Below are 72,089 nucleotides of genomic sequence, written 5' to 3' on the forward strand. Positions count from 1 at the left end.
TCTAATTTTATTTCCATTATAGAACTTAAGATTTATTTCAATATGAAGATGGTCTAGAGCAAAAAGTTGAAATATGACACAATTGTGATGATTTTACGTTAAATTTGTCAAAGATAAATCCTAGTTAAAGCAGGGAAGATAGACTTCATAATAACTACTGCAGAAGGGAAGAAAGGGAAGAATAACTACTGCAGAAAGGAAGAAAGTCCATGAACTGAACATAAATTTACTCAAACAAAGACAGAGGTGTGCTGAGTGAGAATTACTGAGTGGTGTGAAGGAGGCTTTTGGTCCAAAGGGCAGAGAAGGGGTTTACAACTTCAAGCCTTCTAAACTAACTGCTCTAAGAGGGGTAGTGGGGCCTGTCTGGCTATTACCAGGTTTTGGCTAGTACAAATATATTTGGCTAAAACAAATTCTGACAGTGTTAAGCTTTCTCAGGTAGGCATTTTAAGTGGGACTGGGGTCATCCTAGGGATATGGCCTTAAACCTCCAGAAGCCATGCTAGAGTTTGGTCAAATCTCTTAGTTCAGGGATCTGGATGCACTTAATTACAGACCCAGAGCTCTTTCGCAGTTCTCATGTTTCACTTGTTTGAATTCTGCTGAGTCAAGTTGAAAGCAAAGAGAAAGAAAGCATTTCTTCTTAAGCCTAGAGGCTGGATGTGTATGTGTGTGTTTGCTTGTGTACCCCTCACATGCCCAAGCATACACGTGCATATTTGTATACGTGCGTGTGTGGCTTTTTTTACAGGACAACTTTATAGAACATCTCAGTGAGTGAATGAATTCAGTGTTTCCAAATTCTGTGTTTGGTAATTTTATCTAGTTGTCTTAGTTTGGTCCAATCTTTAAATTTGGAGAGAAAATGAAATGAATGTTTTACAACAGTCTATGGTACCAAGGGCCTAGGGTATATGCCACTTGCAGCCATACTATTGGAAGAAGGTGCATTTTCTCTAGAATACTGCATAGTATGTTCAGATCTTTCTGTAACCCTGGGGGTTTGTCCAGGGGAGTGTCAATGTAGCAGTTGTTGCCTGGGCTTCTCAGCTTTATTGGTATGGGTGAATGAAGTGCTGGTATTTGTTCTGGACTTTATCTAACATAGTCTCAACTATCTATAGATTAGGGTAATTTTGTGTGAATTCTGATGTTTAAGTACTTTGGTGCTCTTATACGATTTTAAATATAATTCTTAAGACTCAGAACTCTAGAAATATATAGGAATGAACACGTTTGAATTTGAAATGTGCATCTTGTCACACATGAAATAATTATTTTAATTGCTGTTTGATGTGTGTGGCGATATCTGAGAAAGTTTAATAAAGTTGGATTTCTCATTTCCAACTAATCTTAAAGTTACTATAAGATTATTTGGAGACAATTTTGAATTGGCAAGAGCAGCCAGTGCCTCTCATAGTTTAAGGAGCATATAAATGCAGGTTTATTTCAGTATGTCTCTGATGGACCCTACACAGTCTGCATTTCCAAATAAACGTCCAGGTGCTGTGGCTGCTGCTGGCCATAGGGAACTGCACTTGCTGGTCAGCCACAGGGCTTTCTGATACTGCTTTCTGACATTTGAACCACAAGAGTTCCTCCTTTTGCTCCTGTTCACTTCACTCTCCCTCGGTAATATCTATGTTCCCCTTCATTTTCATGGACACTTCCTAGCAGCCTGTGTGCATTCAGATAGGAGTTGCCATGCTCCCTGGCTATGCCTAACAGAATGCATGCTGCTTTAACATCTTCTACCTATGAGCCACACTCTCTCTTATCCATCTGCTGGAAAAATGGAAGAGTAGAGCTACGCAAGAGAAAAAATTTGGGGTGGAGCTAGATCCCTCTGCTCACTCATCCAAGCTGGGATGTGAGAAAGATCTGATTATGGGAAACAGTTGAGATTTCAGAGTTTGTTGTATTAGTCTCCTTTGGTGAATACAGCATCCGGGGCCAAACTGCTTAATTCCAGGACCATTTTGCTTGCAGAGAAAATTTGCTACTTCAATCTAATTTCAGAGTACTTAGTTGCAAATATATACCTAATTAATTTATGGATTTGTATTCTCATGGAATGACTAAAGAGGTTCGCTCAGCTCTCACCTCTCTCCCCAGTTTCCACCTCTTACATTCCCTTCCAATAAATGTTTCACAAAGGTGTACTGTGAAAATTGGGTCCTACTACAGGCCTAATAAATCAAACCTGCAGAGGGAGCACTTAGCAGGAGAGCCCCATGATGTCATCAGCAACCAAGTTATGGAAATGAGAAATTTGGCAAAATTGGCTTTGAGCTGGAACAAAAGCATGGTTTGGAGATGACCTTTTTTAACTTTCCATCCTTAACGAGGCCTTTATTTTGTGGGAAATTATTCTCCTCAGCCTTGGATTTTTCTGCCCTGTTTGGTTTATTCAATTCTTTTCACCAGAGAAAACTGTGTAGAAGTTAAATTCTTTTAGAATTTAACTTTTTGTCAGCAGTTATCTGTATTATTTTGCATCTTGCTTTTAAAATGGCAAATGTTCCTTTTCTCAGGTCAGGTGTATGCAGTTGGCCCACGTTTACTGATTCACCCAGTTATGTGGTTTTTCTGTTCTGTATTGTATCTGTAAGGTGAGGAGATTCATTCTTTATTCAAAGTGTGGCTGAAGAAGTTGAGAGGGACAGATCAGATAAAAAATGAGTGTCCAGCCTTTGTTTACATGCTCAATTATTATTTCTTTTTTTCCACCTTTTATTTCTATTCTGTTGGTCCTCAATGAATTAGGGCCAGACTTCTTTTTAAATTGTGACCTATCTGGCTGGAGTCTTGTGAGGTGTTTGTACCCCATTGATTATATCATACTATTATACCACTACTATTTAAACATTCACCACCAATAAAACGTACTGATTTCTAACCCCTTAAAGACATCTATGAGAACTTCTGAAGTTCTGGCAAGTTGAATTGGCTTGAAAAGCAGAGGTAATACAGTGTGAGCCCTCATGGCAATGATTAAAGAATGTAATATGATTGGCGACGCTGACAGGAAAGGCAAATTCACATCTGAAATCCTTATCTATTCCAAAGAAGAAGAACCACTCGCTGCCAACTCAAGGATGCAAGGCTTTGCAGTAATGAACCTGTCAGTATCCCTACGGAAATGGTGCCACATTGAGAAATACGATTGGCTCCCATTGGTAGCAGAGGGGTGCTCATTAGTGGCAAATCAGTTTTGGTGAGGGAAAGTCCACTTTGTTGAGCTCATGATGTCCTGCATCTCTGCTCTTATGGTTATTTTGCATGTGGACTTGATGCCATGAAAGTCTACATCCCTTACTCATGCAAAATGCTTATACTTTCCAGCCCTACTCAGGCTTGGAGTATAGAATCTCCGTTCATGAAGGATATATCAGGCTATGTATCTTTAATAGTAGCCCAAATCAGGCACTACATCTCTCTAGGCACACTAGGAAGCCAAGAATCTATGAGACTGGTGAATGGTTGTGAACACAAGAACACGTTTCTGTTTCAAAACTCAGGATTTCTCCGTGGGGGTTCTCCCACTATAGCTTGTCAAAGAAGCCGTCCGTATTTGAACAGATACTTTAAGTACCATTGGCTCTGCTGGGTCACAAGACCCACATTGCACTTTAGGCTCTGTACTAAAGCATCATCTGCCACTCAGAAGGGCTAACCCAATGCCCAACAGACTATCGAGATGATTAGGGTCCCCCCAGGTTGGATATATTATGAGAGAAAACACTTGAGTTTACCGAGTCCAGGGATAAGAATCAAGGAGAAATCCAATCATTCTTCTGGGCTCCTAGAAGACGAACATAGGTAAGCAGACTGCTTAGTCCCTGACTTCCATATCTCCCTCTGACCTTAGACTGTCTTGTCATTTTGTGTATCCAGGGAATTAAAAAATTCTAGCCAGAATGGAATTACTCCAGAAATTCAGATTATTTTCCTTTCCTCTGGGCACAGTCATCCTGGTGAATAACTCCTTTCCTCTGGGAAATACTTGGAAGGAGAATTGCAGTATAGACAAGAACCCACTTTTCAAAGGGACCTGCTCAACAAAGGGGCTCTGAGTCTCTGTATTGTCTTAAACCTGTGGCCAAAATAAGAGTCCATGAGCCCCCATTATGTCAACATGTGCTACAACACCCTGGCCCTAGTTCTTCCCCGATTTATATAATCTGGTATAAAGCCTTCCTAGGCTTTGCATCTGTCATTGCTACAGACCTTGGGATCTATTAGACTTTGTCTCAGAAGCTGTGGATCAGATTGCTCTGATTTATCTTCCATTCCTAGGGCTTACCATGGCCATTGAATCTACTGCCTCTGTAAGTTAAGTCATGCCACTTACTCCAAGAGTTAAGGTTCATGGCGGCATCTCCCACCATTGTTTGCAGTCTCCACTGAGCTTCCATGGATGCTGGAAGTCTCTAGCTGAGACCTTTCTAGTCTCTTGGTGAGGGCAATATCCTTGAGAGTCCCTGTTTGTGGCTAAATGGTGAATGGATTAGTTACACATGGTAGACCCACTCCATTTCCACGTCTTAAAGTCTTGGGCCGTTTGTTTCTGGTTTATCAGGGAAGTGCCAGCATCCCAATGTCTTTGGCTGAAGACTACTATGAATCCAGGTTTCAAGTCATTTTACTCAAATAGTTTCATTGTTAAGCTTTAAAACAAATTGCTGGTAATGTTTAACCCCTTCATTTATAAATTGCAGTCAGCCCAGTCTTATAGCTGGTCCTTTCTGGTTCTAATATCCTTAAGGTAATTCCCCAGCAAGCTTTACAGACTCCTGTGAATACAAATATTCAAGAAGTTGCAGTCTCTCAAGTGTGTCTGCAAACTCACTGGGGAATAGAACCTGACGTTCTCCTTCTGGGCTGTGCTTGGAGGTGACTTTGTATTGGGCCCGAAACAATGAGAAGAGCATCACTAGAGAGGCTACTGGTCCAGGGTGAGTCTTTGAGAGTTTTTAGAACAGAGAAGCTAGTTTGATGTGAGGTTGGAGGTTCAAACATGCCACTCCAAGCCTTAGGGTCCCAAAGCATGAGACTTCATGAAGGTTCTCTTTTACTTAGAATTCCTGCTCTGCAACCAGTACATTCAGGGTCTGAGCATAAACTCTGTTTTTAATTTACAAGTAATCAAGTGAGGCAAAGTTCTATATATTATTTTTCAGTAGAGAGTAACTGTCATTGATTTCTGTGGATCTCTACTGAACACTGCTGACCTCACTTTGACATTTTAGCACATTGTTTAGCTGTCCTTTTAAAATTATTTTTAAATTTTTTTCCATTTTACTTTTTATTTTTTACATATACATGTATCCATTTTTTTCAAATTCTTTTCCCATTTAGGTTATTACAATATATTGAGAAGAGTTCCTCTTGCTATACAGCAGTTTCTTGTCTGTTACCTATTTTAAACATAGTAGTGTGTACCTGTCAATCCCAAACTCCCAGTCTATCCCTCCACCCCACTTTTCACCCCCAGTAACAATAAACTCATTCTTCTACTCTGTGATTCTGCTTCTGTTTTGTAAATAAGTTCATTTGTATTTTTTTTTATATTCCACATATAACAAATATCATATGATAGTGGTATTTGTCTGGTTCACTTCACTTAGTATGATAATCTCCAGATCTATCGATATTGCTGCAAATGACATTATTGCATTCTTTTTAATGGCTAATATTCCATTGTATATATGTACCACATCTTTATCCATTTATCTGTTGATGGACATTAGAGTTGTTTCCATGTCTTGGCTATTGTATAAACAGTGCTGAAATGAACATTGGGGTGCATGTATCCTTTTGAACCATTTTTCTCCAGATATATATCTAGGAGTGGGATTGCTGGATCATATGTTAGCTCTATTATTTGTTTCTTAAGTAAACTACTTAAAGTTCTCCATAGTAGCTGTACCAATTTACATTCCATGGTCTTCTGAAAGAAATATTATTTTCCAAACAAAAGTTTGTTTCAATTAATAAAAAGTAAATGTTGGCCATAGTAAAAATAATTGTCTCAGATATTCACTCCATAAGGTCAAGGTTTCCGAGGCACTGCAGAATGTAGTGGCTAAGCACACGAGTTCTGAAGTGTTTAAAGCCATATTTCCAGCATTTAAAATATTTTTCTTCATTTTTCCTAGGTGTCTAACATTGGGCAAGCCTCAGCTTTCTTATCAGTAAAAAGGCGACAACAACAGTACCTCCTTCACAGAGAAGTACTGAGCGATACAGCGCACGTAAAGTTCTTAGCACATAGTCCTCTATAAAGGACAGCTGTTATTGTAATTTACCAGCGAAGGGACCTTCAACTTTGGTGACAGACCAGGGAAAACTAGACAATTCTGGTAAGAGGAAGGAATTAATGAACTTGAAATGTTTACCGGTATTCAAACGTAGATCGAAGTAATCCAAGAAGTAAAAATACAGATACTTGTGAGTAGTCCAATTGACATCTGAAAACCTAATGCAAAGTTCAGGAGCCTATGTTAAGTCTTGGAGCAGAAGTGAAAGCTGACAGAGGTGGAAGAATATGTCTTACAGCCCACCCTACCCATCATTCCTCCAGTACCTATCCAGGAGCAAACGATTTGTCTTGCTGAAGTCATAATAGATGAGCTAGGGAACCTGATGATTTTTTTCAGTAAAATGTGTTCCGTTCAAATTGACCCAAGCAGAATGTAAAATCTGTCTTTCCTTCCTGGTGGGAGTTGCCATTGGTTTGCAGTCCTGTTGGCAAACACAGGGTTTTACTTTAGTGTCGGGCTGCAGCCCTTACTCAGGAGAGGCTATTCAGACTTTTCAGGTAGTCAATTCTCCCTTCCCCATGCATGGATGGTGTTGGAGCAGTAAACCAGAACCCTGCCCACACTAACCTATGCCTGGACTGCAGGTGAAGCCCTCCTTGGCTTGGCTAGAGCCGGGTTTCATGCTTTGCATGGGTGCAGGAGGGGTGGCTTGTTCAAAGTGTGGGTTCTCTTTCTGGGCTCTAGCAGGAGTGGAGGAAAAGGGCACATACCTTGAACATAGGTCACTTGTAACATTCCTTCTCTTAACATTTGCAGAATCTTCCTCTGGGTAGGGCTAGCACAAGGGTGAGCTTCTGAGAGGAGCAGTTGGTGTTATAACCCCCTTGGTGTGCAAGGACCCCCATGTGGACCTGAAGGGTCTTAGCAGTCCCCTTTCCAGGTCTCTTGTTTGGCAACCCACAACCAGAAGACATCTACTCAGTTCAAATATTTCTGCCAACATGTGCATTTATTTGTATTAGAAGTACAAATGTAGGAATCCAAATACAAATACAGAGGGCGGCCCAGCCTGCCCAGAGCAGGGCACAGCGGGGATCAGACCGGTGAAGCGGGGCGCAGCGCTGCCCGTGTCGCCAAGGCACATTAGGCACGGAGTGCCTGCTTTTCACTAGGACACCACGAGCTGCCCAGCTAGCAGGGAGTCACGTCTTTGACAGAGAGGAGGAGGACAGCAGGACACGGGGCCAAGAGTCAGAACCTCCAGTCCCTCATAGGACGACAGTAGAGCAAGGACTGTGTGAAACCACTTGATGAGGGTGGAGACCCTGACCTGGTCCTCAGCCCACTTCCCTAGAAAAAGACCAGCACACACATTTGTCCAGGGCGCCTCCCCTCCCTGGGTCAGGCTCCTCTACACTGAGCACTCAATGCAGATTCCTAGCGGCTCTCAGATTCTGATATCCATCTCGGAGGAGATGAATTCACAGGCAGGAAAGATTCCACACAGGAAGAGAGCAGACATGTGCATCTTTTCTCCCATTCTGCCTGAGGCATCTCTTAGGGCCCCGACTGTTTTCCTTTACATGCAAGATTCAAAAAGAGAAGACTGCACACTACGGCTCTTACACGTGGCACAGTTCACACTAGACCTGGTGCTCTCTCACATTATACATGAAAGCTGTGTCCTAAACAAGCGCTACAGTGACTATATGCAACCTACATCTTGAAGAACTACTTTTGGCTTATCAGTTAAAATAGACCACAATGCACAAATGACCAAAGAATCACTCAGGTGCACCCTAGTGAAAAAGTGATGATCTTAGTAAAATGCAGGTTTTTTGGACTCCAAAACAACTTCTGATCAGGTATTAAACTTGATTTTCTTTTTAAAGAAAGAATGTGGTCCCATTCTTCCAGGAAATATATTGTCAGTTCCTCTGTGTTTTCCTGAAAATGGTTAAGAAGCTAATACGCTATTATTAAGAAACTGTGCTCCTCTTCGTTTCAACTATGTTTGGGGTAATACAATTAGAGTAATACACACGCTAATAAGTTTTCCCAGTTTTACCACTGTAATGGGGACACAAATTCACACATCATTGCATGTAAACACAAGATTGCCTCTTACTCTTCACAAGACAACCCAGGCCTAATTCCTGAAAATTATTGCTCTCTTAGAATCTTCCAGAGAGAATGCATTTGTGAAGAATGAATATTTCATTTAATCCAGGAGCAGCTTGTAAAGAAAAACATACCATGTAGTTTCACATACATACGTGTGTAAACATGGTTCACTAGCACAAAACTAATCATTTTGAAGGTCAAGAATGATTGAAAGTATCCTTTTAAATGTTTTAATAGAGTTATTCTGAAGAGCTAATATATAATACTGTAAATTTCATCAATGTATTTTACCTGTGTCTATTTCTATCCAAAAGTAAAAATTCCAAGGTATATCAGACTTGTTAGACCTAACAAGTGTAATAAGAAGCGTATTGATATTCTTCATGGGTTAACACAATCTGAGGTGTACACAGAGTGTTCTTCTTTGGGAAAAGAGCTCTTAGCCAATTTAAATTTAACTTCATGAGAAGGAATTAAAAAGCCAAATGCAGTAAAAGCAGCAACAAAAAACAAAACAATAAAAGCCCAAAAGCAACAGAAGAAAAATTAGATGAAATATCTTCCTAAGGAATCATTTTAAATTCTGATTTGAGGCAGTGTAGACAGGACTTCTGGGACAAAGAGACGCTCTGGAAATGTTTAAGGCGACCAAAATTTTGAACTATGATCTGCATATTTTATATTTAAAGTGAAATCAAACTTTTCCATTTTTAAGTTCTAATTGTGTTATGGTTTGGAAAAGACATAAACCTTTCTGCTGAAGGAATAGCTAAAGACTAGCATGGAACATGAAAAAGGACATAGATGATGATGTTGATGGTGTTGTAGTTGTTGGTGATGATGATGATAATAATGCTGATGTAGCATATTTTATTTCTTCTAAAATCCTATCATTCTGCTGCCAACTTAAAAAGGTCGTCAGCAAATTATGAATTTTCTATCAATACTTATCTTTTAATTACATTGAAAGTCACTTCAAACTGAAGCTATTTCTCTTTTTTTTTTTGTGCTATACGGACCTCTCACTGTTGTGTCCTCTTCCGTTGCGGAGCACAGGCTCCAGATACATAGGCTCAGGGGCCCAGCCGCTCCGCGGCATGTGGGGTCTTTCCAGACCGGGGCACGAACCCGCATCCCCTGCATCAGCAGGTGGACTCTCAACCACAGCGCCACGAGGGACGCCTCTCTTTTTCTTTTTATTAACCTCTCTGTAAGCTTCGCGAGCCCTCCTGTTCTAACCAGGGCACGAACTCAATAAATGGGGCAGTTAGCTGATTGGTGGACGAGTTGACTGGAACTGTTAGGTGATAGGGTGGTCGGATCTCGTCGAAGTGACTGAAGTGCAGTTCTGTTTATTGAGGGGCTTTCACCTGTCAGCTGACAAAGCTGACAGCCCAAAACTTTCCTGTTGTAAACATGAATAGCACGTGAAAAACCCTGTTGTAATAAATACTAACTAAAACAAAGCACTCATCATTTGAGGCTGAAAAATCAGTCTGACAGTAAGTTCCTCTACTTTTTAATGGAAAATGAGAACTTTAGTATTGTATTTTGTGAAAAACTGATAAGTGGGAAAAATAGAATCCAAATAACTAGTCAAGAAGAAAATATAGCAGCCACTTCCTGAGTCTGGAGGATTTGATTATTGGCACTCAGTCTTCACTCTCTCCAACCTACACAGTTTAAATTGTTCAGCAGTTTTATTGATAGAAGACCATCCTTCCCTGCAAAAACCACTATCACCCTCACGTTGTAGAGTAGCCCATTGGGCTAGGAAAACTGTTGTGTTTACAAATGCAAAAAAAATGACGTGGTGGAGGTAGGTGACTATCTGAATAACGCAATCAAAATGATTTACATTTCCCTCCCATTATCTGAATGATACATTCATATAGTGTTGCTTTATGTATGTGAGTGTGCATGCTTGTCTTTTGTCTTCCTAATTATCTTCTAGTTCATTTTCCTATATAATAAAATTTTAAAAACCAACTTGGTTGGACTTTTCTGGTGGCGCAGTGGTTGAGAGTCCACCTGCCAATGCAGGGGACATGGGTTTTGCTACGGTCCGGGAAGATCCCACATGCCGCGGAGCAGCTAGGCCCGTGAGCTATGACCGCTGAGTCTGCGCGTCTGGAGCCTGTGCTCCGCAATTGGAGAGGCCACAACAGTGAGAGGCCCGTGTACCGCAAAAAAAAAAAAAAAAAACAAAAAACAAACAAAAAAACAACTTGGTTAACTCAAAACATTGCAGACTTGTTAGTGTATGTTCAGCTACATTCTTAGCACTGATATAAAAAAATATAGTGTGTATGGGAGCAAAGTAATGTTTTGTTCACATTAAAAACCAAAGCATCATTTAACTAGAGAACATTTTGAAAAAAAGTAGGAAACATTCTCCATTTTGACCTGAATAGAAGACCAGGCTTATATCCTGGAATTGCTAATTTGTAATCACAAGAAATTTTAAAGGGAGAGGAACTGCCCTGTCTAATCTTCAAAGATTATCAGACATTTTATTTTAAAAGCATGGTTTTATATTTCCAGAGCTATTACTGACTGAGGTGTTTTCTTATTTTCTCAACATATACGTGTTTTCTCCCCATAATAATAAAAACCTTTTTTTATAGTAAAACGTAAATCACCAAGGAATATGAGAAAGGGGTCTGTCACTTAGCCTGAACTTTTATTTTTTGGCTCTTCTGATGTGATTATTCAATGCAGTGGTAACTGCTAAACTGTGTAAACCTGAAGCTCCCTACAGGCATATTTGAGGAAAAAAATGTACAGATGACACACTTCCTCAGTTTTGGACAATTAGAAAGGGGCTTCAAGAGAAAATTGTGAATTTTACATTTACAGTGTGTTCACAATCTGGTACTTTCCCTCTTATTTACATGCACTTCTCTGAATATTTTTAATGTGATCAGGTTCTCAATTCTAATAGTAAACATTTCAATGTACATTTACATCCAATTATGCTTATCCTGAGTCATTCATTTTCTTTTTACAGAAAGAAATTGAAGATTAAATTTCATACTTATATATATATATAAACACTAGTACACTGGTGTGTTTAGATCAGTAGAATGACTGAGGTTGGAGAGGAGAGAATGTTGGATTCAGAAAACAGAGATGATGCTATACATATAATTTCATAAGAGTTGCCAATTATGCTTAAATATTGAATGGCCTTGAAACGAGAAGCATCAGTAAACATTTCTGAAGGTATAATTGGAATAAATATATGTTATAAAAATGCTTTTAGGTTATTTTCTTCCCCAGAATTTCACTGGCAAATTGTCTCCTCCAGAACTTCTTTTAAGAAAGAATAGATTGAAAGTCTTCATACTGTTAGAAGTTATAAAGTAGGGAACTGTGTTTGAAGAACAACTTGGGCTGCCCTCCTTGAGTGGAATGTGGTCAGGACACCTCCAGAGCCCTCCTCTGTGGGTGAGTGTGAGGTTGATGTATTAGGGACAGGGTGAGACTGTTAATAGGTAAAATTCTCCAATTGAAGAGAAATTTCATTTAGGCCAATAAGTTCAAACTGTTTCTCTACAAATACTCATTGTTATTTTATGTTTTAAATTGGATTCTCTAAATAAAAGCCAACTGGCTTGTGGCCTATGTAGCAACTAAAACATCAAATGGCAGGAAGGAAGTTGACGGGAAGAAACTCAGTATCTCACATTATATAGACATCCTTGAAAACTGCATGATAAATATATCAGTATATCTGCATTCACTTGATACTAAACAGTGTTCATACAAATAGACTAATTTCAACTTTTTCTGGTCTTTTTCACTCATCTTTTCTGTGTATCGTCTGCATTCAGTAAAGTGTATGAAATTAGCACTTTTCTATATCTTCTCTTCATAATGTTTTGTCTTTTTTCTGAGTAATATATGTCCAAATATATAATTAAAATAAAATGTAATTTCCAATAAAACAAATACAATTTTCTGAATGAGAAAGAGGAAAAAAAATTAGTACGAAATTTTTAATAATGCCAACAGATATTTATGTGTTAACCTACCGGTAGGACTTTTTCTTTTCCTATCAATGATGGAAAGCTTCTGAAGAGTCATGTGAAGTACATACTAGCATCCAGTTATAACAAAGAACTAACATCAAGAAGCAACTTGGCTTTGTGTTATAAAAATACCAAAAGAGTGATAATTTCAAGGTTTTTTTTCTTTGGAATCTTGCTACATATCCATATTTCAAAGTATAAAATAATTTTTTCTTCAAAATGTATCATTGATGATAACCATTACCCATTTTTTTGCTTCTAAAGTTGATTTCACTTGAAACAATATTCACTAAGAAAATTTTGTAAAAATTCTATCTACATTTCTTTCACACACTGGAAAGCAATGTCAAAACAATGGCTTGTGAATGCTGTATACCCATCTTTGAAAGATAATCATTGAACTCATAATAGCATATACTGTGGGGTTCACCTTCGTCTAGTAAAACACAACTCAAGATAAAATGTTGAACTACTGGTGTTCAAAGATAAACATATTTGACTTTAGCTACATGAGAATTTTGAAAATTCATTTTTTTTCTCAACTGAAAACTTGTGGATAATGCATATACATCCTTCCCAAGCCTAGGGTGAAGTTATTAAAGAATGCCAACCAGTGAAGAGCAAAGAGGCCACAGAGAGAGGAAACTGGGTGGTAACTCACTGCAGTTCACACTTGAACTCAGATTGCCTGGGCGCTGAGATCAGTAGAGTGTATCTTGGCCAGCAGTGACTTCGCATACATGGACACCGGTGCTGCCAACGGTTGCAAAGAAAAGATACAGAAAGGGGCCGGGCCTAAGAGCTTCTCAGATATTTGCTTGTAGGTTTCACAGATTTCTTCACAAGGAAAATTCGCAGCTGCTTCCAATATCCAAAAAAATATATCTCCACGTTACAGATTCAGTAAGAATTAACAAGAATATCATTTTAAAACTCAATTAACCTGTTTGTGTGCTCGCATGTTTGTGTGAGCCTGAAATACATAATAGAAATATTTGCCACATACTCCTACGCTGCTCAAAGGTATTACATAATTTCAGATAAACTGAGTAGTATCTTTCCTTGCTAATCCAATTGATCACTATTGGTCTGGGTAGGGCCAAAGTTTAGAAGGAAACCTAACACTCTTTATTTTTCACCAGGAGGAAAATTTAGAGATACAGATATCCCACCCAATAGACCAAGTTGAAGAGCAGGAACGATGTAGGGAAAAAGACCCGAGAATATGAGTCTAGTTCCAAGATGTCTATGTGAATACGCCCTTTTCTCCAAGATCCTGATTTGCATTCTTCATAGCAGCAGAAGAAGCTCTGACAGTCTTTCCCATCCAGACACTCATAGACACAGGTGTCTTCAAATTCCTGCCAGTACACGGAATTGTTTAGGGTAACCATTGCCGGTGGTGGTGGACTCATATCAAGGAGAGAATAGTTCTGCTGGCAACAAGAAAAACACAAATATCAACATGAGATGAATCAAGATCAGCCCAAGGTGTATCAAGAAATAAGTACAGTTTATGCCTGTTCAATAAATAAAGAGGACTGTGCCATGCCCTATGCCCACCCTCATTCCTGCTCTGAAAAGTTCAGTCTTTGCAAATTTAATGCATGAAAAACTACAGTGACGTTTGCAAATCTTGTATTTCTTGGGTTACTGATAAGGGAGAATAAGCTTATTTTCAAATGTGTATTTGCAATTTCAAGTCCCTGTTCTGCCTACTTCTCTTCTGATTTGGAGTATACACACACACACACACACACACACACACACACACACACACACACACATAAAATTCCGCAAATGTTAAAAAATACATATAATAAAGTGTGGAGAAGTAAAGTTCTTTTTTTTAAATTATCAAACAGTATTTTTAAAAAGTACATAAGGATGATGAGAGAATCTTCTTGTTCCATGCAATTCAAGTGAAAAATGAGTTTTCAATGTGTGGATACCAGACATTGCTTGTCATCTCTAGATAGCCAAAATCTGTGTACAATTGGAATGTTATATTTTCTACTTCACAAGCTCTCCTCCTGATGTTGGAAGTCAGTATGGAGCAGATAAGGAGACAGGACAATTTACAGTCACACATAAATGAGAATAGTTTGATTAAATATATTTGTAGCTCTGTGGAATCAAACCACAGAGAAGCAGGTAGAGATGTAGAGCATTCGGTATTACTACTGGTAGCCTTTGGGGACATCTTTTTAATTGGGAAGTGATTGTGTGTGAGGACCGACCTTAATCAAGATGTCCTCGTCCTACTGTGCACAAGCCAATAGCCAGACAGGAGCATCATGGTGCAGCTGTCTACTTTCATCAACAATTCTAGGCAATGGGCAGAAATGAAAATTTTGCTCTAAGTTAGGTTATAATGTAGATACATATCCTCCCTCTCCCTGAGAGGGTGTAAATATCACCTGAAGGTTTGCTAAAAAAACAGATTCCTGTGTCTGTCTGAAGTATTAGTATTTTTCTAACAAACTCAGTTGGAAAATATCTGCCTTTATTGAAAATAGCACATGAATTTTGACAGTGTTCAGCCAGATTTTCATCATATTTCTTCAACACTTTGTACCTGTGTAGGGTCACACAGAGAAGCTCAGCAATTACAGGCAGGCGAGCCCAACAGAAGGAGCTTATCAAAATGGACATCAGAAGCCTCTGCAGGGAAAGAGCTCACTAGAGAGTCAAAGGGTGCTCATGGAGGTCCCAGGCTAAAAACTATAAGATATCTGGGACAAAACTGCCTATCACACTCCCTATCCCACCTCTCGAGGTGGTCACACAACACCGAGCTGATCTCCCTGTGCTATGTGGCTGCTTCCCACTAGCTGTCTGTTTTACAATTGGTAGTGTATATATGTCAATGTTACTCTCTCACTTTGTCCCAGATTACCCTTGTTCCTCCTCGTGTACTCAAGCCTATTCTCTAGGTCTGCGTCTTTATTCTTGTCCTGCCACTAGGTTCATCAGAACGTTTTTTGATTCCACATATATGTGTTAGCATACGGTATGTTTTTCTCTCTTTATGACTTACTTCACTCTGTATGACAGACTGTGGGTCCAGCCATCTCACTACAAATGACTATTAAGTTTCACTTTATGACTAATCCATTGTACATATTGTCATATCTTCTTTATCCATTCATCTGTCGATGGACACTTAGCTTACTTCCATGACCTGGCTCTTATAAATAGTGCTGCAATGAATATTGACGTCCATGTCTCTATTTTGAATTATGGTTTTCTCAAGGTATATGCCCAGTAGTGGGATTGCAGCATCATATGGTAGTACTGTTTTGGTTTTAAAGGACCCTCCATACTGTTCTTCTTAGTTGCCGTATCAATTTACTTTCCCACCAAGAGTGCAAAAGTGTTCACTTTTCACCTTCGCAGCATTTATTTGTAGTTTTTTGTGTGATGTCCATTCTGACTGGTGTGAGGTGAAAACTTGTAGTTTTGATTTGCATTTCTCTAATGATTAGTGATGTTTATCATCCTTTCATGAGTTTGTTAGCACTCTGTATATCCTCTTTGGAGAAATGTCTATTTAGGTCTTCTGCCCATTTTTGGATTGTTTTTTGAAATTACGCTGCATGAGCTGCATTTTGGAGATTAATCCTTTATCAGTTGCTTCATTTGAGGGTTTTTTTTCATATATATATAATTTGCTAGGCAAAAGCTTTTAAGCTTCATTAGGTTCCACTTGTTTACTTGGGTTTTTATTTCCATTTCTCTAGGTGGTTGGTCAGAAAGGATATTTCTGTGATTTCTGTAATAGAGTTTTCAAAGCTTTTGACATAATTCAAAACCCATTTATGAAAAGACTCTCCAGAAAGTAGACGTAGAAGGAACCTACCTCAACATAATAAAGTCCATATATGACAAACCCACAGACAAACCCACATCATCCTCAATGGTGAAAAACTAAAAGCATTTCCACTAACATCGGGAAAAAATTTGCCTACTCCTACTGTTATTATTTAACAGCATTTTGGAAGTTTTAGCCACGGCAATTGGAGAAAAAGAAATAAACGGAATCGCAATCGAAAACAAGTGGTAAAACTGTCACTGTTTGCAGAAGACATGATACAACACCTGGAGTACCCTAAAGATGCTACCAGAAAACTGCTAGAGCTAATCATTGAATTTGGTAAAATAGCACAAAAATCGCTTGAATTCCTACACACTAACGATGAAAAATCTGAAAGAGAAATTGAGGAAACGTTCCCATTTACCACTGCAACAAAAAGAATAAAATTTCTAGGAATAAACTTTCCTGAGGAGACAAAAGATCTGTATGCCGAAATCTATGACACTGTTGAAAGAAATTAAAGACGATACAAACAGATGGAGAGATATATATCATGTTCTTATGTTGGAAGAATGAACAATGTGAAAATGTACTACCCAAAGCAATCTACAGGTTCAATGCAATCCCTATCAAACTATCCATGGCATTTTTCACAGAACTAGTATTTTAAAATTCACAATTTGTATCGCAACACAAAAGACTACGAATAGCCAAAGCAATCCTGAGAAACAAAAGGAGCTGGAGGAATCAGCGTCCCTGACTTCAGACATACTACAAAGCTACGCTAATTAAGACAGTATGTTACTGGCACAAAAACAAAACTAGATAAATTGGAACAGGATAGAAAGCTCAAAGATGAACTGACGCCCACGAGGTCACCTTATCTTTGATAATGGAGGCAAGAATATACAATGGAGAAAAGACAGCCTCTTCAATAGGTGGTGCTGAGAAAACTAGACAGCTACAAGTAAAAGAATGAAATTAGAACACTTGTTAACACCATACACAAAAATAAACTCAAAATCGATTATAGATTTAAATATAAAGCTTGACACTATAAAATTATTAGAGGAAAATAAAATAGATATTTTAATTAAGGAGTCTCCAAGGTCATCTTCAGTCCAGCTAGGTTCCTTCCCGACTCACTCCTGTTTCGCCTGTTTGTATATTGCAGCAATGTGACTTTCTCAGAACGCTGTTTCCTGGCAGCAGGTACTACTGCACACCCAGAGTGGACTAGCCTTGCATACTATGGGGTGGGAAATCGTGGCACATTTATTTGGACAATTTTCCCCAAAGCAATGTGTGGTCATCAGTGGAGCCTGCTGCTGACCCTCATCGCAGAGAGGTTGCTCATCTCTGCTTTTCCTTTTCGGAGGTAGTGGCCCGTCAACTAAACTAACATGTGGATCTTTCAGAATAGAGTTGAAGATATTGTCAGCTAACTCCCCCTTCCTCTTTCTTCTGAACTTCTATTGAAGTTTTCTCTGACTGCGTCTTTGCACATAGTCTGGAACTTTTTCTGTCTGTGAATTGTTTTTCTATGACTTTCTTCAGGGTCATTACACTTTCCTGCTTAAGAAAAATAAATTCTTCTAGCTTCTAGTTATTCTTTCTTTTGACAGTATCATTTCTACACCACTGATGTCAATATTTCTTTCTCCACTCCGAGCACTCTGGCCGTGTGAAGACTGAGAGTGGAGGAAGATATAACGTGCTCTCCGGCCTCAGGCTATTCGTTCTGATATTTTTCTGTTATTCAGCATCCCCCGCTCCCACCCGTTCACCTTACTTTTCAATGCGTTGTTATTTGGCAGCATTTGATGGCCAGAACTATATGTTCACTGTGTAAAAATGGCCTTACCTTCTGTCAGAACTACAATGATACACACTTGAAGAAATGCTGATGAAAATTGTCTGAAATGCACTGAACATACGGTGCTGATCAGCAGTTAGAAAACCAATTATGCTGTATGCTTGGGCATAAATTATTGTCAATTTCTGAGTTCACATGTATAAAGGAATAGAAATAGTTATACGTAAAAATTGTTATATGATAAAAGCGGTAGCGCACATCAATGATTTAAAGACATATTTTTTAATTTTTCAATAAATTCTTACATTAATCCATACAATCAATATTCAAGCACATTAATAATTAAATATAACAATTTTTCTTTAAATTGTGAAACCTTACTCAATATTTAAGAGGCCTTATGTTTTCAACATCTCGGCGTCCTTTCAGTAGAATGGGTGTTGTGAGGATAAATGAGTTCATACATGTACTGGTGGAATGCATTTTGGCAAAACTTGTGCAATCTTTGGCGTAGCCAATTCTGCGTCTAAGAATTTAGACTAATAGTTACAAGTATGTACAGAACTGTAATGATAAAAATATGTTTAAAAGTGAAAAAGTGTGGATTAGCCCTTTGTCCAGCCAAGATTGTGCATCAATCATGAACATATGATACAATTATTAAGATGATCCTATAAATTAATATTTTGACCCAGAAATGTATTTATAATTATTTTTGAGTTACAGGAATATATATGGTATACACTTTTACCCGGGGGGGTGGGTAGAAGGAGTGATTTTTTTCCCTTTATTTTCCAAATTTTCTTAATTGGACATATTTTAAAGAATTAAGTACATTTTTGAAGGGAGTACATGCATTATTCATTGGCCTCCAATAAGTGCATATGTAAACAATAATATCTTTCTATTGTAGTTTATCCAGAGTTCTCAGAAATATTTGCACTTGCAGTGCTATACGTACGGAGGGGGCTTGTAGACTTAAGCGTTCATGAATCCATCTTGAGGAATCTGGATATAGTAACTACAAGGAAATCAGAAAAAGTATTTAGAAAACTACTATGGAAATCTGCATCACAAAACACTGGTAAAGAGTAATCTTTAAAGTATGATCACATCAGTCCACGCCACTGGTAGGTGAAGCTGAAGAGTGCTTGAATGTCACATTCATATCTTTGGAATACCTGTCTTGTATTTTTAAAGACTTCTTCAACTATTTATATCATTATATAAGATCCTATGAATAAGAATCATTTACCTATCCTCCCAGAAAATCTTTGCTACTGGAACTCACCGATGTCTTTTTCTTAGTGCTAGCTGGTTTTCTACAACTTGAATAGTAGTTGAGGGTAGCATACTCCATCAAAGCAGCAAAGACAAATAAGAAGCAAACGGTCACGAAGAGGTCCATGGCTGTCACATAGGAAACACGAGGCAAGGATTTCCTGGCTATGGTGCTGAGTGTGGTCATGGTCAGCACTGTGGTTATGCCTGCACAGGGAACACATACCAAGTTGTGAAAGGGGTCACACAGAATCCCTCCATTGCGACACAGTGTTTTATTTTTATGTGACTGCTTCTTGACATTGCATAAATAGAATACATTTAATTGTAATTGTTTAATTTTGTAAGCAACAGTTCCATAAAATGTTTTATTATAGTCTTCACATTAACATTAAAATACCTGAATTAAGTTAATATCTTCCAGTTTATTCAGTTATTTTCGTACTGTTTGACATTTTGCCTCTTAAAAATATTTTTAATGAAAATACAGTTTTCAGTCCCCTGTACTTTCCGTCAGTTCGTCATCTCACACTTTTTTCTGCCCAGATAAACCACTTTTTGTCTTCTCCTTCTCTATGCAACTTGTAAACTCTTTTTCTTGAAGACTCAGCACTCTTTCTGAGGCAAACGGCTTCGTAGTACCCCAGGCAGATCTGATAATATGTAGTTTCACTATTCCTGCACCTTCTATGATGTACCTTACTCTTCTGCTTCTCACAGAGAATTGCATATGTCTTTGCAGTATGTCTCCCTGAACTGACTGAGTGATCATTAAGAGAAAAACTGTATCTTGCTCATCTTGCTAGCCTATTACCTAATATTGTGCCTAGCATTCTAGGCTTTTCAATAAGTGCTTTGCATAAGTGTATTGATTCTTTGATTTATTAGTTAACTAATCACACTCGATTCAATCTATTTCATATATGTCGGCTAACACTAAAGATTTAATCAAAGACTGTGGAAAAAATTAGGAAAGGGTCATACATGTGATGAAAGAAAAACAAGAAAAGGAAATGGAGTTTACTAAAATGAAGAGTGAAATAACTGGATGATTATCATGTGAAATGATGAGCCTGCAGGATATTAGAACACGCAAGAGCTGTCAGACAGGCAGGCTAGTGACATAGACAACAGACTCACAAGAATAGATATTTTAACACTCCACCTCTGTGATTTAAAGGGAGTACTATAAAATACCTGCCCAGAAGTACTAATCAGGGATCAGGTATACGTGACAGATGCACACACATCAGATACCAGGTTTGCAGTTTGCATCCCAGCTACAGTTTAGTGCATATCTGGCCTGGCAATCAGCAAAGGCCAGTTGTAGAATAAATCAAACAGCACAGCATAAACAGCTTGAGTAGGTGTACAAGATAATGAACTAGAAGTCAACGGCTTCAGCCTTGCTCTTGGCTTTTCAACATTTGGTCATATAAAGTTACCTTGTTTAAAATGAGTTTCTTTCATCAATTCAGTGAAAATAGGATGCCAGGCTCTCCATGTTGTAGGTGAGCAAGTTGTGAAACTTTTTGTAAAAATGATTTGTAAATTTGAAAAGTCTACACTGTTGACAGGTATTTTTATGAAAGAAGATTTCACAATAAATATATGTCCAATTTAATTTTTTAAAAAAGTGTTGACCATGTCATCTCTACAGAATTTATAAGTAGGTATTTTTCAGTAAAATTGGGTATTTTTACCTAACTTCTTCAAAACTTTTTTCTCATGTTTTGGAACACCAGGTGCAGTTATGTTATACATCTTCATACTGTCTCAAAGATCACTGAGGCTCTGTTCATTTTAAATATTTTGATTCCCTCTTTTCTTCTGATTAGTTAAATTTTATATGATGGTGTTCAATTATACATGACTTTTTTCCCCTGCCATTTTTCAATCTGCTCTTAAGCTCATCTAGTGATTTTTTTTCAATTCGACTATTATACATTTAACTCTAGAATTTCTTTTTTAATATACTACATCAGCTATTATCCATCTGGTCATCTGGTAATTCATTATTTTATTTTAAATCCTTGAATATTTGTAATCATACATGCTTTTACAGATAGTTTCCTGTAATTGATATTTAATCTCATAGCGTTGTGGTCAGAAAAGATACTTGATACAATTTCAATTTTCTTAAATTTACCAAGGCTTGATTTGTGACCCAAGATATGATCTATCTTGGAGAATGTTCCATGAGCAATTCAGAAAAATGTATATTCTGTTGTGTTTGATCAAATGTCCTATCTGTTGATTCAACATCAGAGTTGCATTTTTTTTACATCTTTATTGGAGTGTAATTGCTTTACAATGGTGTGTTAGTTTCTGCTTTATAACAAAGTGAACCACTTATACATATGTTCCCATGTATCTTCCCTCTTGCGTCTCGCTCCCTCCCACCCTCTTTATCCTACCACTCTAGGTAATCACAAAGCACAGAGCTAATCTCCCTGTGCTATGCGGCTGCTTCCCACTAGCTATCTATTTTATGTTTTGTAGTGTACGTTTGGGAGTGTATTTTACGTTTGGCCTGCAGTTTTCTTTCTTTGTGACGTCCTTGTCTGCTTTTGGTATCAGGTGGCTTCGTAGAATGAGTCTGGGAGTGTTCCACCCTCAGCTATATTTTGGAAGAGTTTGACAAGGATAGGTGTCAGCTCCTCTCTAAATGTTTCAAAGTGCCTGTGAAGCCATCTGGTCCTGGACTTTTGTTTGTTGGAAAATTTTTAATCAAAGTTTCAATGTCAGTGCCTGTGGTTGTTCTGTTAATATTCTCTATTTCTTCCTGATTCAGCGTTTGCAGGTTGTGCAACTCTAAGAATTTGTTCATTTCTTCCAGGTTGTCTATTTTATTGGCGTAGAGTTGTTTGTAGTAATCTTTCATCTTTTGTATTTCTGCAGTGTCAGTTTTTACTTCTCCATTTTCGTTTATAATTCTATTGATTTGAGTCATTTCCCTTTTTTGCTTGATGAGTTTGGCTAATGGTTTGTAAGTTTTATCTTCGCAAATAACCAGGTTTTAGTTTTATTGATCTTTGCTATCGTTATCTTCATTTCTTTTTCATGTATTTCTCATCTGATCTTTATGATTTCTTTCCTTCTGCTAACTTTGGGGTTCTTTTGTTCTTCTTTTTCTAATTGCTTTAGGTGCAAGATTAGGTTGTTTAACCTCTTCAATAAGTGGTGCTGGGAAAACTGGACAGGTGCATGTAGAAGTATGAGATTAGATCACTCCCTAACAGCATGCAGAAAAATAAGCTCAAAATGGATTAAAGACCTAAATGTACGGCCAGAAACTTTCAAACTCTTAGAGGAAAACATACACAGAAGACTCTAAGACTAAGTCACAGCAAGATCCTTTTTGACCCACCTCCTAGAGAAATGGAAATAAAAACAAAAATAAATGGGACCTAATGAAACTTCAAAGCTTTTGCACAGCAAAGGAAACCATAAACAAGACCAAAAGACATCCCTCAGAATGGGAGAAAATATTTGTCAATTAAGCAACTGACAAAGGATTAATTTCCAATATTTACAAGCAGCTCATGCAGCTCAATAACAAAAAAAAAACAACAAACAACCCAATCCAAAAATGGGCAGAAGACCTAAATAGACATTTCTCCAAAGAAGATATACAGGTTGCCTACAAACACATGAAAGAATGCTCAACATCATTAAGCATTAGAGAAATGCAAATCAAAACTACAATGAGATATCATCTCACACCAGTCAGAATGGCCATCATCAAAAAATCTAGAAACAGTAACTGCTGGAGTGGGTGTGGAGAAAATGGAACACTCTGTACTGCTGGTGGGAATGTGAATTGGTACAGGCACCATGGAGAACAGTATGGAGGTTCCTTAAAAAACTACAAATAGAACTGCCATATGACCCAGGAATCCCACTACTGGGCATATACCCTGAGAAAACCATAATTCAAAAAGATCATGTACCAAAATGTTCGCTGCCGCTCTATTTACAATAGCCAGGAGATGGAAACAACCTAAGTGTCCATTGTCGATGGATAAAGATGTGCCACACAATGGAATGCAATGGAATATTACTCAGCTATAAAAAGAAACGAAATTGAGCTATTTGTAATGAGGTGGCTAGACCTAGAGTCTGTCATACAGAGTGAAGTAAGTCAGAAAGAGAAAGACAAGTACCGTATGCTAACACATATATATGAAATTTAAGGGAAAAAAATGTGAAGAACATAGGGGTAAGACAGGAATAAAGACACAGACCTACTTGAGAACGGCCTTGAGGATATGGGGAGGGGGAAGGGTGAGATGTAACAAAGCGAGAGAGAGGCATGGACGTATATACACTACCAAACGTAAGATAGATAACTAGTGGGAAGCAGCCGAATAGCACAGGGAGATCAGCTCAGTGCTTGGTGACAGCTTAGAGGGGTGGGATAGGGAGGGTGAGAGGGAGGGAGACGCAAAAGGGAAGAGATATGGCTACATACGTATATGTACAACTGACTCACTTTGTTATAAAGCAGAAACTAACACACCATTGTAAAGCAATTATAGCCCAATAAACATGTTAAAAAAAATACAAGAAAGCCTTGCCTAAATGAAAAAAAAAATTAGGTTGTTTATTCGAGATGTTTCCTGTTTCTTAAATTAGGATTCTATTGCTATAAATTTCCCACTTAGAACTGCTTTTGCTGCATCCCATAGGTTTTGGTTCGTTTTGTCTCCATTTTCATTTGTTTCTAGGTATTTTTTTATTTCCTCTTAGATTTCTTCAGTGATCACCTCGTTATTAAGTAGTGTATTATTTAGCCTCCATGTGTTTGTATTTTTTACAGATCTTTTCCTGTAATTGATAGCTAGTCTTATGGCGTTGTGGTCAGAAAAGATAATTGATACCACTTCAATTTTCTTAAATTTACCAAGGCTTGATTTGTGACCCAAGATATGATCTATCCTGGAGAATGTTCCATGAGCAATTCAGAAAAATGTATATTCTGTTGTGTTTGATCGAATGTCCTATAAATATCAAATCCATCTTGTTTAATGTATCATTTAAAGCTTGTGTTTCCTTATTTATTTTCATTTTGGATGATCGGTCCTTTGGTGAAAGTAGGGTGTTAAAGTCCCCTACTATGAATGTGTTACTGTTGATTTCCCCTTTTATGACTGTTAGTATTTGCCTTATGTGTTTAGGTGCTCCTAATTTGGGTACATAAATATTTACAATTGTAATATCTTCTTCTTGGATAGATCCCTTGATCATTATGTAGTGTCCGTCTTCGTCTCTTCTAATAGTCTTTATTATAAAGTCTATTTTGTCTGATATGAGAATTGTTACTCCAGCTTTCTTTTGGTTTCCACTAGCATGTCTCTAGGTCTGTTATGGGTCTCTTGTAGACAGCATATACATGGGTTTGTTGTTGTATCCATTCAGCCACTCTGTGTCTTTTGGTGGGAACATTTAAACCATATAAATAAGGTAATTATCGATATGTATGTTCCTATTCTTATTTCTTAATTGTTTTGTGTTTGTTATTGTAGGTCTTTTCCTTGCTTTTTGTTTCTTGCCTAGAGAAGATTCTTTAGCATTTGTTGTAAAGCTTGTTTGGTGGTTTTGTATCCATTCAGCCACTCTGTCTTTTGGTGGGAGCATTTAAACCATATAAATAAGGTAATTATCGATATGTATGTTCCTATTCTTCTTAATTGTTTTGTGTTTGTTATTGTAGGTCTTTTCCTTGCTTTTTGTTTCTTGCCTAGAGAAGATTCTTTAGCATTTGTTGTAAAGCTTGTTTGGTGGTTTTGAACTCAGTTTTTGCTTGTGTGTAAATGTTTTAATTTCTCCCTCAAATCTGAATGATACCCTTGCTGGGTAATCTTGGTTGTAGGATTTTCTCCTTCATCACTTTAAATATGTCCTGCCAGTCCCTTCTGGCTTGCAGAGTTTCTGCTGAAAGGTCAGCTGTTAACCTTATGGGGATTCCCTTGTGTGTTATTTGTCTTCCCCTTGCTGCTTTTAATATGTTTTCTTTGTATTTAATTTTGACAGTTTGATTACTATGTGTTTTGGCGTGTTTCTCCTTGGATTTATCCTGTATGGGACTCTGTGCTTCCTGGACCTGATTAACTATTTCCTTTCCCATATTAGGGAAGTTTTCAACTATAATCTCTTCAAATATTTTCTCAGTTCCTTTCTTTTTCTCTTCTTCTTCTGGAACACCTACAATTTGAATATCGGTTTGTTTAATGTTGTCCCAGAGGTCTCTGAGACTGTCCTCAGTTCTTTTCTTTCACTTTATTCTGCTCTGCAGTAGTTATTTCCACTACGTTATCTTCCAGGTCACTTTTCCGTTCTTCTGCCACAGTTTTTCTGCTATTGATCCCTTCCAGAGTATTTTTAATTTCATTTATTGTGTTCTTCATCGTTGTTTGTTTTCTCTTTAGTTCTTCTAGGTCCTTGTTAAATGATTCTTGCATTTCTTTTTCTATCCTATTTCCAAGATTTTTGATCATCTTTACTATCATTATTATAAATTCCTTTTCAGGTAGACTGCCTATTTCCTCTTCATTTGTTAGGTGTAGTGGGATTTTATCTTTCTCCTTCATCTGCTGTGTATTTTTCTGTCTTCTCATTTTGCTTATCTCACTGTGTTTGGGGTCTCCGTTTTGCTGGAGGCAGGTTCATAGTTCCCATTCTTTTTGATGTCTGTCCCCAGTAGCTAAAGTTGGTCCAGTGGATTGTGTAGGCTTACTGGTGGAGGGGAGTGGTGCCTGTGTTCTGGTGGATGAGGCTGGATCTTGTCTTTATGGTGGGCAGGTCCACATTTTGTGGTGTGTTTTGAGATGTGTGTGGACTTACGATTTTAGGCGGCCTCTCTGCTAATGGGTGGGGTTGTGTTCCTATCTTGCTAGTTGTTTGACATAGGGTGTCCAGCAGTGTAGCTTGCTGGTCGTTGAGTGAAGCTGGGTGCTGGTGTTGAGATAGATATCGCTGGGAGATTTTCGCCATGTGATATTATGTGGAGCTGGGAGGTCTCTTGTGGACCAGTGTCCTGAAGTTGCCTCTCCCACCTCAGAGGCACAACACTGACTCCTGGCTGCAGCACCAAGAGCCTTTCATCCACACGGCTCAGAATAGAAGGGAGACAAAAGAAAGAAAGAGGAAAAAAAGGAAGAAAGAAAGAGGATAAAAGGAAAGAAAATAAAGTAACGTAAAATAAAATAGTTATTAAAAAATAATTATTAAGAAAATTTTTTTTAAAAATAAAAAACAAAACAAAAAACCTGACGCATAGAACCCTAGGACAAATGGTGAAAAGAAAGCTATACAGACAAAATTTCACACAAAAACATCCAGCTACACGTGACCAAAAGAGGAAAAGGGAAAAAAACAGTAAATCTTGCTCTCAAAGTCCACCTCCTCAATTTGGGATGATTCGTTCTCTATTCAGGTATTCCACAGTTGCACAGTTGATGTTGGAGATTATTCCGCTGCTTCTGAGGCTGCTGGGAGAGATTTCCCTTTCTTTTCTTTGCACAGCTCCCGTGTTTCGGCTTTGGATTTGGCCCCGCCTCTGCTTGTAGGTCGCTGGAGGACCTGTTCTTTGCTCAGATAGGACGGGTTAAAGGAGCCGCTGATTAGGGGGCTTTACTCACTCAGGCCGGGGGGATGGAGGGGTTACGGAGTGCGGCGCGATCTTGCGGTGGCAGGGGCTGGCGTGACGTTGCACCAGCCTGAGGTGACCTGTGCGTTCTCCCGGGGAAGTTGTTCCTGGATCCCGGGACCCTGGCAGAGGAGGGCTGCACAGCCTCCAGGGACGGGAGGTGTGGAGAGTGACAGATGCTCGCACAGTTTTCTTAGTGGTGGCAGCAGCAGCCTGAGCATCTCTTGCCCATCTCTGGAGCTCCTTTAAGCGGAGTTCTTAATCCCCTCTCCTCACGCACCAGGAAACAAAGAGGGAAGAAAAAGTCTCTTGCCTCTTCGGCAGGTCCAGACTTTTCCCCGGACTCCCTCCCGGCTAGCCGTAGTGCAGTAACCTCCTCATGCTGTGTTCACGCCACCAGTCCTCTCCCTGCCCTCCGACTGAATCCCGAGCCTCAGTTCCCAGCCCCGCCAGCCCTGGCGGTTAAGCAGAAAAGCCTCTCGGGCTGGTAAGTGCCGGTCGGCACCGATCCTCTGTGCGGGAATCTCTCTGCTTTGCCCTCTGCACCCCTGTTGCTGTGCTCTCCTCTGCGGCTCCGAAGCTATCCCCCGTTGCCACCTGCAGTCTCCACCCGCAAAGGGGCTTCTAGTGTGTGGAAACCTTTCCTCCTTCAAGGCTCCCTCCCACTGGTGCAGGTCCCGTCCTTATTCTTTTGGCTCTGTTTATTCTTTTTTCTTTTGCCCTACCCAGGTACGTGGGGACTTTCTTGCCTTTTGGGAGGTCTGAGGTCTTCTGCCAGCGTTCAGTGGGTGTTCTATATGAGCAGTTCCACATGTAGATGTATTTCTGTTGTATCTCTGGGCAGGAATGTTATCTCTGCATGTTACTCTTCCACCATCTTCCGTCTCTCTTCCCAGAGTTGCATTTTGATGTTGACTTTTTTCTTTGATCAAGAGTCACATTTACTTAATTCTTAGAAAGTCTATTAATTTTTTACTGTATACACAATATTGTAGATGATACCTCATAAAGAGCATTGACAGTTATTTTTTTTAAAAGAATGTTGAATTCTTTCTTATAATTGATTTAATGCTGGTGCTTTTGATCTTGTCATAGAATGATTTAAGCTTTATCTAAAGTAGGCACAACCATTCTGGTGTCAACCAAATATCCTGGTGTTAATGACATTTCTCCACTCTTCTGGTCTGTAACTCTATTAATGGCAATCACTGTGTATTTCTGGTATAATTATCCTCTTAATACTACAATGGTGACACTATTTTTTTTTTTTTTTCTGTACGCGGGTCTCTCACTGTTGTGGCCTCTCCCTTTGCGGAGCACAGGCTCCGGACACACAGGCCTAGCGGCCACGGCTCACGGGCCCTGCCGCTCCACGGAATATGAGATCTTCCTGGACCAGGGCACAAACCCACGTCCCCTGCATCGGCAGGTGGACTCTCAACCACCTGTGCCACCAGGGAAGCCCCTACAATGGCCACACTTTGATAGGACTTTCATAGTCTCAAGTTGTGAGCTACTTATTGAAGGCATGCTCACTATGACACCCTAATATGTAATTGTAAGGTCATAACCTCAAGAAAAGTTACAAAATTTGTGTTATGCTTTTGCCAGCTGATTTACTAATTCTTTCATGTATTTTCTGTTCAGCATGCAAAACTAATATTGGCAGAGGATACTAAAGGCTAATTTTGTTCAAAAAGTACTTTGTTGTTAAATGATTTTTAAAAGCCACCAGAAAATGTTCTATGTAATATAGAAGACTGTAAATATTTTAAAATTTAAGCAGTTCCCTTTTTTCTGAAAGAAATTTGAGGGGAACCTTTATATGCTACATTGCCTGTGTTAATAAAATATGGAAAGGCAAAATTCCTATCATTAAAAAAAACATATACAACATGTTGCACAATCACAATCTTAAAACCACCGAAATTTAATGTTTTCTTAAGAGGACTTTGGTTGCCAGAAAAAAATTCATGAGAAGAATTTTTAGGTTATAGATAGGTAAAATAATATAGATAGAAAGTTTAACCTCAAATTTTAAGTGGCACACATGGAATTCTACAGTCAGGAAGAACAGTCTAAATTATCTACCTAAAAACAAGCATGAGTCAAGTAGCCTTCAAATTAGATCAGTTATATTTGAGCTAGGCTTTTTATTGAAAATATTTTTATGAATACTTCTATGTTAAACAAAATGGTAGCAAAGATTTTTTGAAACTCACCTAATGCTGTTCTTGCTGGTGTAGCATCTTTTTTGATCCAAAATGATACCCAGGATAAAACCACAGTCAGTATACAAGGAATGTATGTTTGAATAGTGAAGTATCCCATTCTTCTACTCAATTCAAAATATATAGTCATGACAACATAATCACCTGTAATAAAACATTGTCAAAATTAACTTTCTTGTGTTAAAATAATTCAAAGAAATAAATTATTAAAACACTTTGTTAAATGAATAACGGATAAATATATTCAAGTACAACATTCATCAAACTGGGGAGTCAAAATTCTGGGGCTCTTAATTTTTATCATATCCGTGGTCCTGTGAGGCATTTTACTGTAAAAGGCACAAAAAGATATGTATTAATTAGAAGTGATAGATATGCACATTTATTCCACAGGAGATCATTATCTAATGTTCAGCTGTACGTTGCATGCTTAAAATCAAGGATAACAAATCAACCCTCAAGTAAATCCATTTTCATTTTGCTTTCTTAACAGTAACAGATGTACACATAAACTTTCAAATCTAAACTCGTGTAACAAATTTATATTTCTATTTTTTAGTATGAATTGCATCTTGCTACCACTGTAAATTTTCAAAACTTTATTATGGTCTAGTTGTGACCCAGGGTAAGCCACCCCAAAATGTGTCTAAATAGCATATTGATTATTTTGAATTAAAGTTACTTAAGAAATGCCAACATAAGAGGGACACTCTGACTCTCCTCTCTGTATCTGAAAGCAGAAAAAAAAATCTCTCATGTGAAAGGGGCACTCCCCGCATCTAGAGGTAGGACTTCCTTATCACAAAGAAGCCTGTATAAAAAAACCTTGTCCCGTGTCAATTTTACAATTAGTCCAGCCACAAGAACTCAAGGGGGGATGATGGGGAATTACTCCGTCCCCAACAGTCTACACCATTCTGCATGAAATGCCCCTTGCACCTATATTCTTTGCATTCCTGGTCTCCCCAGGTCCTCTGATTTGCCAAGATCCTTCCTCAATTGCTGCTGCATCCCTTGCCTACTGCCTAAGATGCTTTTCTTTTCCTATCACTTGCATCCAGATAGTTACAAGTCAACTTTGAAGCGCAGCTTAGAAATCATTTAGCCTGCCAGGAAGCGTTCCTTATCTGTTCCTAACAACTGCAATAAAGTTATTTCTATAATTACCTATAAAAACAATGTTGTCTTAAGAACAATAAATTAGTTGGGTTATAGAATATATGTCTTGTTTATCAATGTTACTTGGTAAGCAATCAACTGGTAATTGTTTAATGAAAAGATTACCATGAAAGTCCCATTTTACTTAAAAATATTGATAGGGAGACCATATTAAGCCAGTATAAAATTATACCTCTCATTAAATTAGAATATTTATTGAGGAATGTGGTGTTCTGTTTTAGCAATATTCAGGATGGCTGATAGAACATCAATTATTGAGATCATTTTTCCAAGAAACATTTAAATATTTTAGCAAATTCCAGTATAAAGGAATCTGAATGATTAACCTGAAGCAATAAATAAAACCCACAAATATAGTTTTCTAAGTAATATGAAAAGTTACATCATTTCCTTGGGAAATTTTATTGAATTATGTGTGATATTTAAATGTTTATGAATTTACAGAAAACAGTAGACAGAAAAGCAAAACCTAATGAATCACCCTAACTGTTATGAACACACCCAAGTGGAATATACAAAGAGTTGAATAATTTCTTCAACCACCATTGTCATTTCCTAAGATAAACAGTAGGACAACTGCAGAGTAGGCACATAATTCATTTTAGCAAATACATCCTCTTTGGCCTAACCTGAGGTGAACAGGTACCCCAAATCTTGGGTTCAGAATACCCCTTTGCCTAACTCAGAGGTCTGCCTGAACGTCCCACTGTCAGGTGTGAAAGTAGGAAGGGACAGTCAAGGACACATTTTGAAGCCAGATTATTTTAAAATAACTTCTTTTTTCTTTCTTTCTTCTTTCTTTCATTCTTTTTTTCTTTGTTCTTTCTTCCTCTTTCATTCTTTCTTTCTTTCTTATTTTTGGCTGTGTTGGGTCTTCATTGCTGCACGGATGCTTTCTCTAGTTGCATGTGGAATCTTCCTTGACCAGGGCTCAAACCCGTGTCTCTTGCATTGGCAGGAGGATTCTTAACTATTGCACCACCAGGGGAAGTCCTGGCTCTTGGTGAGGTTCTGGGACACACCACAGAAACTGGTTCCAGAGAACCCCCTCGTTCCTATTTTCCAGCTTCTACTTGGAGAAGCGGGGGCAGGAAGAATTGTGATTTCCGGCTTCACTGGCCCCTACAGGAAGACCAACGAAAAGCCAATATGCTACTCATCCCAAATTGGCTAGGGCAAAAGAAATAAGGAAAAACAGAGACAAAAGAGTAGGGATGAAACCTGCACCAGTGAGAAGGAGCTGTGAAAGAGGAAAGGTTTCCACACCCTAGGAAGCCCCTTCACGGGCGGAGACTGTGGGTAGCGGAAGGCGGAAGGCTCGTAGCCAGGGAGGAGAGTGCAGCATCAGGGGTTCAGAGGGCAAAGCAAAGAGATTCCCACACAGAGGATCAGTGACGACCAGTTCTCACCAGCCTGAGAGGCTTGTCTGCACACTCGCCAGAATGGGTGGGGGTGCGAGCTGAGTTTCAGGCTTCGGTCAGATCCCAGGGAAAGGTTTGGGTTGGCTGCATGAACACAGCCTGAAGGGAGCTAATGCAACACTGCTGGCCAGGAGGGAGTCCGGGAAAATGTCTGGAGCTGCTGAAGAATCGTTTTTTTTTGCTTCTGTTTCCTGGTGTGCAAAGAGAGGGGATTAGGAGTGCCGCTTAAAGGAGATCCAGGGATGGGCTCAAGCCACGGCTATTAATGCACACCTCAGAGACGGGAATGAGATGCTAAGGCTGGTGCTGTAGCCACCAAGAAGCTTGTGTGGAAGCACAAGTCACTCTCCACACCTCTTGTCCCAGGAGCCTGTGCAGCCCACCACTGCCAGGGTCCTGTAATACAGGGACCACTTCCCCTGAAGAACACACGGCGCACCTCAGGCTGTTGCAATGTCATGCTGGCCTCTGCCGTTGCAGGCTCGCTCCGCTTTCTGTACCTCTGCCGCCACCCGGGTTGAGTGAATCAGAGCCCCCGAATCAGCTGCTACTTAAACCCTGTCCTATCTGAGCGAAGTACAGATGCCTGCCCTCAGGCGACCTCCATGCAGAGTGGATTAAATATCCACAACCAACTTGATGTACCGTGTACCTGTGGAGTACCTGAATAGACAACGTATCATCCCAAATTGACAAGGTGGACTTTGCGAGCAAAGATTTTATATATATATATATATATATATATATATATATATATATATATATATATATATATATATATATATATTTTTTTTTTTTTTTCTTTATTCTCTTTTGTGAGTACGTATGTGGAGGCTTCTGTGTGTCATTCAGTCGGTATAACTTTGCTTTTAACATTTATCCAAGAGTTCTGTCTGTTTTTTGTTTTTGTATAGTTTTTAGCACTAGTTATCATGGTGGACCTGATTTTTAGTGTGTTTGTTCTTTCCTTTCTTTTTTTATTACTTAAAACATTTATAAAATAATTTTTTATTTTACCTTTTTCTTTCTTCTTTCTTTTTTTCTCAATTTTATTCTGAACTGTGTGGATGACAGGCTCTTGGTGCTCCAGCCAGGCATCAGGGCTGTGCGACTGAGGTGGGAGAGCCAAGTTCAGGACACTGGCCCACAAGAGACCTCCAAGCTCAACGTAATATAAAAACAGTGAAAATCTCCTACAGATCTCCACCTCAACACAAAGACCCAGCTACACTCAACGACCAGAAAGCTACAGTGCTGGACACCCCATACCAAACAACTAGCAATACAGGAACACAACACCATCGACTAGCAGAGAGGCTGTCTATAACCATAATAATACCATGGACACCACAAAACAAACCACCAGGGCAGACCAGCCAACCAGAAAAACAAGATCCTGCCTCATTCACCAGAACACAGTCACTATCACCTCCACCAGGAAGTCTACACAACCCACTGAACCAAACTTCACCACTGGGGACAGACACCAAAAACAGCAGGAACTAGCAACCTGTAGCCTGCGAAAAGGAGACCCCAAACACAGTAAGTTAAGCAAAATGAGTAGACAGAGAAACACACAGCAGGTGAAGGAGCAAAGACAAAAGCCACAAGATGTAACAGATGAAGAGGAAATAGGCAGTCTACCTGAAAAATAATTCAGAATAATGATAGTAAAGATGATCCAAAATCTTGTAAATAAAATGGAGAAAATACACGAAACGTTTAACAAGGAAATAGAAGAACCAAAAAGCAAACTGTGATGAACAACACAATAAATGAAATTTAAAATTCTCTAGAAGGGATCAATAGCAAAATAACTGAGGCAGAAACACGGATCAGTCACCTTCAAGATAAAACAGTGTAAATACCACAAATCATAATAAAGAAAAAAGAATGAAAAGAATTGAGGACAGTCTCAGAGACTTCTGGGGCATTAAATGCACCAGCATTCGAATTATAGGGGTCACAGAAAAAGAAAAGATAAAGAAAGTTAGAAAATATTTGAAGGGATTACAGTTGAAAACTTCCTTAATATGGGAAAGGAAATAGTTAAGTCCAGGAGCACAGAACGTCCCATTCAGGATAAATCCAAGGAGAAACATGCCAAGACACATATTAATCACACTATCAAAAATTAAAGAAAAAACTTTAAAAGCAGCAAGGGAGAAACAATGAAAAACACACAAAGGTATCCCCTTAAGATTAACAGCTGATCTCTCAGCAGAAACTCTACAAGAAGAGACTGGCAAGACATATTTAAGGTGATGACAAGGGAAAATCTACAACCAAGATTACCCAGCAAGGATCTCATTCAGATTTGCCAGAGGAAAACCTTTATAGACAAGCAAAAGCTAAGAGAATTCAGCACCACCAAAACAACTTTACAACAATTGCTAAGAAATGTCTCTAGGCAGGAAACACAAGTGGAGGGAAAGAACTACTATAAAAAACCCAAACAATTAAGAAAATGGTATGAGGAACATACATATCGATAATTACCTTAAATGTAAATGGATTAAATGTTCCAACCAAAAGACACAGAAAGGCAGAATGGATAGAAAAACAAGACCCATATGTATGCTATCAACAAAGGACCCACTTCAGACCTAGGAATACTAAAGAATGAAAGAGAGGGGATGGAAAAAGATATTCCATGCAAATGGAAATCAAAAGGAAGTTGGAGAGGAAATTCTCATGTCAGACAAAATAGACTTTAAGACAAACACTACATAATGATCCAAGAATCTATAACAATTGTAAATATTCGATCCAAGAATCTATAACAATTGTAAATATTTATGTACCTAACATAAGAGCACCTCAATATATAAGGTAAATACTAACAGCCACAAAAGGGGAAATCGACAGTAACAAACATAATAGGGGATTTTAACACCCCACTTTCACCAAAGGACAGATCAGTCAAATGAAAATAAAAAAGGAAACAGAAGCTTTAATAGATATATTAAACAAGATGGACTTAATTGATAATTTTAGGACATTCCATTAAAAAACAACAGAATACACATTCTTCTCAAGTACTCATGGATCATTCTCCAGGATAGATTGTATCTTGGGTCATAAATCAAGCCGTGGTATATTTAAGAAAAGTGAAATAGTATCAAGTATCTTTTCTGACCACAACGCTCTGAGAGTAGATATGTTACAGGCAAAAATCTGTAAAAAATACAAACTCATGGAAGCTAACAAAACAAAACACTACACAATAACCAAGAAATAACTGAAGAAATCTAAGAGGAAATCAAACAGCACATAGAAACAAATCACAATGAAAACAAGATGACCCAGAACTTACCGGATGCAGCAAAATAAGTTCTAAGAAGGAAGTTTATAGCAATACAATCCTACCATAAGAAACAGGAAACATCTCAAATAAACAACCTAACCTTGCACCGAAAGCAATTAGAGAAAGGAGAACAAAAAATGTCCACAGTTAGCAGAAGGAAAGAAATCATAAAGACCTCATCAGAAATAAATGAAAAAGAAATGAAGGAAATGATAGCAAAGATCAATAAAACTAAAAGCTGGTTCTTTGAAAAGATAAACAAAATTGATAAACCATTAGCCATACTCATGAAGAAAAATAGGGAGGACGCTAGTAAATACAATTAGAAATGAAAAAGAAATAACAACCGACATTGCAGAAATTCAAAGGATCATGAGCGATTACTACAAGCAACTATATGCCAATGAAAAGGACGACCTGGAAGAAATGGACAAATTCTTAGAAAGGTACAACATTCAGAGACTTAACAAGGCAGAAATAGAAAATATGAATAGACCAATCACAAGCACTGAAATTGAAACTGATTAAAAACCTTCCAACAAACAAAATCCCAGGACCAGTTGGCTTTACAGTTGAATTCTATGAAACATTTAGAGACGTGCTAACACCTATCCTTCTCAAACTCTTCCAAAATATTGCAGAGAGAGAAACACACCTAAACTCATTCTACGAGGCCACCATCACCCTGATACAAAAACCAAAGATGTCACAAAGAAACCTACAGGCCAATACCACTGATGAACGTAGTTGCAAAAATCCTCAACAAAATACTAGCAAACAGAATCCAACAGCACATTAAAAAGATCATACATCATGATCAAGTGGAGTTTATTGCAGGAATGCAAGGAATCTTCAATATATGTAAAGCAATCAATACGAAACACTATATTTATTAACAAAATGGAGAAAAACCATATGATCATCTCTATAGTTGGAGAGAAAGCTTTCAAATAATTCCACACCCATTTATGATAAAAAAAAAAAACCCTCCAAAAAGTAGGCTTAGAGGGAACTTTCCTCAACATAGTAAAGGCCATATATGACAAACCCACAGCCAACATCGACCTCAGTGGTGAAAAACTGAAACCATTTCCACTAAGTTAAGGAACAAAACAATGTTGCCCAGTATCATCACTATTATTTAATATAGCTCTGGAAGTTTTCGCCACAGCAATTGGAGAAGAAAAAGAATAAAAGCAATTCAAATCGGAAAAGAAGAGGCAAACTTCTCACTGTTTGCAGATGACATGATACTATACATAGAGAATCCGAAAGATGGTACCAGAAAAGTACTGAGTTAATGAGTTTGGTCAAGTAGCAGGATACAAAATTAGTTCACAGAAATCTCTTGTATTCCTATACACTAATGATGAAATATCTGAAAGTGAAATTAAGAAAAAACTCCCATTTACCCATTTGCTCTGCAACAAGAGAAGCCACTACATTGAGAAGCCTGCACATCGATATAAATAGTCCCCACTCTCCACCCCTAAGGAAAGTCCATGCACAGCAAGGAAGACTCAACACAACCAAAAGTTAAAAAATTAAAAAAAACTCTCCTAATTTCTTCTGTCTTCCCGGCAGTCGAGCCCAACGTAATGTTTATTATGTTGCTGCATCCGTTCCTAGTTTACTCATTAATCTTTTATGTTCATCATGTTTTTCTAGTGAGACTGAAAGCGCATCCGGTAAGTTCTGGGTCGTCTTGTTTTTCATACTTTTCTTAACCCTCAGTAGCATAAAAATTACTCCGGCTACTACCTCAACTCCACCAGTCCCTCCATTTGCCACTTCCCTTTCTCTTAGGGTTAATTTTAAAACAAGTTGTGTTCAACCTGCCTTCACCTTTCCTTTTGTTTAACATCATCTTGCTTACAACGGAAAAGGAATATCAGTATCAATGTTTGACATTTAAATGTTAGATCACCCAGTTTGGTTACCCTCTTTTGCTCAGCCTTACACCCCAAAAGTCTGCTAGTTTATTTCAAATTCTCCAGGAATGTAATTACATTATTAATTTAAGTGACTATTTTGGTAAAAACTTCCCCCAAACATGTTCCTTTATGTAGTTTCCAAAGTATATTTATATAATTATGATCTTCCATTCTTTTAACCTTATCAATATTTAATATTTAAACATAAACGTTATTTCTCACCTTTACTATTGTGACATTTGTGAAGTTTTCTTTTCTCTGCTGATCAGTGTTTAAAACCTTTTTCCCTGTGTAAATGTAGCACAGCCATGAGTTTCACAAGCCCAGATTCAAACAACCGTGGATCGAAAATATTTGAAAAATATTTTTTCCAGAAAGTTAAAAAAAGCAAACTTGAATTTGCCTTGCACGGAAAAGGACAATTGAGCCTTGAGCAACAGGAGTTAGGGGCACCAACCCTCCATTCAGTTGAAGCTCCATATATACGTGCTCTTCAGTATATATGTTTCTCTGATTCCTTCGCATCTGCGGTTCTGCATATGGGGATTCAACAAACTGGGATTGTGTGGTACTGTATAGTACTTACTACAAGGAAATCCAAATATAAGTGAACATGTGCAGTTTAAACTGTGTTGTTCAAGGGTCAACAATTTACATAGCATTCATATTCTATTTACAACTGTTTAGCATTTACTTTGTATTAGGTATTATAAGTAATTTAGAGATGATTTAAAGTATACAGGAAGATGTAAGTTAAATGCAAATACTATGCCATTTTATGTAATAAGCTTGAGCAACTGGGATTTTGATATCTTTACCTGGAATGACTCACCATGGATATCAAGGGGCAACTATAGTTCTCTATTTAGAATTATATCAAGAATTTAGACTGTTCTTTAAAGACAGTTACACTAATTATTAAAATTTACACTTAACATAGTCATATGAAACAAATTATTGAGTTTTAAAAGCCAATAAATGATTCATATTAACAAATAACTAGATCAGCAGAAAAGCCGACTTGAGACCAATCTAATCTCCAAGACCTGTCAGAAAAAAACTAACTGCAAAATAGTGGACCATAGATTCCTATTGTGGAAATTACCAAAAAAACAAACAAAAGCCATAAAACAAAAAAAAATGTATTTAAAGACATTAATAAAGCATGTCTCTGTATCTAGTTGAAGAACTTGTAGAACTCTCACACTTAGGAAATTGGTTTATATAAATCCGGTCAGGGATCAGAATCTTAGGTTTATAGACATAATGTCAACATAGTCTCAATTTAAAAATATAAGATAATCTTGTCACCCTTTTCCCAATCCCAGTTAAAATACTAAATATTTTTGAGCTTTGAATCAGCTGTTTTGCCTCAAATGTCATTTAAGAATCATGCTGATCCGAATATAATTATTTTAAACATACACAGGAAGAAATCTGCATGAAAGGGAAAGGTATGCCTAAGTCATCAGTGGGAAAAAGTCGGATTTGGTTTTGAGAACTACACTTCTGTAAGTTAACTACTACCTGCAGATGTTTTCACAATTTCTGTGGTGTTTCTGAGGCCCATGAAGTCAAACTGATAAAGCCGCCAGGATTTCTGATCAGCTGCCTCAACCGAATTTTTTCTCCATCTATAAATCATTTCTTCTTTGGGGTAGCCATCTGAAAATGCAGAAAAAATAACACTTGAAAGATGTAGGTTTGTAAAGCATTAATGTCGAAATTATAATGCTGATCATTTAATAGGAGCTGAAATTTTAGTCCATGGGCAAAGGCCACCTAACCCAGAAGGTTTCTACTGCAGATCTTCACAATCAGCAAGATATTCCAAGCCACAAGTGTTTCCATCATCTGTATGGACACAACACATATCTTTCACTGTGGAAGGCTTGATTATAGATGATGTTCAAAGAATGCACATGAAAGTACTGGTCAGAGTCTCACTAGCTCCTAAACACCAGGATCTAACAACCTGGCCCACACTCACCAGACCTTCCACCTTTTTCCTGAACTTTGTCCAGATCTCAGGAAAGGTGATTTTACTTTTTTCATTATAAACTTTTATTATAAATAGCTTTTATTATTTCCAACATATTTTTTTTTTATTATTGAAGTGTAGTTGTACAATATGTCATGTGTACAGTATAATGGGTCACAATTTTTTAAAGGTTATAAACTACATTTATAGTTATAAGATACTGGCTATATTTCCTGTGCTGTACAATATATCCTTGTAACTTATACAAAACAGTTTACACGTTTTGATTCCCTAACTTCTATTGCCCTCATTTCCTTCTCCCCACTGGTAACCACTAATGTGTTCTCTAATCTATGTCTGCTTCTCTTGTTCTATTCACTAGTTTGTTGTATTTTTAAATTCTGCACTTGTGATATCATTCATGCAGTATTTGTCTTTCTCTCTCTGACTTATTTCATTTAGCATAATAACTTTAAGAAAGACAATAAGGATTTGAGAGGTCAACTTACTCTGTTATGCTCTTTTAGTCTCCAGTTCTGATCAGTTTGACATTTTCCTGAGACCATTATCCAACTTGTTAGTTACTCTAGAAAAGCAAGATATTTTGGTGTTCTAGGCTCAGTGTGGGCAACATGCCCAGAGCTGGGTGTCTTGGATAAGGGTTCTCCCCTACTCCTACTGGTAGTTAGCAGGGTTCTGTTGGCTCCCTAAGCCCAAGCCAGTGATTGGCCCGATGCTTGTTTTTCAACTCCTGGATTCCCTTTCTGAACAGCACTTGGGACCGCAACGTTAAACTCCCCGGAACTCTCTGATGTAATAGAATACAAGTACGCTTCCTGCTTTCTAACTGTGGATTACTCTGTGAAATTATTGTCAACATTGCAAGGATACTTACTTGCTCTCCCCTAACTGGACAAAGTTGACATCAAGGCATTAGACTCAGCCTGAAGTAACCAAACATTTTACTTGGCCATTAGCCACTGTCTCAATAGATTTATCTCCTCATTAAACTATCAAATTATAAAAGGTATTTTATGCTATAATTCTTTTTTATTTGTTTTGTTAAACAGCTTTATTGAGATATAAAACTGACACATTTAACGTACAAGTTTGGTGTTTTTCAGTATACTCTCAGAGTGGTGAAACTGTCGCATAAATCTAATTTTAGAGTATTTTTATCATCCCAAAATGTAAACTTAGTCATTAGCATTCACTCCCAACTCCACCTCCTTAGCACATATCATGCATCGCTCCCAGACCTAGACAACCACTAATATATTTTCTGTCCATAGGTTTGCCTATTCTAGGCATTTCATATAAATTGAGTCATACTACCTGTTATCTTTTATAACTTTCTTTACTTAGCATAATGTATTCAAGGTTCACTCACACTGTAGCACATGTCAGTACTTCATTCCTATTTATTGCTCAATAATATTCTGTTGTATGGATATGCATTTTTTTAAAATCTATTTGTCATTTGATAGACATTTCGTCTGATCTACTTTTACACTATCATGAATAATGCTGTTAGGAACATTGTGTACAAGATTTTGTGTCAATATGTTTTCAGTTTTCTTCAGAATATACCTGAGTGGAACTGTTGGTCATGGGTTTACTCTATATTTAATACTTCTCCAACAGTCATAGAAGTGTCAGGTTGTAACTTACTGTTGTTTAATTTGCATTTCCCAAATGGTTGTTATTGAGGATCTTTCCATGGATTTATTGGTCATATATATGACAAGTTTGCTAGGGTATGTTCAAATCTTTTGCTCATTTTTAAATTGGATTTTTTCCCCATATTTTGGAGTTTGGAGCTGTGTATTTTGTATTCAACTCCTTTATCAGACATATGTTTTACAAATATTTTCTGCCATTATGCTGTTTATATTTTTATTTATCCATTTTTCAAAGAGTTTTATTATAAAATTATTGAGGCAGAGTTTCCTCTTAAGCACTTTGAAGATACCATGTAATTGTCTTTTGGCCCCTATGGTATCTGAAGGGAAATCAGCTGTTAATCATATTGAAACTTAAAAATGATAATTTTTCCCTTGCCTATTTCAAAATTTTCTCTGACTTTTGTCAATTTGACTATGATATGATAAGCGTGGATCTCCTTGAGTTCATTGAAGTTTGTTGAGTTCTTGGATGTATAGACTACTCCTCTGGGACTCCTACTAATTGTATGTTGTTGATCATGGTGTGCCATAGGTTTACGAGTTTTGATACACCTTTTTCCTTTTTTTTCCATTTTTTTCCTGTCTTTGGATAAAATCTACTGGCCTGTCTTCAAGTTTGCTGATCCTTTGCTCTGTCTACTCCAATCTATTTGTTACAGTTTCCTTTAATTTTTGGACATGGGTTCCTGTAGTTCTTCAAAAGTATTTAAGATAGGTGACTTAAGGTCTTTGTCAAGTACATCCAACATCTGGGATTCTTCAAGGATGACTTCTACTGACAGCTTTTACTCCTGTGTATGTGGCATGCTTTCTCGTTTGTAGGTTCTGTAAATGTTGATAAAAAATGTCTGGAAATGAGACATTTTACATTTTCGATAATATATTGTGACAACACTGGTATCTGAACCCTCTGTGTGCACCAGGGTTTGTTTTGGTCTTGTTGGGATCTGCGTGTGAAAGCAATTTATGAGAAAACCTTAGTTTTAACTCCTGTGCTTGAGAAATTTCCACAAGGCCAGAGGTGAGTGATAGGGGTCTATAGTTTGTCTATAACAAATCCACCAATGATAACAACTGGTAAAAACTAAACTAAGATAAACATAAAAATCAAGAACTGGTCAGTCGCATCCAGCAAAACCCTAATCTACATTTCCTCCTAAAGTTCCCAGCCTCAATTTTGAGATGATTTGTTGTCTATATAAGTATTACACAGATGCAGTGTACAAGGTGATTGTAGATATTTAATCTGCTTCTCCTGAGGCTGCAGGGAGAAATTTCCTTCTCTTCTTTGTTTGCACAGGCCCTGGGGTTCAGCTTTGGATTTGTCCCAGCCTCTGCATGTTGGTTACCCTCTGGTGTCTGACAGGAGGTGGTTCACTCAATCCAAGGGGAGGGAGTGGTACAGAATGAGGGGTGTGAGCCTGTGGTGGCAGAGGCCGGTTTGATGTTACAACAGACTGATCGTACCATGTGTTCTCTCAGAAAAGTGGTCCCTGGATCATGGGACCCTGGCAGTGGTGGGCTACACAGGCTCCCAGGAGGGGAGGTGTGGATAGTGACTTGTACTTGCACACAGGATTCTTGGAGGCTGCACCAGCAACAGGCATTTCTTGCCTGTCTCTGGTGTTCACACTGATAACCGCCGTTTTTGTCCATCTCTGAAGTTCATTTAGGCAGTCCTCTGAATCCCTTCTCATCACACACCCCAAACAATTGTCTCTTGTCTCAGGCAGGTCTAGACTTTTCCTGGACTCCCTCCCAGCTAGCTGTGGCACACTCACCCCCTTCAGTCTGTGTTCACACAGTCAACCCCAGTCATCTTCCTGGGGTCTGAACTCCAAATCCTGAGCCTCAGCGCCTAGTCTCCACCTGATCTTGTGCTTGAACAGATTCGCTTCTCAGGCTGGTGAGAGCCGGTCAGCACCAACTTTCTGTGTGAGGATCTCTCCGCTTTGCCTTCTGCACCCCGGTTGCTACACTCTCCTCTGTGGCTTCCAAGAATACCCCTGCTCACACCCTGTCTCCACCAGTGAATGGGCTTCCCAGTGTGTGGAAATAGTTCCTCCTTCACAGCTCCCTCCCTGAGATGCAGGTCTCATCCTATTCTTTTGTTTCTGTTTTTTCTTTTTCTTTTGCCCTACCCAGGTACATGGGGATTTGTACCTGGACAAAATATACATGGATCCCAATAATTATTGCAGCATTATTTACAATTTTCAAGATATGGAAGTAACCTCCATCAACAGAAAAATGGATAAAAAAACTGTGGTATTTATACAATGGAATATGACTCAGCCATACAAAAATTGAAATTGTGCCACTAGCAACAACATGGATGGACTTGGAGGGCATTATGCTAAGAGAAATAAGACAAAAACAAATATTGTTTGATATTACTTACATGTAGAATATAAAAAAGTCAAATTCACAGATGCAAAAGTAGAATGGTGGTTACTAGAGGTTGGCTCATTGGGGGAAATGAAGAGGTGTTGGTCAAAGTGTACATATTTGCAAAAATAAAAAAGTAAGATTTTTGCGATCATGCATCTAAAATGGTTTAATTTTGTGAAATTTCAAACCTTACTGATATGATTATCTATGTTCTACTCTGGTGTAAATGAATAACATACATTTTCATATTTTGAGGCAGTATTATGCAGTGGACTAAAAATTAAGAGACTGACAGGAGAGGAAGTTGCAAAAGATACGTTTTTTGGTCCAACCTATGAAAACAGCCCCAAATGTATATGTTTGCCATGAAATAGCATGTTCTTGTAGAATAGGCAGAATTTTCCCAGAATCTCCATTTATGAACCAGATATCCATTCAGGCTATCTCCACCGCAAAATGACTGATAGCATCTTGCAAAATCATATTTCAAATATTTTGAGTATTTTAAAAGATACTACGTGCAGATACAGAAAAAGTACAACTTCATAGCCACCGGCACCTTGAAATATGTCGAGAGCACCTCACTTTCTACTTAAAGAATCTGGCAAACATTTGAGTACATTCAATTCTTTAAACTGAACTTTACACAAACTTTAGCCTGAGTTGATGATTACAGCGTGACTCCACTAATACTGGTGTTAAATATTGAGTCAACGCCTATTTTCATAACCCATGCGATATTGCGTTGGGGGACCTTTTCCCCTACAACTGACACAAATAACATTCTCCTGAAGTAGGAGCCCATATAAACCACTATATATATCTCATTTTGTTTTTCCCCATTTTAAACCAGATAATCTGCTTCACCTTGGGGAATATATAGGAATCTCAAAATAACAAAATTACTTTCTTCCTTATCTAAAAACCAGGAAATGTAAACATTTCTACATTTTTGTATTTTCATGCAATTTACTGTCTTAACTTTCAAAAATTTAAATGTTTTTTAAAAAATACATTAGATTTCATTATTAAAACCTTGTAGGATGTCTTGGTCCAAGTGGGATAAAGTGATAAAGACTTCTTCTGCAAAGCTGGGCTCTTATTGATTGATTTCTATGTGTTCCTCTAGCTCGTCCCTGAATTACCAGAAGTGAGGAATGATGCTGGGTAAGTGCCTGGAAGCAGGAGGAGGGCTCCTGCTCCGAGGTTTGAACATGTTAGGAAGCTGTAGTATTTCCATACAAGTTTACAGAGGCACAGCTTTGTTTGAAAGACTACAGCTTACCTCTTGCAGGAGATCAGGATGAAGGTGAGAAAGCATGAAAAGGAAGATGACTGCGTATCTCACTGATACGTTTTGGACACGGTTCACACTCTTCTCCGCTCTTAGAGATGATAATTACATGAGAGGTTCTAAAAGATTAGTATTAAACAAAAGGACTAGATTTTGTTATTCAGTGGTTTCCTGAGTCTATTTGAGAGAATTATGAAATAAAAGTTTGAGAAACTGCTGGTCTGAACCTTACATGACAGTAGCTTTTTTCAGAGAATTCTTACTTGTTTTTTAATAATTTTGCAAGGGTGTGTGCATGAGTGCACGTGAGTATGTGTTATGTGTGTGTGTGTGTGTGTGTGTGTGTGTGTGTGTATGAGCAGGTACAGAATACCTGTAAAAAGTCTTACCTTTTCTGAAGTTCTGCAGGCTCTTTGAGGAAAATCATTTCAACCAACAACTGTTTTCTAAATACCATGTGGAATCCACACATATATGACAGTGTACTAACTCAAATTCCTGCCTTTATGTATTTCTCTCCTCAACAGGAATTGTGCAGTGTGAACTCAGCAAAGCTTGCCAGATTGATTTAAATCAAGGTTTTTGAAGCAAATAATGTACTACTATCAAATATTAGTACTGTGGAAGTGTGCTCAAACTATTTTCCAGGCATGATTATGTGGATATGGATAATTAAGTCATAACTGGTCTTTAAGTGAAACCAGCTGCATTTACTAGTGCTGTTCCCTGCTGGTATCTTCCACTCCCCATTGTAGGATGACGTCCAGATCCTATCCTAACCCCATTCTCCTGAATTCCAGGTCAGATTTGTGCTGAATATTTCCGTATCTATTTCAATATGAATAAAACCAAATTATCTTTTACAGTAAATTCCCATATCTTTTCAATATCTCCTTCCTTCGGTAAAAATATTACAATTTCCTTAGACATGTAGGCAAAAACCCTACCATAGTTGCCTCACATTTCTCAATTTACTAATCGGAAATTCCAATCTGTGTTGAGTCTGTCTCCATCTGCTCAACCCCATCATTCCAGCCTTAGTTTGGACCATCTCTCCAAGTCACGTCTGGAATCCGTAGTGGCCTTCTAATTTCTCTATATAGTTATGCAACCATCCCTGCTTGACTATTTCAGTCACACAGGTTCCAGTGTGATTTTCTCCTGAAAATAAATCTAACGTCATTTCTCTAATTTAAAACCTTAATGACTTACCATTTCCCGTGGCATAAAGGTCCTTTGGTAAGTGGGGCCACACCTGTTCTCCCACAGTGGTTCCTATATCCTTGCCAGCATTTCTAGTTCTTAGATTTTGATAATGTCATTCTAACAGGTGTGAGATATCTCAGTTGGCTTGGATTTGCATTTCACTGATGATAAGTGATTTTGAAGATCTTTTCATGTAGTTGGCCATTTGTTGATCTTCTTTGGAAACCTATTCAGATTTCTTGCCTATTTTTAAAATTTTTGTTTTTGTTGAGGTATAGTTGATGTACAATACTATATAACTTTCAGGTGTACAACATAGTGTTTAAGAATTTTTAAAAGTTATATTCCATTTATAGTTATTATAAAATATTGGCTATATTCCCTATGTTGTACTATGGCTTCTTTATTTTATACATAGTAGTTTGTACATCTCAATCTCCTACTCTTATCTTCTCACTTCTCTCTCCCCACTGGTAACCACTAATGATCTCTGTTTCCATGAGTGTATCTCTTTTTTGTTACATTCACCTATTTTTGCAGTCACTTCCTCACATAGAGCTAATTGTTCCATTCTTTTTACAGTTGCATTTTGTACACATCCATCACACACACATATACTCACATAACACACTCACACTCATAAATACACATCACACTCACTCACACACACACTCACACACATATACCAAGTTGGAAGTTCCAAGACAGTGAAGTGGTTCCTAGGGAAAACCAAGCAATACACAAATTAAAAGCCAACCCCAATTATGGATTTTGAGCACATTTTCTATATTTTCATGCCTATAATTAGTAACAACTGGAATGGCAATTTAGATTTGTACATTTATGAATAAGGGGTATATTAAGTATTACTCTCCTCTGCAGACAACTTTTAGTGTCAAGAAGTTGACAATAACTTTTTCTCCCTTGAAAGTATAATAACCTTGACATCAGTTAAAATAAAATTTTAATTTAGTGGGGCCCAACAAAATTTCAGACAGGTCCCAGTGGTCTCAAAGGTCTGAACTCGTTCTGGGCCATCTCAAGGAGATGTCTAGAAATGTGTCACAATGATGCGGGCACCACTGTTATTTATTAAGAGGGGAGACGGGTTGCTTGACATTCTTCAGTGCAGGAAATAATTGTCTTGCCTCCTGCACAACTTTTACATGTTCATAGGCCACCTAAGCAGGTCAAAAACAAGAAATATGCAAAACTATTTGTCTAACTCTGTTTAATCTGTACATTCAAAAATTATTTCTATGCAGAGATGTTATACACTGATTTTCCCGGAAATACAGCTGATTTGTAAATAGAGTGAAATTTTTATTTCAATCTGGTTTGAAATTAACCAATATTTAATCGTTTTTTGACAAGTCACATCACTGAGTACAGGTTGCTTGTCGTGTCTGAGCCACCAGGTAAACAGGCCTGAATGACAGATATCCAACTATGTAGATATGTTTCTTCCTTGGGTCTTCTATGAAGCCATGTCAATTACATGCAAAGTGAAATACTTAAATTTTATTTAAATTACTTTCGTATTTTCCCTTGATGTGACAGAGCACTGTGCAATTTTTTGGAAATTTCTGTGTATAATTTGGTTATATTACAGATTTTATTTCAGAAAGTGAAAGACATAATGAAATACTTGTTAAAAAATGAGGCATGTGTATAATCGTGTTATGGATTGAATTGTTGCTTCCAAAATTTCACGTGTTCAAGTCCTAGACCCCAGTGTCTTTGAATGCAACCTCATTTGGAAAAGGAAATTTGGATACAGATTCATACATGTAAGGAAGCTGATATGCGGAGACGGGAGAATTTGGCCAGCTTTAAGTCAAAAGAGAAACTTGGAACAGATCCCTCATGACCCTGAGAAACAGCCAACCCTGCTGACGCCTCAATCTCTGTTTTCTCACCTGAAGCACTGTGAGACAATAAATTTCTTTTGTTTGAGCCACACAGTTTATTGTACTTTGTTATGGTAGTCTGTCCTATTTGGGTTGCTGATATCAACACCATGGCCAGGGTAGCTTTTAAACAACAAAAATGGATTCCTCACGGTCTGGAAAGTCCAAGATCAAGGTGTCACGTTTTCTGGTAATGACCCTTCCTGGTTCGTAGCCAGTGCCTTCACGCTTTGTCCTCACATGGTGGGCTAAAGTTCCTTCTGCGGCCTCTTTTATAAAAGCACTAATTCCATTGATGAGGCTCCACCCTTGTGATTTAAGCAACTACCCAAGGCCCCACCTATTAAAACCATTACTTTTATAGATAGGATTTCAACATGAATTTGGGGTGACACAAATAGACCATAGCACAGCCTTAGCAAGTATAATGTGAAGTTTATAATAATACAATGTGATTGCCAATCGTGGACCCATACTAACTGTTATGGAAAACACTCTGGTACTTCCTCAACAAGTTTAACAAAGAGATACTATATGACCCAACAATTTCAATCATAACTATATACCAAAGAAAAATGAAAACATGTCCATGCAAAAGTTTGTATATGAATTTTAATAGCATTATTCACAATAGGCTCAAAACTGTGTGGGAAAATGTACATCAGCTGATAAATGGATAATCAAAATTGGTATATCTGTACAATGAAACATCATTTAGCAATGGAATGAAATGCAGTAATGAAACACACAAATGGATGGACCTTGAAAACATGCTAAGTAAAAGAAGCAAGTCACAAAATATCATATATCATATAATTCCATTTATGAAAAGAGTCGAGAATAGACATAGATTAGTATTTGTCTCAAGAGATGAGGAACTGGGGGGATATTGGAGAGTAACTGCTAATTAATTTGGGTTTGGGAGATGATGAAATTTTTCTAAAACTGATTGAGGTGACGGTTGCACAGTTCTGTGAATTGTTAACATTAAATGGATGAATTATATGACGTAAATTATATCTCAATAAAACTATTATATAAAAAGTTATCAGATACATGTGGAAAATGTATCATAGACCATATCTATGTATCAAAGACCATAGCTCAGAGAGTTTCCAAAATTAATCACTGAGAACCAAAATGTGATAGAAAATGGAAAAAGCACTGAAAATGTCTAACATGAATGTATTTGGGATTCAAGAAAGAAAGCAAACGTATGGGGAAGAAGCAATTCTTGAAATAAGAATAGCTAAGGGTTTTCTAACACTATGCACAAAGCCATAGATTTAAAAAGCTATATGAGGCAAAAGTAATATTGATAGGTAAGTATAAAAAGCACACACACATATATATATCATAATATAGCTGTTGAAAATAAATGACGAGGAAAAAGTCTTAAAAGCAGTTAAAGATGTTTTCTAAGCAGCAACAAATAGATTAATTGACTTCTTGATAGAAAAAGGAAGTCAAAATACAGTTGTATAAAATTTTCAGAGATGAAAGAAAATATCTGTAAATTTAGGACTTTATGCCAAGCAAAGTATTCTACAAAAATGATGTAGAGGTTTCTTTCAGGCCAACAAAAACATGATCCAAAATATTGCTGGCTAGACTGAAAGAAATTATCTTAGAGGGACACACTGAATTGAAGTAAAATCAGGAAAAAGGGTAAATATTTTGGTAACACTGACACAATGCACTATGGAAATTTAAGTGTATACAGAATTAAAGTGTGCAACCACAATAACATATAAAGTGAAGAAGAATATATTAGGTTAAAGTGTTCTAAAGTCATTTTTGTTATCTGGAAATAATGAAAGCACACCAAGTGTTATCAGTTATTTGTTACTTCCTTGTGATAAGAACACTTAAGATTACATTCAACAACTTTCTATCACACAGCAATGTTAACTATAGTTATGTTGTATACTATATCCCTAGTACTTACAACTGGAAGTTTGTATATTTGAGCACCTTCTTTTAATACCTCTCACTTCTGGTAACCAAAAATCTGACCTTTTTCCTATGTTTGGTTTTTGTTTGTTTTTAGATTCCACACATGAGTGTGACCATACAGCATTTTTCTCTCTGTCCTCTTTCACTTAGCATAATACCCTCAAGGTCCATCCATGTTGTCACAAATGGCAGGATTTCTTCTTTTCTATGGCTCAATAACATTTTATTGTGTGTATATATTCCACAACTTTTTATCTATTAGTCCACTGATGGACACATGTTTCCATGTCTTGGCTATTGTAAATCATGCTGCTATGAACATAGCGGTGTAGATACCTTTTTGAATCAATGTTTTTATTTACTTTGGAAAGAGTCTCAGAAGTAGAGTTGCTGGATCATATGGTAGTTCTGTTTAAAATTTTTTTGAGAATCCTCAATACTGTTTTACATAGTGGCTATACCAGTACACAATTCCACCAGCAGTGTACAAAATGTTCTCTTTTCCCCACATCCTTGCCGGTATTTGTTATCTCTGGGGTTCTTTAAGATGACCATTCTAACAAGCATAAGGTTATAACTCGTAGTGGATGTGACTTGCATGTCCCCGATGTTAGTGATGTTGAGATTTTTTTTTTTTTTTTTTTGTGGTACACAGGACTCTCACTGCTGTGGCCTCTCCCGTTGCAGAGCACAGGCTCTGGACATGCAGGCTCAGTGGCCAAGGCTCACAGGCCCAGCTGCTCCGGGACATGCAGGATCTTCCCGGACTGTGGCACGAAAACGGGTCCCCTGCATCGGCAGGACTTTCAACCACTACGCCACCAGGAAAGCCTGCGAGCATTTTTTTCATGTACCTGTTCTCCATTGATATGCCTTCTCTGGCAAAAAGTCTACTCAGGCCTTTTGCCAATTTGAATTATTTGTTTTTTCTATAAAGTTATATGTTTTTAAATATATTTTAAATAAACTTCCTCATATATATGGTTAGCAAATATTTTTCCCATCTAATACGTTGTCTTTTTACTGTTGTTTCTTTTGCTGCACAGAAACTTTTTAGTTTGATGTAGTCCACTGTTTAAAAAAATTTTTTTGTTTGTCCTTTAGGTGACAGACCCAGAAAAGCACTGCTGTTGATTGTGCAAAGACGGCCTCTAAAGGCTGGAGTGTACATTGGCTGCAGTCGGGACTTCTGGGACAACATAAAACACACCAACATTCGAATTATAGGGGTTCCAGAAGAAGAAGAGAGAAAGAGAGGGACTGAGAAAATATTTGAAGAGATTATACTTGAAAACTTCCCTAATATGGGAAAGGAAATAATAAGTCCAGGAAGCACAGAGAGTCCCATACAGGATAAATACAAGGAGAAATACAACAAAACACATATTAATCAAACTGTCAAAAATTAAATACAAAGAAAACATATTAAAAGCAGCAAGGGAAAAACAAATAACACACAAGGGAATCCCCATAAGGTTAACAGTTGATCTTTCAGCAGAAACTCTGCAAGCCAGAAGGGACTGGCAGGACATATTTAAAGTGATGAAGGGGAAAATCCTGCAAACAAGATTATTCTACCCAGGAAGGATCTCAATCAGATTTGTTAGAGAAATTGAAACCTTTACAGACAAGCAAAAGCTAAGAAAGTTCAGCACCACGAAACAAGCTTTACAACAGACACAATAGGAACTTCTCTGGACAGGAAACACAAGAGAAGGAAAAGACTTACAATAACGAACCCAAAACAATTAAGAAAAAGGGAATACGAACATACACATGGATAATTACCTTAAAAGTAAATGGATTAAATGCTCCCACCAAAAGACACAGATTGGCTGAATGGATACAAAAAGAAGTCCCATATATATGCTGTCTACAAGAGACCCTCCTCAGACCTAGAGACACATACAGACTGAAAGTGAGGGGATGGAAAAAGATATTCCATGCAAACGGAAATTAAAAGAAAGCTGGAGTAACAGTTCTCATATCAGACAAAATAGACTATAAAGACTATTAGAAATGACAAAGAAGGACACTACATAATGATCAAGTAATCGATCCAAGAAGCAGATATAAAAATTGTTAATATTTATGCACACAACATAAGAGCACCTCAATACATAAGGCAAATGCTAACAGCTATAAAAGGGGAAATCGACAGTAACACATTCATAATAGGGGACTTTAACACCCCACTTTCACCAATGGACAGATCATACAAAATGAAAATGAAACACAAACTTCAAACGATACATTAAACAAGGTGGACTTAATTGATATTTATAGGATATTCCATCCAAAAACAACAGAATACACATTTTTCTCAAGTACTCATGGAACTTTCTCCAGGAGAGATCATATCTTGGGTCACTAATCAAGCCCTGGTAAACTTAAGAAAAGTGAAATCGTATCAACTATCTCTTCTGACCACAACGCTATGAGACTAGATATCAATTACAGGAAAAGATCGGAAAAAATACAAACACATGGAGGCCAAAAAATAAACTACTTAATAACGAAATGATCACGGAAAAAATCAAAGAGGAAATAAAAATTTACCTAGAAACAAATGACAATGGAGACAGGACGACCCAAAACCTATGGTATGCAGCAAAAGCAGTTCTAAGAGGGAAGTTTATAGCAACACAATCCTACTTTAAGAAACAGGAAACATCTCGAATAAACAACCTAATTTGCACCTAAACGAATTAGAGAAAGAAGAACAAAAGAACCTCAAAGTTAGCAGAGGGAAAGAAATCATAAAGATCTGATCAGAAATAAATGAAAAAGAAATGAAGGGAATGATAGCAAAGATCAATAAAACTAAAAGCTAGTTATTTGAGAAGATAAACAAAATTGATAAACCATTAGCCAGACTCATCAAGCAAAAAGGAGGACTCAATAGAATTAGAAATGAAAAAGGAGAAGTAACAACTGACACTGCAGAAATACAGAAGATCGTGAGAGATTACTACAAGCAATTCTATGCCAATAAAATGGACAACTTGGAAGAAATGGACAAATTCTTAGAAATGCACTGCCTGCCAAGACTGAATCAGGAAGAAATAGAAAATGTGAACAGACAAATCACAAGCACTGAAATTGAAACTGTGATTAATAATCTTCCAACAAACAGAAGCCCAGGGCCAGAGGGCTTCACAAGTGAATTCTATCAAACATTTAGAGAAGAGTTAACACCTATCCTTCTCAAACTCTTCCAAAATATAGCAGAGGGAGGAACACTCCTAAACTCATTCTACGAGGCCACCATCACCTTGATACCAAAACCAGACAAGGATGTCACAAAGAAACCTACAGGCCAATATCACTGATGAACACAGATGCAAAAATCCTCAACAAAATACTAGCAAACAGAATCCAACAACACATTAAAAGGGTCATCCACCATGATCAAGTGGGCTTTATTCCACGAATGCAAGGATTCTTCAATATACGCAAATCAATCAACGTGACACACCATATTAACAAACTGAAGGAGAAAAACCATATGGTCATCTCAATAGATGCAGAGAAAGATTTTGACAAAATTCAACACACATTTATGATAAAAACCCTGCAGAAAGTAAGCATAGAGGGAACTTTCCTCAACAGAATAAAGGCCATATATGACAAACCCACAACCAACATCGTCCACAGTGGTGAAAAACTGAAACCATTTCCACTAAGATCAGGAACAAGACAAGGTTGCCCACTCTCACCACTTTTATTCGACATTGTTTTGGAAGTTTTCTCCACAGCAACAAGAGAAGAAAATGAAATAAAAGGACTCAAATCGGGAAAGAAGTAAAGCTGTCACTTTTTGCAAATGACATGATACTATATATAGAAAAGCCTAAAGATGCTACCAGAAAATTACTAGAGCTAATCAATGAATCTGGTAAAGTAGCAGAATACAAAATTAATGCACAAAAATCTGTGGCGTTCCGATACACTAATGATGAAAAATTTGAAAGTGAAATCAACAAAACAATCCCATTTACCATTGCGACAAAAAGAATAAAATATCTAGGAATAAACCTACCTGAGACAAAGACCTGTATGCAGAAAATTATGACACTGATGAAAGAAATTAAAAATGATACAAATAGATGGAGAGATATACCATGTTCTTGGATTGGAAAAATCAACATTGTGAAAATGACGGTACTACCCAAAGCAATCCACAGATTCAATGCAATCCCTATCAGACTACCACTGGCATTTTTCACAGAACTCGAACAAAAAACTTCACAATTTGTATGGAAACACAAAAGACCCCGAATAGCCAAAGCAATTTGAGGACAAAAAACGGAACTGGAGTAATCAGGCTTCCTGACTTTAGACTATACTACAAACCTACAGAAATCAAGACAGTATGGTACTGGCACAAAAATAGAAAGATCAGTGGAACAGGACAGAAAGCCCAGAGATAAACCCACGCATATATGGTCACCTTATCTTTGATTAAGGAGGTAGGAATGTACAGTGGATACAGGACAACTTCTTCAATAAGTGGTGCTGGGAAAACAGGACAGGTAGGTACATGTAAAAGTATGAGATTAGATCACTCCTTAACACCATACACAAAAATAAGGTCAAAATGGATTAAAAGACCTATATGTAAGGTCAGAAACTATCAAACTTTTAGTGGAAAACATAGGCAGAACACTCTGAAATAAATCACAGCAAGATCCTTTTTGACCCACCTCCTAGATAAATGCAAATAAAAATAACAATAAATGGGACCTAATGAAACTTCAAAGCTTTTGCACAGCAAATGAAACCATAAACAAGACCAAAAGACAACCCTCAGAATGGGAGAAAATATTTGCAAATGAAGCAACTGACAAAGGATTAATCTCTAATATTTACAAGCAGCTCATGCAGCTCAATAACAAAAAAAAACAAAACAACCCAATCCAAAAATGGGCAGAAGACCTAAATAGACATTCCTCCAAAGAAGATATACAGACTGCCAACAAACACATGAAAGAATGCTCAACATCAATCATTAGAGAAATGCAAATCAAAACTACAGTGAGATATCATCTCACACCAGTCAGAATGGCCATCATCAAAAAATCTAGAAACAGTAAATGCTGGAGAGGGTGTGGAGAAAAGGGAACACTCTTGCACTGCTGGTGGGAATGTGAATTGATAGAGCCACAATGGAGAACAGCATGGAGGTTCCTTAAAAAACTACAAATAGAAGTGCCATATGACCCAGGAATCCCACTAGTGGGCATATACCCTGAGAAAACCATAATTCATAAAGATCATGTACCAAAATGTTCACTGCAGCTCTATTTACAATAGCCTGGAGATGGAAACAACCTAAGTGTCCATCATCAGATGAATGGATAAAGAATATGTGGCACATATATACAATGGAATATTAGCCACAGAAAGAGAGGAAATTGAGTCACTTGTAGTGAGGTGGATGGACTTAGAATCTGTCATACAGAGTGAAGTAAGTCAGAAAGAGAAAGACAAATACCATATGCTAACACACATATATGGAATTTAAGGAAAAAAATGTCATTGACAACCTAGAGGTAAGACAGGAATAAAGACACACCTACTAGAGAATGGACTTGAGGATATGCGGAGGGGAAGTGTCACCTGTGACAAAGCGAGAGAAAGGCATGGACATATATACACCAACAAATGTAAAGTAGATAGCTAGTGGGAAGCAGCCGCATAGCACAGAAAGATCAACTAGGGGCTTTGTGACCTCCTGGAGGGGTGGGATAGGGAGGATGGGAGGGAGGGAGACCCAAGAGGGAAGAGAAATTGGAACACATGTATATGTATAACTGATTCACTTTGTTATAAAGCAGAAATTAACACACCATTATAAAGCAATTATACTCTAATAAAGATGTAAAAAAAAAAAGCAAATCACAACCTTCCATTGGAGTTTGCTCCGTTATTCAGCTGTAATTAAGAGAAAACGGTTTGATTTACCCACAATCATCTCTCATTCTCCTTGTTCTAGTTCCTAGAGAATAGACAGGACAGAGTTTCCTCTAAATTACATCCTTTGGATTTGCATTGCTGCTTGTACCAAAACACCATATTATGGCAAAAAAACCAAAAAGAGGTGTTGGAAATGTTAGGCAGCTGCATGTATATCCATGAAGTTAGAACACACCCTCACCATACACAAAAATAAACTCAAAATGGTTTTAAGACTTAAATATACGACATGAAAACTCCTAGAAGAGGACATAGGCAAACCATTCTCTGACATAAATTGTACCGTTTTCTTAGGTTTGTCTCCCAAGGGAATAGAAGTAAACGCAAAAATAAATGAATGGTACCTAGTCAAACTTATAAGCTTTTGCACAGCAAAGGAAATGACAAACAAAATGAAAATACAACATATGGACTGGGAGAAAATATTTGCAAATCAAGCGACTGACAAGGGCTTACTTTCCAAAATTTACAAACAACTCAAGAAAGACAGACATTATAGTCTACAAACAATAAATGTTGGACAGAAAAGGAAACTCTCCTACACTCTTGGTGGGAGTGTAAATTGGTGAAGCCCCCATGGAAAACAGTAGGAAGTTTCCTCAAAAAACTAAAAAGAAACACCATATGATCTAGCAATCCCACTCCTAGGCATATACCCAGATAAAACTATAATTTAAAAAGTTGCATGCATCCCTATGAGCATTGCAGCACTATTTACAATAGTAAACTGCACACACACACACACACACACACACACACACACACACAGTGGACTATTACTCAGCAATCAGAAAGAATGAAATAACAACATCTGCAGCAACATGATGGACCTAGAGATTATCATACTATGTGAAGTGAGAAAGAGGAAGACAAATGCCATATGCCATCACTTACATATGGAATCTAAAATATGACACAAATAAAGATATCTATGAAAAGACATTATTACAAAGAAGACATACAGCTGGCTAACAGTCACATGAAAATATGCTCAACACCATTAATCATTAGAGATATGCAAATTAAAGACACAATGAGATGTTTCCTCAACCCGTCAGAATGGCTATTAAAATGACGACAGGATTTCCCTGATGGCGCAGTGGTTGAGAGTCCACCTGCCAATTCAGGGGACTCAGGTTCTTGCACGGGTCCGGGAAGATCCCAAGTGCCGCAGAGCGGCTGGGCCCATGAGCCATGGCCGCTGGGCCTGCGTGTCCGGAGCCTGTGCTCTGCAACAGGAGAGGCCGCTGCAGTGAGAGGCCCGCATACCGCAAAAAAAAAAATGACCACAAATAACAAGTGATAGCGAAGATGTGGAGAAAAGGGAACCCTTGTACTCTGTCGGTGGGAATAATTGGTGTGGTCACTGTGGAAACAATATAGAGTTTTCTCAAAAAGCTAAAAATACATATACCACAGCAATTTGACTCCAGGGTATTTATCTGAAAAAAATGAAAACAATAATTCAAAGAGATACCTGCACTTCAATGTTCATAGCAACACTATTTACAATAGCCAAGATATGGAAGCACCCTAAATGTCCATCAATAAATGAATAGTTTAAGAAGTTGTGGTGTATCTGTATATACATATGTGTGTGTGTGTGTGTGTGTGTGTGTGTGTGTGTGTGTGTGTGTGTGTATTAAATACTACTCAGCCATAAAAATGAAATTTTGCCGTTTGCAACAACATGGATGAACTTGGACGCTATTATGCTAAGTGAAATAAGTCAGACAAATACTGTATGATCTCATTTATATGTGCAATTTAAAAATAGAGAGTAAATTGATATTTACCAGGCAGGGTGGGGGAAATGGGGAGATGTTCATCAAAGAGTACAAACTTTCAGATATAAGATGAATTAATTTTGGGAATCTAAAGTACGGTATGATGACTATACGTCGCAATACTGTGTTACATACCTAAAATCCTGTGAGTGTAGATTTTAAATGTTTTCACAATAACAAGAAAAAATGGTAATTATGTGACATGAAGGATGTGTTACCTAACATTATTATGGAAGCATTTTGCCATATATACATTGTATATGTTAAACTTACAAAATATTATATGTCAAATACATTTCAAATAAGGTAGGAAATGAAGTTTGATAACCTTGCTCCAGGGTTAATAAGTACTCCCCAAGCACACATCATTCCACACGCCTTTTACCCTAACATTCCTTTTGGTTGTGTACCCAAATACACTCATGAGTATGATAAGAAGCTAATCCTACAGAACACAGCTTTGCTTACATGATGAGGCACTTCACAGATTACACCTGGCCACCCAAGAATTTTCACATGAAACACTTGATTTGCAATAACTGGTGATATGTGTAAAGCTGTAATCTGCCCAGCAGGGCTGCTTTCACTGACTGATAAAATCTGTCACTCACACGTTATGATTTTAGGGACTCCAAGAGGTATACCCCTTTCCTCTACCCCAAATCTTCCTTCAAAAAAAAGTTCTTTACACAAGGACAGAAATAAATAATCTCAGGCTCTCATCATGGTAAAATCTATTATTTACTTCAAAGTTATACTAATAACGTTATCACTTATCTTCCATTTTATGATACCTTCAAGTAATTGAACAGATAAATCCGATTTTTATGGTCTACTTTTAACCATGTTAGATTTATATTTCCTTTAAGGAGTAACTCTAGTTCAACCTCGGGCAAAATAACTCTCATCTCTTCTACCTTAATGGTAAAATGGAGACTAAATATTAAAGATACCTACTTATTTTATGAGAAAAGCATTAAATATGTAAAAATTTTAGGCACCATATTAGGCAATGAGGTTAAAAATCCTTGTTCCTTGTTCTCAAGGAGACAAATATTACCATGAAAGTGAAGCTCTGAGGTGCTCCCTGCCTCACCCTGGAGGGCTTTATGGAATGTAAGAGGCATATGTACCTTATGTTTCAGGCTAGGCCTGGTTTGGCCATTGACTAATCTCATAGCTTGAAGTAAAACACAGCCGTGGCCCACATTTTATAATTTTAAAGATTCTTTTGATGGTGGAACACAGCACAGTGACAGGAAGAAAAAAAGAACATTTTTTATAACTTGCAGTCCCAGACAAGAAAAGGCTGCCAGGCAGGGTCAAATGAAGCGTTGCACCTGGGGCATGGTCACAGCAAGCTGGAACTGTAGGGAGCAGCTTGTGCATGGCAAGTGGGCTGGGGTTAGCTTGGAATCATGGGCTCCGTGTGGATTGGCTAATTGAGTAATTTCTTCTGCTCCCATAGGGGGTTTCTACCGTTGTCTGATCCTAAGGGCAATGAGGGCTGGTGCACAGTGCTCTGTGAGATTCTTATAAGGGAATTGAAGTACGGAAGTACTTAGCTGCTCAGGAGAGGGAACTGACCAGCCTCTAGCCAAGATTGAGTCAAGACAACATTAAAAACAAACAAACTTGTATTACAAGCAAATAATTTGTTAATCTGATTTTTTTTACTTCCACATTTTAGATTACCTTATGATATCTACAAACTCGACAATTCTGTGACTTTTCCCCTAAATTTAAACTATGCCCTTTGACTTAGCTACCTTGGTAATGGGACGAAGTTGTCATGGTTTGAAGGCTGTCTGCCATTGTCTTCTGGTGCCATAACCCCTCCTCTCCAAATGTTGTCAGAGCAGTTTAACGTCTTCCTCAGGTTTGAAATAAAATAGTGACCTCAGGGATGGCAGCAATCAATGATCCCTGGTTGGTACTATGATCTTTGCTAAGCCGTGATGTTCAATGTTCTGTCAACAAATATGTTGACACAATTCTGTATTTCAATACCCTTGTCTGTTTGCTGTCTCCCAGTTTCCATTCTAAATCTGAACATGCCACCCAGATTCCCATTTAGCATGCACCCAGCTTCTGCAAATAGTAAGCAAAGATACGGGCTGGGCAAATTTTACTGCTGGACCCTATCTGAGCCACTGTTTAATTTGGTTATTTCTGGATATAGCCACTGCTTTGGATCAATTTTGGCCTTAAAATGCAGAATCTTCTTCGGTAATAAATTAGTAATTTAGAGAGCACTGCATCCAGGACCCTACACCAGGTGAAGTCAGCAACTCTTTATAAACACTTGAAGATATCTGAAATCCCTCTACCTCAAATCTCCCGATTAGCTTTTCTGTTATTGGAGTGCATTTTTAAACAATAGAGAATAGAGTGTTTATTGTGAGAATAATGAAAAAAGAAAGTCTGTGCTTCAAACAAATCCTAAAAGATAGCATATATTTTACTATAGGAAAAGTGAAAGCACGCAGGTACTCCTTTGTCTTTGTCTAATATGAGATTAACAGAGTACAGCATTGTTCTATAGGTGAGTCAGGTATTTCTAGTTTTATCTGACAGATCTGGCTCAGGCAGGCTGTGACACCAAATCAGAGGGTGTAAGAGAGAATAGAAGACCTGTCTCCCAGTGGAGTGTTCTCCAGAGTAAGGCACCTCATTACATCATCCAAAATTAATTTGTCAAACTGCCAGTTATAAACTAGGAAGCACAAAAACCAGAATACCCAAAGTACGGGGCACAGGAAGAAAGTGCTTCATTTCATAGATGAGGGAGGAGAGGAGAATTGGCAGCAATTTGCTAATGCACCAGAAGGAAACGGAGCCACAAAATGCAGAGGGCTGGACATGTATGGTGTGACACATGCAGTGAAACTGGGGCGCGTGTGTCACAAGTAGGAGGGCACTAAGTTGACAGCACCAAAAAAGGGGGGGATGGTTACCCACCCCATACTTTAAACTTTGTACTTTGAAATGATTATAGATTTGAAAAATTCTACATAGATTCCCATGTAGTCTACCTCACACTTGCCCTGGTGGTGACATCTTACATAACAGAAGTAAAATTTAAAAAAAACAGGAAATTGATACTGCAAATGGTTGAATTCACTCATTTGTGTGTACGGTTATATATTTCTATGCCGTTTGATCAAACACAGGTATGTGTAACCTCTACCACAGCCAAGATGCAAAACTTTTCTGTCCCGTCTAAGGAACTCCCTCCTGCTACTTCTTCATATAGGCACCATGCATCACCATCCCCACATCCAACTCTGCCCTTGGCAACCGCTAATCTGTTCTCTGCCTCCACGGTTTTGTCTTTTGGAGAAGCTTATAGAAATATGATCATAAATAGTATGAAACCCATATATTAATCATCTGTACTATACTGAGTCTTCCATTCTATTAACACCTTAAGTCTCCTAATTTATTTAGATTTTCTTTGAATTCTTTCATTAGATTGACTTTTTTCACAAATCATAAATCAAAAGCATAAAACTAGAGCTGGGGGTTGCTCTGGTGAGCAGAACTCAGTAAAACTTCACTTCTACAAATTTGGGGTTTTCTTCTTCTTTTTCTTGTTCCTCTTCATTACTGAATAGTATTCCATTGTATGGATGTACCAGATCTCATTTAACCATTCACTCTTTAAAGGACGAGTTGTCTCCATGTTATTTTTGCCAATATAAATAAAGCTGTTTTGAACAATTATTATATTTTTCACAATTTTTACATAAACATAGTTTTTAATCTCTCAAGTTCCCAAGAATGTGATTGCTGGATGATAAGGTAAATTCATGTTTATTTTTTTTCTAACAGCTTCCTTTTATTTGTTTGTTTTGTTTTGTTGTAGTGATTTTTATTATGCAGAAGACTGTTTTTTAAAAATAAAAATTGTCACATTGCCTTTTTTAGTGTCTTGTCCAGGAAATATTGCCCTATACTTCTTATACAAATGAGTAAATCCCTTCCTTATTCTTTCCTATACAAACACATAAAATTATTTTCTCATATTTTCTTCAGAGTTTTTGTCTTGCTTTTCATGTTTTTATATCTTTAACAATAATTTTTTTTACATCTTTATTGGAGTATAATTGCTTTACAATGGTGTGTTCGTTTCTGCTTTATAACAAAGTGAATCAGTTATACATATACATATATTCCCATATCTCTTCCCTCTTGCGTCTCCCTCCCTCCCACCCCCCTCCAAGCGGTCACAAAGCACCGAGCTGATCTCCCTGTGCTATGCAGCTGCTTCCCAGTAGCTATCTACCTTACGTTTGGTGGTGTATATATGTCCATGCCTCTCTTTCGCTTTGTCACAGCTTACCCTTCCCCCTCCCCATATCCTCAAGTCCATTCTCTAGTAAGTCTGTGTCTTTATTCCTATCTTACCCCTAGGTTCTTTTTTTTTTGTGTGTGGTACGTGGGCCCATCACTGTCGTGGCCTCTCCCGTTGCAGAGCACAGGCTCTGGACGCACAGGCCCAGCGGCCATGGCTCACGGGCCCCGCCGCTCTGCAGCATGTGGGATCCTCCTGGACTGAGGCACGAACCCGTGTCCCCTGCATCGGCAGGCGGACTCCTAACTTCTAACTGCATCACCAGAGAAGCCCATCCCTAGGTTCTTCATGACATTTTTTCCCCTTAAATTCCATATATATGTGTTAGCATACGGTATTTGTCTTTCTCTGAATTCACTCTGTATAACAGACTCTAGGTTTATCCACCTCATTACAAATAGCTCAATTTCGTTTCCTTTTATGACTATTATTCCATTGTATATATGTGCCACATCTTCTTCATCCATTCATCCGATGATGGACACAGGTTGTTTCCATCTCCGGGCTATTGTAAATAGAGCTGCAATGAACATTTTGGTACATGACTCTTTTTGAATTATGGTTTTCTCAGGCTAACGGCTTTTTTTTAGATATCATTCACATAACACACCCACTTACAATCTACAACTTGGTTTTAACATAGTCACAGATTTGTGCAAAGATCTCTACAGTCAGTAATAGACAGTTTTCATCACCTTACAAAGAAACCCTATACCCTTCTGTTACCACTGCTTATGCCTATCTCCCCTCCACCACTCAGAAACCTCTAAACTATGTTCCTCCAAATTTGCTTATTCTGGAATTTCATGTGAATGGAATAATAAAATACTTGGAATTTTGTGCCCTTCTTTCACTTAGCATAATGTTTTTGAGGTACATCCAATGTGTAACACTCATCTGTACTTTGTTCCTTTTTATAATTGATTAATACTCCATTGTATGGATATACTACATTTTTTAAATTTATTCATTTATTGTATGTTTCAGTTGTGTTTATTTTCAGCTACTATGAAAAATGCTGCCATAATGTTTGTATACACATTTTCTTGTGGACATGTTTTCGTTTCTCTTAGGTATATACTTAGGAGTGAAATGCTTGGGTCATATGTTCAAGTTATGTTCATTTGAGGAAGTGCCAAATTGTTTTCCAAAGTAGCTACACAGTGTTACATTCCTGACAGTAGTGTATGAGATTTGCAATAGCTCCACACTCTTGCCAACAGCTGTCATTTTCTTGATTTTATTAATTCTAATCATCCTAGAGGGTGTGAAGTATCTCATTGTGGTTTTTGTTCTCACTTCCCTGATGACCAATGATACCTATCTTCTTTCATGTGTTTATTGATCTTTTGTATATCTTCCCTGGAGAAATATCTCTTCAGATTCTTTGCTCATTTTTAATTAGATTATTTACATTTTTATAATTGAGTTGTAAGAATTCTTTATATATTCTAGACACATGCCCCTTATGTGAATTGTAAATATTTTCTACGACTGTATGAGTGGTTTTGTATTTTCTTGATGCTGTCCTTTGAATCACAAACTAAAAAAAATACTTTGATGAAGTTCAATTTATGTTTTCTTAACCAACAAAATAATTGGTGTCATATCTAAGAATCCTTGCCAGATCCAAGGTCATGAAGATTTTTCTCCTCTGATTTATTTTGTTTTATAGTTTTAGTTCTTTGATCCACTTGGAGTTAATTTTTGTATATATGAGAGAGATAAGTGTCCCACTTTCGTTTTTGTTCCTTTTTTTTGGGCTTGTGGTTATCCTTTTGTTCCAGCACCACTTGTTGAAAAGTATATATTTACTTTTATGAAAACTTTCAGACTATTTTTCAGAGTGTCTCTATCATTTAAAATTCCTATCAGCATGAATTAGAGATCCACGTTCCCCCCATTCTGGCTAGTGTTTGGTGATACCACTATTTTTATTTTAGCTAGTGTAGTAGCTATGTAGTGATAGCTCATCATCACTTAAATTTGCATTTCCATAATGGCAAATAATGTTGAATATATTTTCATGTTTATTTGTCATGTATCTTTCTTTTCTGGTGAAATGTCTCTTCATGTGTTTTGCCCACTCTCTAAATGGATTTTTTGCTTTTTTGCTATTGAGTTTTGAGTGATCTTTATATAGTATAGATATAAGACTTTTGTCAGATATGTGGATATATTGCAAAAAGTTTCTCCTGGTCTGTAAATTTTTTTCATCCTGTTTATAGGGTTTTTCATATAGCAAAATTTAAAGAATTCACATCTTTATCATATGAATTTTTCAATTCAGGAATACATTATATCTCTCCATTTATTCAGATCTTCTTTGTGTTCTTTTAACTTACAGCATGCAGATGTGCCCATTTTTTAAACTTATACCTAGGTATTTCTCTCTTTTTTTGAATTGATTATAAATAGTATTGTTTTAAATTTCGGTTTCCCCAAATTCACTCCTAGTAAGTACAAATAAGATTGATTTTTTTGTGTTGGTCTTGTATCCTAGGTCCTTGCTGATCTTACATCAGTTCTAGTAGAGGTGTTCTGTTGAAGTTTCTTTGGGATTTTGTGTGTAGGTAATAAACCATTGTATTTTCCTTTCTAATCTGCATGCCCTTGAATGCCTTATTGTGCCGACAGGCTAGAATTTCCAGTACTGTGATGAATGAGTGGTGAGAGAGGACATCCTTGCCTATTCCTTGATAGTAAGGAAAAGATACGTAGTCTTTTACCATAAAGTGTAATATCAGATACAGCATTTCATAGTTGCTCTTTATCAAGTTGAGGATACATTCCTCTCTTCATTCTTTTTGAATGGTTTCTATCACAAATGTTACTTATTTTTTAAAACGTTTCTTCTGCATTAATTGATATAATGTAATTTTTTTCTTTACCCTGTTGATATGGTGGATTACATTAATTTTGAAATGGTGAAACTCAAAATCTATACACATTAAACAGCAACTCCTCATTCCCAATCCACAGCAACCACGATTCTATGTTCCATCTGTATAAATTTGACTATTTTAGATACCCCATATAAGTAGAATCAGATAGTATTTGCCTTTTTGTTACAGGTTTATTTCAGTTAGCATAATGATGTAATATGTGTCTGAATTCCATTCCTTTTTAAGACAGAATAATATTCTATTGTATGTATGTAACACATTTTGTTTATCCATCTGTCAGTGCTTTCACCCTTTATCTATTGTAAGTAATGCTGTTATGAACATAGGTGTACAAATATCTCTTCAAGACCCCACTTTTAATTCTTTTAGGTATGTAGCCAGAATTGGAATTACTGGATCATATGGTAATTAAACTTTTAATTTTTTGAGGCATCTCCATACTGTTTTTGATAACAGCTGCACCATTTTACATTCCCACCAACAGTGTACAAAACTTTCAATTTCTCCACATCCTTTCTATATTTTTGTCTTTTTTATTGAATGAAAGATTTAAATGCTAGAGTGCTTTACAATTTTCAAAAGTTTCACACACATGATTTCATATAATCCTGTAATAACCCTTTCTCCCCCAGCATTATGTTGCTCCTCCCCACGTCTTTCCCTCCGACTGGCAACCACTGACTTGTTCTCTATACTCTGAGTCTGCTTTTTTGTTTTATTCCCGTTTGTTGAATTTTTTAGATTCTGCCTATAAATGATATGATACAGTATATATCTTTCTCTGACTTATTTCACTTAACATAATGCCTTCCAAGTCCATCCATGTTGCTAAAAACGACAAAATTTCATGTTTTATAGCCGAATAGTATTCTATTGTATATATATATATATATATATATATATATATATATATATATATATATATCTCACAGCTTCTTTATCCATTCACATCTTTTTGGACACAGATTGTTTCCATATATTGGCAATTGTAAATAATGCTGCTATGAACATTGAGGTGCATATATCTTTTTGAATTACTAGTTTTGTTTTTTTCAGATATATATCCAGGAGTGGAATTGCTGGGTCATACGGTAGTTCTATTTCTAGTTTTTGAGAAACTTCCATACTGCTTTCCATAGTGGTGCAACAATTTACAATCCCACCAACAGTGTGCCAGAGTTCCCTATTCTCTATATACTCACCAACATTTGTTATTTATGTTCTTTTTCTTGCATTTTCCTGATGATTAGTGATGTTGAGCTTCTGTTCTTGTGCCTGTTGGCCTCTACATTTCCCTTTGGAAAAATGTCTATTCAATTCTTCAGCCCATTTTTTAATCAGGTTTGTTTTTTTGATGTTGAATAGTATGAGCTGTTTATATATGTTGGATATTAGCCCTTTATTGGTCATATCATTTGCAAATATCTTCTATTCAGTAGGTTGTCTTTTTGTTGATGGTTTCTTTTGCTGTACAAAAGGTTTTAAATTAATTAAGTCCCATTTTTAAGCGGTGCTGGAGAAACTGGACAGCTACATGTAAAAGAATGAAATTGGAACATTTCTAACACCATTTACAAAAAATAAACTTAAAATAGATTAAAGACCTAAATATAAGACCAGATACTATAAAACTCCTAGAGAAAAACAGAAGCAGAACACTCTTCGACATAAATCACAGCAATTTTTTTTTAGATCTGTATCCTAAAGCAAAGGAAATAAAGGCAAAAATAAACAAATGGAATGCATTAAACTTTAAAATCTTTGCTATTATATTTAAGATCACTTTTGCACCCCACTTCATAAGAATATTGGTTGTACTTTCATTTTTGTACTATTTTCGTTGGTTTTGTTATTTAGATGACATTAGCCCCACAAAATCATCTGGGAACTGTTCCATACTAATTTCTCTGAAAGCTATTGTATAAAATTGGTATTTAATATTTGGTAAAATCTCCATTAAAGCCATCAAGGCACAGTATTTTCTTTCTCAGAATCTTTTAGAATTATAAATACTGTAATAGTTATAGTACTACTCAGATTACCTATTTTATGTCATCCTTCTGGTCCACGAGTTTCCCTGAGTCCTCACAATTTCTTAATTCCTGGCTCTTTCTTGACATTACTTAATCCTTTTCCCCATAACTTAGAACCCTCTCACACTTTTCTGTGGACAGTCTAACATTCATTCTAGTGAGAAATGGGTTTTTGAGCAGCCTGGAAGGAGTTCCATCTGAAGAAGGGCTCCTTCCAATCTGGAGGAGGCCAAGACTCCATTACTGTGATATTTTGAGAATCAGGATTCAGCCATTTATCTTAAACAAAGCAAACATTTAAAGGTGAGAAATCGAAAGGAAATCTAGAGACTAGAGAGGAATGCACTACGAAGGAAGGATTCATTCCATCCAGTTAATACTTTGAATCAGTTGACTTGTTCTCTTAGAATTGTTTGCCTGTATGGCTGTAACCCAGATGTCAACATCACAGTATCACAGAGACCACACTCTGCTGAGTAGTAATGTCCCACCTCAGAGACTTTGAGCACCTCCTGTCCACAGGGGCTCTCACATTCTCAAGCTCAAATTCCTTTGCTTTCAAATAATTTCCCTGTCTTGTGTTTTTCAGATGCTTGGCTGAACACTTCCCTCCTTACTCTTTGGATATATGTATCAGTCTTAAAAATAACCACAATTCCTTTTCAGGGAATTTATCTAAATAATGAGGTATTGATAGTCAAAGCTGCTCTCTACAGATAAACATTGGAAATGATTTCATTACGCTATGAAAGGTGATTAATAAAATACTAGCTCAGCCATTTAATGGAATTCTCTACAGCATTGGTTCTCACCTGGAGGCAATATTGGAAGTAGCTGCACCAGGACAATACTGGGAGGGGTGTGCTACTCATATCTAGAGGGTGGAGGCCAGGGATGCTGCTAATTGTCCTAAAATTGAGATATCTGGACCTACAAGAAAACTTTTACTTTGTTGTCTTTCTCCTCCTTAAGGAGGTACCCAGCCCTCTGCCAATAGTGCCTCTACCATACATTTTCAATGATCTAGAATTGACTGATGGCTCCTAAATCTACTCCTCCTGTCCCTGCTTGTGTTTCTCTCTATAGTTCCAACACGTGGGCTGCATGGAGAGTTCTGTGAGTGAGCAGTGTTTTCCATCTCTAAAAGTCATGTCCTCTTTTCATGTATCATCTCCCATCACACAGCCTTTCAGTTTCACAGACTCACTGACCTTCATAGGGTTTCTCCCTTCAATTCACATTCCATTTACGTAAATATCAACAATCTTATTCTTGGACCATCCCTTCCTTCCTTTTCTATTTTTGCCACTCACCAGAGATTGCGCCTTCCATGAGCACGTGCTCACCAGGGTCACTGCCACTTTCTCCAATGAAGCCTCCCCCTCTGTCCTCTCCCTAACAGGAGGTTTTATCCCAATTGTTTTTCTTCTTCTTCATGTCCTGTGACTGGGCAGAGGTTCACTCTCCTGTCAAGCCCTACTAACACTTGTCCCTGAAGCGGTGTGTTTTGTGGGCCTGGCAAAATCTTGACAAACAATGGGTCTGGGTTAAAATCCATGTCCGCCTCTGTGTCCCCACATCCTGAGGGGTCTGCTCCTGGGCTAGTTCCTTGGGTCCTGGGACCACAGTTCTTGCCTACAGACTTGGGTGATTTAATTTCCTGTGGGGCTTTCGAGAGGATTAGATGCTACAGCGAATGTGACAGGTTTTCACACTCAGGAGATGAGTAGAGTTTCCCCCAGTCCCACCCATGGGCTACCTCATTCCTCACTACTCCTCAAACTCTGGCAAGTCTCGGCATGTTACGGGCTCACTGCCTTAACTTTCAGGTCATTTTCCTCTCCAGAAGAACTGTTCTTTGCCCCCTTTCTGTTAACGAACTTCAAATCACTGCTATCCCTTTCCTCTTGGAACCTTATTTGTGGTATGCTCTGCTGTGACAGCAGTGTCACTAGCTAGAGGTGATGCTCCCCAAGAGAAAGGCTTTAAGTAGATGGGGAGAAAACAAGTTGTGTTGATACCAGCTGTTCGTAATGCCAGGGAAAGTCCTTTCATGTCTCCACATGCTGCCCACACCTCCCTTCTTACAGGCAGGATACTTCTCTTCCTCCCCTCCGCCCACCCCACCCACTTTGACAGAGGCAGTGGCTCACCACAACTTGCACTTGTCAGTCACAGGGCCGTGGGAGGCAACAGCAGCGACTTTGACACTTGACAACTGTGAGTTCAAATCCTGCCTCTGCCCTCAGTTCTCTGAATCTCTTTCTCTCATGTACAAAATGGGATAATAAAGAGCAAGCCTCAGGGAAGCGATGGCAGAGTTGAGCACAGGGCTGGACCCTGGACATCAGCATCCCCAGCTGCACTTGAAGTCAAACATCACAGTGACAATGACTTGGCAATTTGGTCAAGGCCCTTTACACCCGGGGAGGAGGTTCAGCACAGAAAACAGCCCCTACGTACTTTTAGCCTGAGATGGTGTTGTTTGGTCCCAACTGAAGAGAGTGATTGTGAGCAAAGTAAGTTTCTTTGCACACTCACAGCACAAGTGGAGGAAGTGGGGCCGTCCGTCTCCCAGGGATGGATGTGTAGGGAGAAGGCTCAGAGGTCAGGGACCCTCTGAGCCCACACCCGGCTTCAACATGAGACACTTAGAGGCCACATGGGCAGAGCTGGAAGATGGTGCTGTTGCTCACAGGTATGCACTGATCTAGTGAGGGAAAAATGGGAAAGGGAAGAGCCATCTCTTGAGAACCAACATCACACCAGAGAGACAGAGTGTAAAATGTAGTAGCCCAGGAAGAAGACACGCCTCAGAGCTCATCCATCCACAGTGAGAAAGAGGAAGTGACCTGGGAACAAGAAGGCTTCAATAAGGGCCCTCCCTGCAAAGACGGGTACCTGGACTTTGGAATGCTAGGGATACAACCAGCCTCCCCTCCAGCCATTGCCCACCCCTGTGTAGCAGTGCCACTTCCTGGTCACCGAGCGCACTTTAACAGTCCCACTGGAAGTCTTTCAGCCATAAAAGGTAGACACATCCCTGTAAGTCTCTTCTCTCTTAGAATATGCCTTCTCTCAAATCTTTTATCTAAATAACTTCATGTAAACTACTCAGGTAAATTGAAAAGACAAGATTCTTTTTAATTAAAAGTAAGATAAGTCTGCCTAAAAAAGAAAAAGAAAATATGCTATTAAAAGTAGTGCCAAATAAATACATAAAAGAATTGTTAGGTGCAATGAGGGTGTGCTGAGAGTCTTGTTTTTGATGTCTGATCCCTTTCTTATGCTCTTTGTTCATTCAGACAAGCTAAGGAGCCTCTTTTTGTTCCACTTCAAGTCAAAGAAATTATACATTAATTATTTAATTATTTATTTAATAATTAAATAAATACATAAATTAAATAAGTACATCAAAGAAAAGTCTGCATCAGAGCAATCTCCTGAGCCCCTCAAGAAGGGCACACACTGTCTATTATGCCTGCCTTCCCTGAACTGGGAGGGAGAGATGCTACCCATTACTACAGAGATGAACACCAACACCAAGAAGAATGTCTTGATTCTCTGTTTTCATGTGAAAAAACACACATTATATTAGCTTTGAGGACTGAGGAGAAACTCCCAAGGAGAAAAAATGGAGCAGTTATATTTTTAACCATTTGACGATCTCCTCCGCATCTGTTTCCTTCATTCAGAAACATCCTGGAAGAGATTTGGCTAAAGTTTTAGCTCAGTGAGTATTCTCCAGAAGAGTCAGACATCCATGTAAGTTGGCCAAATATCTACAATAGTGTTCTAAGGACAGTAAAATGTTCACTTTGCCTACATCACCTTTCCTCAGTGGCCTTTTTTGGTTATATCTTCTCTCTTTTGAGACCAACATTGGAATCATTGATGTGAAGAAATCATTGACTTCTAAAGAGAAGACCATGCTTGTGTTTAATCCTGTTTTGGTTTTGTGCTTTGCCAGAAACATAGAGAACAAGAGAAATAGGAAAGTAAGCATGCATTTGTCATGCCCAAAGTTGTTGGGCACAGGCCTCTGGCTCCTTCTCTATCCTGGGACACACAGGAGCACTTACTGTATAGTAGCACACTTCACGGGCCTGAGTAAAATCTCTGGTCAGGGAAGCCCATTTGAATCTAGGGGTTTGGGCTGTTATGGAGGCCTGGACACACCATGCTACATGGCCAGGAAAGGTAACAAACTCAGGTCTCCAACAATGAAACAAGGTGTACATCATCAATCGTAATGTTTCTACAGAGAAATCCAGACAAGCTGCTATGGCATGGTTCTTTGTTCCAGGTTCTTCGCACAGAAAAATATCAGTCATTATCATAAAGAACTTCCAAAGAACCACATTTTCAGAGCTTGGCATCATTATCATAAAGAAACTCCAAAGAATCACATTTTCAAAGTCTGGCAAAGGATCAATCATAGTTTCAGGCTTCTGTAGAGACAAATACCAAGTAACCAGACATACAGGGTTCTATTTTCGTATGTTTGTAATATTACACTCGAATGACTGGTTTATAAACCAGTTAACAGTAAATTCCTCTATGTAAGGAAGAAAGTATTGTGCAGTTGCTGACGTCATATCTGGACTTTACATTTTTTAACAAAGATTTTGAACGTTATTTAATATATTTACACATGTATTGTCTTATCTGTAAAATAGAGTTAATAATAATAGTTATCATATGAAGTGCTGAGTTAATACTTGTGAAATAATCAGCATAAATATGGTACATGATATGCATTCAAAATATGTTAGAGTGTTAAAACAACTATGTTAATGTGTTCTCCTGCAGTAAAGAATTAACCTAGCTTCAAAAGAGATCTGACTTTTACCCCTAGCTCCAAAGGAGGTCATCTTCAAGCCCTCAGAATATTCTGATGATAAGAGTGTCTTTGTTCAGCTAGGGGCTGTGGGCTACCCCGGAGAGTCTTTCTAAACAATGTGATTTATGTTGGGGCCTCTGGGACCTTGGACCACACAGTATCAGCCTAACCCCTCGAGGTCTAAGTTCAATTATATTAGCACTCAGTGACACCTCCATGACAAAGCCTCAGTAAAAACTCTGGACATGAAGGCTCAGGTGAGCTCCCCTGTTTGCAATGCTCCATGCTTATTGTCACACAACATTGCTCAGAGAACTTGCTGTCCACCCAACTCAGTCGAGAGAGGATGCTTATGGAAACCTGAACCTTACCCTCTATGCCTCTTCCATTCCCTTGCTGATTTTATTTTATATATATATATATATATATATATATATATATATATAATTTTTTTTTTTTTTGCCTTACGCGTACCTTTCAAAATTGTGGCCTCTCCCATGGCGGAGCAGAGGCTCCAGACACGCAGGCTCAGCAGCCATGGCTCATGGGCCTAGCCGCTCCACGGCATGTGGGATCTTCCCAGACAGGGGCACGAACCCATGTCCCCTGCATCGGCAGGCGGACTCTCAACCACTGCACTACCAGAGAAGACCTAGGCTATATCTTTTGCTGTAATAAATTGTACCCATAAGTCTAA

The 72,089-nt window shown here is 37.9% G+C and overlaps 1 protein-coding gene across 1 annotated transcript; it reads right to left on the reverse strand.

Annotated features, from left to right (window-relative positions):
• Positions 1-13,578: 13,578 nt before the first annotated feature.
• On the reverse strand, positions 13,579-40,019 carry LOC132419386 (gamma-aminobutyric acid receptor subunit gamma-3-like). The gene is made up of 6 exons (XM_060003293.1): positions 40,012-40,019; positions 38,592-38,752; positions 29,215-29,367; positions 19,352-19,548; positions 19,022-19,081; positions 13,579-13,860 (listed from the first exon to the last, which is right to left on the reverse strand). The coding sequence occupies exons 1-6, from the start codon at positions 40,017-40,019 to the stop codon at positions 13,579-13,581; spliced, it is 861 nt and encodes a 286-aa protein (XP_059859276.1).
• Between the last annotated feature and the right edge of the window lie 32,070 nt (positions 40,020-72,089).

This window comes from Delphinus delphis, unplaced genomic scaffold (genome assembly GCF_949987515.2).
Source record: "Delphinus delphis unplaced genomic scaffold, mDelDel1.2 scaffold_309, whole genome shotgun sequence".
Taxonomy (NCBI): Eukaryota; Metazoa; Chordata; class Mammalia; order Artiodactyla; family Delphinidae; genus Delphinus; species Delphinus delphis.

What these genes read in the sequence shown, in the direction of transcription:
- LOC132419386 (XM_060003293.1), bottom strand. An exon ending in ACCAGCAAGAACAGCATTAG is followed by an intron (nt 19,549 to 29,214) that starts GTGAGTTTCAAA and finishes TTCCCTGTGCAG; the next exon opens with GCATAACCACAGTGCTGACC. An exon ending in GCACTAAGAAAAAGACATCG is followed by an intron (nt 19,082 to 19,351) that starts GTGAGTTCCAGT and finishes ATTTCCTTGTAG; the next exon opens with TTACTATATCCAGATTCCTC.